Raw genomic sequence first — 62340 nt, 5'->3', positions numbered from 1 at the left:
CACGGGAGACGACTGCGCATGCGGGTCGGACATTTGCATATGTTAATGAGTTCCAGGAAACCTCATGTTTATGTAAATGATTTCTCGGAAATCCTGTGAATATGTAGGATTTTATAGTATATAATCTCTGAAAGTCCACCAAATCGGTGGAGCACTTATGGTGGAGAATCCCCAGTGCTGCCCAGCGCTGCAATAAAGAATACCTGCTTAATAGTAACTTCGTTGCTATTGAGTTTCATTTCAGGGACTCTCTGAATACTCCGTTTCTCCCTTGGGGGGATTCAGACTGTGAGGAGAAGCATCCGTGAATTTTTGTATCACTATCAATCCTTGATCTCACACTATTACAGATGGTATTCAATACCCGAGAGACAGGTCTCAGGTGTATGTTCCTATTATCAGTGTTCCCATGGTGATAAGGTAACACCACATTTTCCTGCAAAATAAGACATCTAGGTCTTGGACATAATCCAAGCCTCAGCTATGGTTAACATACTCCCCTTAGTGTCTACAGCATCCGGTACTCCTTTTGCTTTGTAAGAGTCACCCAGATTAGTCCCTGAGTTGGATGTTTAACCACAACCACATCTCCAGGACTTCGATGGGGTTTTATCTCTGATTTAACAGGAATTCTTGCAGCTACTGACACGAATCCCTTATCTATGGGACTTCCCATGGAGGTTTGTCACTTATTTAGCTGACCCTCAGTAGTTAGCAGCCCTTCATATGCTGCTAATAGCACTTTCTAGTGTAGTTCCTGTTGGGAGCCTTGCCAGGATTTAGAGCCAAAGGCCATAAGGGTAATCCTTTTTACCTTGCACATCTTGTTGCTATAATCCCCGTGAATATCCCTGATCACCTACGCCTACATGTAGTGTAAATGAGCATGTAGGGTGGATGGGTTCCATAGATTGGTAAGTAAAAATTTCATCTTTTAAAGCAGTTAATGTGTTGCAATGTTTCTGTTCCCAGTTCCATACTGCGTTTTTCTTTAGCAAATCACACAGAGGTCTTGCTAGAACGCTGAATCCAGGAACATGTGACCTCCAAAACATGAAAGTTCCTTTTTATCAAAACATGCCAGAATGCTTTGTATCTCTGCTAAAATAGATTCTGGCACAGTTTTCCATCCTCCTATCCATTGGGTACCTAAAAATGTAACCTCTTGACTTGGTCCTTGCTGTTTTGAGTCAGGAATGTTAATATTTAGTTCCTGTAAATGCTGGACAATAATGTTCATAGGATGGCAAACCGTTTCCTCATCTGGTCCTCTGATTAGAATATCATATATATATTGAAAAATTGTTACTTCAGGTGGGAAGATGATTGAGTCTAGCTCTTTAGCTAACATGACATGGGCAATGTTGGGGCTATGTTTAAAACCTTGAGGTAGACAAAGGTGTATTGTATTCCACCCCAAAGTCAAAGCAAACTTGGATTTGTCTTGCTCTTGTACTGGGATCATAAAGAACATATCTTTTATATTTAACACTCCCATCCATGGAAAGGCACGCACATTTACTGTATTAACTATATTTACTATGCTGGGAACAGCAGCTGTTAAAGGGCCAGCTGTTTTATTTAAAACTGTAGTCTGGTCTCTTAACAGGCCATACCAGGCTGTTATATGGTGATTTTTTTATGATTATTTTCTTTTCTATAATGCCCCATTGCTCTAATTGTTTGACTAATTGGGAAGGAGCAGGTATCTTATACTGAGGAATGTTAACTGGTTTGCTATTAGGCAAGGGAGGGGTTATTTGTAGCAGATTTATAGGCTTAATCACATGGAGATTAGTCTTTCCTTGTAATTGGAGGACTACCAATTTCTCATTTACCCCAGTGTCGTGGTTTAACCCCAGCCAGCAACTAAGCACCACGCAGCCGCTCGCTCACTCCCCCCCAGTGGGATGGGGGAGAGAATCAGAAGGGTAAAAGGGAGAAAACTCGTGGGTTGAGATAAGAACAGTTTAATAATTGAAGTAAAATAAATTAGAACAGTTAAATAGGCAAAGCAAAAAAAACCGTGCACGCAAACAAAACAGAACAAGGAATTCATTCACTACTTCCCATCGGCAGGCAGGTGTTCAGCCATCTCCAGGAAAGCAGGGCTCCATCACGCGTAATGGTTACTTGGGAAGACAAACGCCATCGCGCCTAATGTCCCCCCCTTTCCTTCTTCTTCCCCCGGCTTATATACTGAGCATGACGTCATATGGTATGGAATAGCCCTTGGGCCAGTCTGGGTCAGCCCTCCCCCCGGCTGTGCCCCCTCCCAGCTTCTTGTGCACCCGGCAGAGCATGGGCAGTTGAAAAGTCCTTTACCACTGTGAGCGCCACTTAGCAACTACTTAGCAAGAACAAAACGTCAGTGTATCCTCGACATTGTTCTCATCCTAAACCCAAAACACAGCCCCATACCGGCTACCAAGACGAAAATTAACTCTATCCCAGCTGAAACCAGGACAGTATCCACCCCTTATTCCATACCATTTACATCATGCTCAGGTCCCACATTATCCAATACATCCTCTTTAACCACCACCCCTGTTGTCCCCAAAATGTCCATTGAGCTCGTTTAGTCCATGACTTGGGCTCCATCTGTGATAGTGGTCACTCAGGACAGGAGAGGTGGTGTGTTGCGTGGAGTTATTGGGCACCTAAGCCAGCTCAGGTCAGGTCACTGCTGCACTTGCACTGCTTCTTGTAAGGCTTCTCCTCCATTGGTTCAGGTGGTTCCTGCTATGGTAGTTCCTATAACATGCAACTCAGATCATGGGTTACAACAATTTAAAGGTATATCCATCACAATCTCCACCCCTGGCCCCTTTGGGCTAGGTTTAACATTGCAATGAACTCCTCCCCTTACTCCTAGCCTGGCTAGCAACAAGGGGTTCCTGCTATAGTAATTCCCATAACATGCAACTCAAATCCCGGGTCACAACAATTTAAAGGTATTTCCATTACAGTCTCCACCCCTGGCCCCTTTGGGCCAGGTTATAGGGTTTAACACTGCAATGGAGTCCTCCCCTTGCCCCTGCTCCGGCGTGGGGTCCCTCTGACAGCACAGTCCATGAACTTCTCTAATGTGAGTCCTTCCCACGGGCTGCAGTTCTTCACTAACTGCTCCAGCGTGGGTCCCCCACAGGGTCACAAGTCCTGCCAGCAAACCTGCTCCAGCGTGGGCTCTTCTCTCCACGGGTCCACAGGTCCTTCCAGGAGCCTGCTCCAGCACAGGCTTCCCATGGGGTCACAGCCTCCTTCGGGCATCCACCTGCTCCAGCATGGGGTCCTCCATGGGCTGCAGGTGGATCTCTGCTCCACTCTTAATTTCCATGGGCTGCTCTGACACGGGATTATCCACGTCCACAGACACTTTGGGGTGTCGTGCTCCCGCAGGAACTCGTCCACAGGTCACAGTCCCTTCGACTCGAGTTGACACTGGAGTTCCAGCCTGTCCAGTAAAGCAGCACAGAAAAACAGCGATGCCCTGGCCATCTGCCAGCCCGGGTACGTGGCCATTGCTGTTATCAAAATATTCCCAGGCACAACACAGTAAGATGACTCTAGCATACAGTAAGGCAAGCAAGCCCCATGGCAAGCACAGAAGCCTGCCGATTAACAGCTAAACAGCAATAACAGCTATAAATTTGATCTAGCGCATTCCAATTAAATCTGTTGTTATCTCGAACCCTTCGAGCCCCACGTTGGGCGCCAAAAAGGACTGTCGTGGTTTAACCCCAGCCAGCAACTAAGCACCACGCAGCCGCTCGCTCACTCCCCCCCAGTGGGATGGGGGAGAGAATCAGAAGGGTAAAAGGGAGAAAACTCGTGGGTTGAGATAAGAACAGTTTAATAATTGAAGTAAAATAAATTAGAACAGTTAAATAGGCAAAGCAAAAAAAACCGTGCACGCAAACAAAACAGAACAAGGAATTCATTCACTACTTCCCATCGGCAGGCAGGTGTTCAGCCATCTCCAGGAAAGCAGGGCTCCATCACGCGTAATGGTTACTTGGGAAGACAAACGCCATCGCGCCTAATGTCCCCCTCCTTCCTCCTTCTTCCCCCAGCTTATATACTGAGCATGATGTCATATGGTATGGAATAGCCCTTGGCCAGTCTGGGTCAGCCCTCCCCCCGGCTGTGCCCCCTCCCAGCTTCTTGTGCACCCGGCAGAGCATGGGCAGTTGAAAAGTCCTTTACCACTGTGAGCGCCACTTAGCAACTACTTAGCAAGAACAAAACGTCAGTGTATCCTCGACATTGTTCTCATCCTAAACCCAAAACACAGCCCCATACCGGCTACCAAGACGAAAATTAACTCTATCCCAGCTGAAACCAGGACACCCAGCTATCTATCCAAGATTGTCTTTTCTGGCTATCCATTCCCAGAATATTTATTTTGCCCAATAACAACAAGGGCTGTAGGGTACAACCATTGGACAATATTACTTAAGCCCATACAACCCGACTCTTCTACCTCATCCCCCCAAGCAACGCAGGGGGATGGGGAATGGGGGTTGCGGTCAGTTCACAAAGCTTTGGATCTGTCGCTCCTTCCTCCTCACGCTCTTCCCCTGCTCCAGCACGGGGTCCCTCTCACAGGATACAGCCCTTCATGAACTTCTCCAACATGGATCCCTCCCACATGATATTAGTAAAGATTAACTTAGCTCATTTTACCCTGACAATACTATGGCATCATGAAACAGGATATCTGTCTCAGAACAAAGAACCCTAAAGTGAATGATAGTCTGCTTCGTTAATGGCCCGTGAAGGACTGCATAGTGTTGCCAAAGTTAAGTGAACTTAGGGGAAAGGTATTTCCGGCAGGGGGAGATCACGACCACTGACTCAAAGACCACCCACTCAAGAAACCTGCCAACCCAAAAGGTTAAGGAAGTAAAGGTCTCAAAAATCATAGTGAGCATGCGTTGTAATTTACATGGTAGGCGAAGAATTTTAGCCAAACATTTAACAGAGTAACAATGAATATGTATTAGGCACATCCACGGGCACATCCACGTGCTCCATCGTGGGTTCCTCCATGGGCTGCAGGGTGGATATCTGCTCCACCGTGGACCTCCATGGGCTGCAGGGGGACAGCCTGCATCATCATGGTCTTCACCACAGGCTGCAGGGGAATCTCTGCTCTGGTGCCTGGAGCACCTCCTCCCCCTCCTTCTTCATTGACCTTGGCATCTGCAGGGTTGTTTCTCTCACATATTCTCACTCCTCCCTCCCAGCTGCTGTTGCGCAGCAGTTTTTACCCTTTCTTAAATATGTTATCACAGAGGCACTACCAACATCGCTGATTGGCTCAGCTTTGGCCAGCGGAGGGTCTGTCTTGGAGCCAGCTGGAACTGGCTCTGTCAAACATGGGAGCAGCTCCTGATCTCACAGAAGCCACCCCTGCAGCCCCCCCTCCCCACCACCAACGTCACTGATGATTGGCTCAGCTTTGGCCAGCAGCAGGTCTCACCCAGCTGCTCACTCACCCCTTCCCCAGGAGGATGGGCGTGTATGTGGGGTAGTGTGCTGGTTTTGGCTGGGATACAGTTAATTTCTTCATAGTAGCTAGTATGGGGCTATGTTTTGGATTTGTGCTGAAAACAGTGTTGATAGTACAGCGATGTTTTTGTTATTGCTGAACAGTGCTTACACAGAGTCAAGGCCTTTTCTGCTTCTCACACTTCCCCACCAGCGAGTAGGCTGCGGGTACACAAGAAGTTGGGAGGGGACACAGCTGGGTCAGGCCCTGCATGACTGCGTGCCAAGCTCCATGGCGCTTGGCTCAGGAAGGCTTGAGGCGACTATTAGGGAGCAGTGAAGGGTGTCTGCTCCTTAAGGGACAGGGAGGCAGGAGCTGAGCACAGGGGTTGGACCAGATGATCTCTGGAGGCCCCTTACAACCTCAACTTAAAACCAATACAGCCGTCAGGGTAGGGGTCTCACCAGCCAGGGCCCACCCCCACCATACCCAAACAAGGTGAGCAGAACAGACCTGGAGATGGTAGCAAGGTTCAACCAAGAGTCTAGATCTTTGGGCAAGTTCTTGGTGATGAGACAGGCCTGAGATCAAGCCAGGAAATCAATATGCAGGTCAGGCCTGAGGGTAACCAGAGTTGGACACAGCCTAATGGTTACCAAGTAAGTCCATATTTATGAGGCAGATCTGAGGTCAAACAGGGAAGTTGGTTCACAGATTGGGATTCACATCAATGCAATTTATGATCAGACAGATGCACAGCTGTGGCTGAGCTAGAGACTAGTGTTCCTACAACATAACTTAAGCAGGAACTGAAGGCCCAGGCCTGAGCTTAAATGGAGCTCCTGGGCCCATGGACAGAGGGTATGGGTGGAGGCCCCAGGTGAGGCTAATCAGGGCCATTAAGGCTTATTAGTGTGCTTAGGGCCATTACAACCCTTTCCCCTCACCAGCAGGTTTGAGGAGAACAGCACTTGGGCCTTCATGCTCTTGATCATTATGCTCAGAACCATGTAATCACATGTGACATGCTTCATGTCTCCTTTGGCTGTATCCTTAATGCCTACTTGGAAGAGTAACAGCAGATAACAGCCTGAGGACTAGTCATGCCTTGGCAATTTCTCCATGATATCCTGGATCTGAGGCTCTGGCAAGCATCAAACCTCCCTAGATAGCAGGTCAGGTTGGTAGATGAGGGCATTTGTCCCCCACATCAGAGTCATCTATTGCTATCACTTACTGCTTCCTTCTGGTGCTGCTGTATGGTTCAGGCTCAGATGCTGGAACAGAGCTCCTAGCCTCTCTAGCTATGAGGGCAGTGAACCTATTCTCCTTCAGGCAAGGAGACCTCTGTTAAATTTGGTATTTCTGATACTGTTATCTTGGTCATCTTTACCTTAATGGTATTACTGATACACTTACTTAAGCACTGCTGGCCTTCTAAGATTCCACTCCCCAAAAGGTCCCCAATGCTCCTCCCCAATTACCTGTGAAGCATACCTTCCCCTTAACCATCTGTAAAATCTGGTTATTCCTCACAGCAACTTTTGTCAGCTTCTCACTATGTTATTTGTTATGTTCAGCAATTTCCCATGTCATGTCCAATAGTTTCTCATGGTCTGCTGAGTTTGCTAAACTTCAGGCCAGGGGCTAGTCATCTGCTTGTGTATCTTACCACTGACAATCCTCTGATGTGGTGTAAAATTTACATAGAATCATAGAATGCTTTGGGATGGAAGGGACCTTTAAAGGTCATCTAGTCCATCCCCCCTCCAATGGGCAGGGACATCTTCAACTAGATCAGGTTGCTCAGAGCCCCATCCAACCTGGCCTTGAATGTTTCCAAGGATGGGGCATCTACCACCTCTCTAGGTAGCCCGTTCCAGTGTTTCACCACCCTCATCGTGAAAAATTTTTTTCTTGTGTTTAGTCTAAATCTACCCTCCTTTAGTTTAAAACCATTACCCCTTGTCCTGTTGCAACAGGCCTTGCTAAAAAGACTGTCCCCATCTTTCTTGTAGGTCCCCTTTAAGTACTGAAAGGCTGCAATAAGGTCTCCCCAGAGCCATCTCTTCTCCAGGCTGAACAACCCCAGCTCTCTCAGCCTTTCCTCATAGCAGAGGTGTTCCATCCCTCTGATCATTTTCGTGGCCCTCCTCTGGCCCCGCTCCAACAGGTCCATTTCCTTCCTGTGCTGAGGACTCCAGAGCTGGATGCAGTACTCCAGGTGGGGTCTCACCAGAGCAGAGTAGAGGGGCAGAATCACCTCCCTCAACCTGCTGGCCATGCTTCTTTTAATGCAGCCCAGGATACGGTTGGCTTTCTGGGCTGCGAGAGCACATCATGTCCAGCTTTTCATCTATCAGTACCCCCAAGACCTTCTCCTCAGGGCTGCTCTCAATCCCTTCATCCCCCAGCCTGTACTGATATTGGGGACTGCCCTGACCCAGGTGCAGGACCTTGCACTTGGCCTTGTTGAACCTCATGAGGTTCACATGGGCCCACTTCTCAAGCTTGTCCAGGTCCCTCTGGATGGCATCCTGTCCCTCAGGCGTGTCAACTGCACCACTCAGCTTGGTGTCATCTGCGAACTTGCTGAAGGTGCACTCGATCCCACTGTCTATGTCATTGATGAAGATATTGAACAGCACTGACACCAGTATGGAACCCTGAGGGACACCACTCGTCACTGTTCTCCATCTGGACATTGAGCCATTGACCACTACCCTGGAGTGGTCAATGGAGTGGCTGAGGTCACTTGGCTTGTTCAGCTTGGAGAAGAGAAAGCTGAGGGGTGATCTCATTGCAGTCTACAACTTCCTCAAGGGGGGCAATGAAAGGGTTAAAGCCAAGATAGACAAAGCCACTGCATCGAAATGCCTCCTGAAAGCCTAGGGGCAAGGAGTATATTTAAATATCTTAGTCACTTAAACAAACAGAAGAAAGGCCTTTGTGATTTAGGGAGCAGTTAGAATGGTTGTAAGATAAGGGGGCTCCAGGATAATCCCATCTCAGACAACTGGGCCTTGGGAGAACAAATACATGGAAGATAGGAGGTCACAAAAGAATGACCACAGCCTTGAAGGACACCATTTACGTGATCCTAGGACTGAGTTTGTGCAGAAGCAAAGGTCAATCAGCGAACACAGTGAAGAAGACTACGAGCCTTCATCTGAAGACCCCCAAAGACCACCTGAAGACCACCACGGGAGACGACTGCGCATGCGGGTCGGACATTTGCATATGTTAATGAGTTCCAGGAAATCTCATGTTTATGTAAATGATTTCTCGGAAATCCTGTGAATATGTAGGATTTTATAGTATATAATCTCTGAAAGTCCACCAAATCGGTGGAGCACTCATGGTGGAGAATCCCCAGTGCTGCCCAGTGCTGCAATAAAGAATACCTGCTTAATAGTAACTTCGTTGCTATTGAGTTTCATTTCAGGGACTCTCTGAATACTCCGTTTCTCCCTTGGGGGGATTCAGACTGTGAGGAGAAGCATCCGTGAATTTTTGTATCAAGGGTGTGTGTGAATGTTTATTCCAGCAAGGTTATCTGATTGGAGACCTTGTCAATTGGGAAACTAAGGGAAAAAGGGGGAAACCAAAACCAAAATATACAGACAGACCTGAGAAAACAAACATGGGGACAATGACAAGAAACAAACCTAGTCACACTAATTGATGGGCTATCAAGAAACTACAGGTGCCACTTCCAGGAAGATCAACCTGGACTTTGCAACTGATAAGACTCTAAACCATGGGGGAAACTTGGAAGGGTGCGGGAATCAATAGATCTTGTATTTGGTTTACGTGGCAAGGTTTTGGTAGTGGGGGGGGGGGGCTGCAGAGGTGGCTTCTGTGAGATCAGGAGCTGCTCCCATGTTTGACAGAGCCAGTTCCAGCCAGCTCCAAGACAGACCCTCCGCTGGCCAAAGCTGAGCCAATCAGCGATGTTGGTAGTGCCTCTGTGATAACATATTTAAGAAAGGGTAAAAACTTCTGCGCAACAGCAGCTGGGAGAGAGGAATGAGAATATGTGAGAGAAACAACCCTGCAGATGCCAAGGTCAATGAAGAAGGAGGGGGAGGAGGTGCTCCAGGCACCAGAGCAGAGATTCCCCTGCAGCCTGTGGTGAAGGCCATGATGATGCAGGCTGTCCCCCTGCAGCCCATGAAGAACCACAGTGGAGCAGATATCCACCCTGCAGCCTGGGGAGGACCCCACACCAGAGCAGGTGGATGTGCCCTGAAGGAAGCTGTGTCCCCGTGGCAAGCCTGTGCTGGAGCAGGCTCCTGGCAGGAACTGCAGCCCTGTGGAGAGGAGCCCATGCAGGAGCAGGATTTCTGGCAGGAACTGTGGCCTGTGGGGGACCCACGCTGGATCAGTCTGTTCCTGAAGGACTGCACCCCATGGAAAGGATCTATGCTGGAGCAGTTCTTGAAGAACTGCAGCCTGTGGGAGGGAACCCACGTTGGAGCTGGTGTGAGGAGTAAGGAGCCATGGAGATGAAGCGTTATGAACTGACCACAATCCCCATTCCCCATCCCCCCTGCACTGCTTGGTGGCAGGGTGTGGTGGTGTGCTTCACCAGTGGGGGTCGTGATGGCTTCATCCAACTTGTGCTGGACTTTGGGGATGGATGGCAACACAGTAGCCAAGGGCTGTCTGAAGCAGTCACCCAAACGTCTTGCTGGTATGCAAATATGACTATAAGTCAATCATCTTACTCTATAAATAGTGGATAGCCCAGGGCCCCTTGAGCTCTCCTGCACAGCTGCACGCCAGGATCTCCCCTTGAGTAAGGATGCCTCTCAAGGTTACTACTCGAGGTTAAGAGATTCCTTGCCGCAACAGATCCTCAGTAAGTGACTAATAGCATGCTAAACATTGAAATCTTAGCTAAGTGATATAAAGGATTGATTGCACATATGATGTCGGTAAAGATGAACCTTGCTCGTTTTACCCTAATTTTACCCTAACAGTACTATGGCATCATGAAACAGGATATCTGTCTCAGAACAAAGAACCCTAAAGTGAATGATAGTCTGCTTCGTTAACGCCCATGAAGGACTGCATAGTGTTGCCAAAGGTAAGTGAACTTAGGGGAAAGGTAATTCTGGCAGGGGGAGATCACGACCACCGACTCAAGGACCACCCACTCAAGAAACCTGCCAACCCAAAAGATTAAGGAAGTAAAGGTCTCGAAAATCATAGTGCACATGCATAGTAATTTACATGGCAGGCGAAGAATTTTAACCAATCATTTAACAAAGTAACAATGAATATGTATTAGATGTTAAAATCTTGTGTATAAATAACTGTTAGTTTACATCAACGGTGTGCTGGTTTGTACCACGCACCCATATCTGTGCATTTACGTAATAAAGGAAAATACCTCGACTCTGTGTGTAAATTGGGCAACGCACACCGGGTAACGGACCTAAGTTTTTGGACCACACATATATAATCCTTTAGGCATAAACCGTTGACCAAGTCTGGGACTAGGACTGGATCCAGCCACACATAGACTCTTCTCTGAGAAGGAGTTTAGAAAGCAAGGGGGTCCTTTCTGAACCTCGTGACTCAACGGGAGGGTCTACCTGATGATAGTTTTTCTCTGACCCTGTCCTCTATGCAGTAAATAATCCAGTGTACCTTGCCATTGAATCTTGTTAAACCACTGCCGCATTTACCATTGAACCTTGTTAACTCACTGGTTTATATCAATAAAGTATATTTTTGGTTCTCTCTCACTCCATCCGCGACACAGGGGAGGAGATAGAAGAGGAGAAGTTGAGAAGGTGGTTTTAGTTCTGGTTTTATTTCTCACTATCCTATTCTATTTTTAATTGGCAACAAATTAATTTAATCCTCCCTAATATGAGTCTGTTTTGCCCATGACGGTAACTGGTGAGTGATCTCACTGTCCTTATCTCAACCCACGAGCTTCTTCATCGTATTTTCTCCCTGCTGTCCTGCTGAGGTGGGGGACTGAGAGAGCGGCTAGGTCGAGACCTGGCAGCCAGCCAAGGTCAACCCACCACAGAGCTGTACAAACCCATGAAGGGGATGTGCAGAGGAAAGGGGAGCAAGGAGGAACAAAGAGGGTGGGTAGACAGAAAAGGATGTAAAAGGGGCCGGTTGCATGTAAAACAGGGCCAATCAGTATGCTTGTCTAGCTGAGCCCTTTGCCTGATCACCACAGTCTGTCCTATCTTCTATCTTATTCCTAAATGTTTTCTTAACTATCTGTCTGTATAATCTCACTCTGTCCCGTGTGTATGTGTGCTGCAAGGACTAAGTGCCAGCTACTGGTGAGACCTATGTGTGCCTGAGTCAGATCGGGGTGTAGGCGCCCCCTGCCTGTGGTGTCAGCTACTGGAGCACACAGGGGTCCTAGTTGGAGGGGGCCGTAGCCCTGTGGATCTAGAGAAGGTCCTGCAGCCTTTGTGCCCAGAATGACAGCTACTGACATGAGGGGGCACTGACATGAGTGGACTTGGGGTCAGCCACTGGAGTCAGATCGGGGGTGTAGGCACCTCCTGCGATGAAGTTGCAACAAGTAGTCCGAGGGCAATCAAGGGAGACTTCAGGGCTTTGGGACAACTGGTTAAGGGATCAGGAGCACAAATAGTGTTCTCTTCTATCCTTCCAGTTGCAGGGACTGATGAGGGAAGACGCAGGAAGAGCCAGCAGATCAATACCTGGCTCCAAGCCTGGTGTCTCCAGCAACATTTCGGGATTCTTCATCATGGGTCAGTTTACACAACACCAGGCCTGCTGGTGACAGATGGGGTAACCTGTCTCAAAGGGGGAAAAGGATCTTTGCACAGGAGTTAGCAGGGCTCATTGAAAGAGCTTTAAACTAGATTGGAAGGGGGAAAGGGGTAAAACCAGGCTTGCTAGAGATAAGCCTGGGGGCAGCACGCCAGCAACATTTGAGGGACAGTGTGCTAGCGAGGTCCTTCAGTCTGCCATCTCAGTGGAGGCAGGAGATGGAGATCCATGCAGCAGCAAAGATGCAAGGGCTATGGATGTGTTAGAAACCACAGAAGTGCCTGAGAATGGTCACGTAGGAACTAGGGCTTCTTCCGCTAAAAAGGTGGTGGGATCAATAGCCCAACTGAAGTGCATCTACACCAATGCACGCAGCATGGACAACAAACAGGAGGAGCTGGAAGCCACTGTGCAGCAGGAAAACTATGATATAGTTGCCATCACGGAAACATGGTGGGATGACTCGCAGAACTGGAGTGCTGCAATGGATGGCTATAAACCCTTCAGAAGGGATAGGCAAGGAAGGAGAGGCGGTGGGGTAGCCTTGTCCGTTAGGGAATGTTTTGATTGTCTAGAACTTAACGATGGTGACGATAGGGTTGAGTGTTTATGGGTAAGAATCAGGGGGAAGGCCAACAAGGCAGATATCCTGGTGGGAGTCTGTTATAGACCACCCAACCAGGATGAAGAGGCAGACGAAGTATTCTATAAGCAGCTGGGAGAAGTCTCACAATCGCTAGCCCTTGTTCTCGTGGGGGATTTCAATTTACCAGATGCCTGCTGGAAATACAATACAGCGGAGAGGAAACGGTCTAGGAGGTTCCTGGAGTGTGTGGAAGATAACTTCCTGACACAGCTGGTGAGGGAGCCAACTAGGGAAGGCGCCCCGCTCGACCTGTTGTTTTCTGAACAGAGAAGGCCTGGTGGGTGATGTGGTGGTTGGAGGCCATCTTGGGCATAGTGATCATGAAATGATAGAGTTTTTGATTCTTGGAGAAGTAAGGAAGGGGGTCAGCAGAACTGCTACCTTGGACTTCTGGAGGGCAGACTTTGGCCTGTTCAGGGGCCTGGTTAACAGAGTCCCTTGAGAGGCAGTCCTGAAGGGCAAAGGAGTCCAGGAAGGCTGGACATTCTTCAGGAAGGAAATCTTAAAGGCGCATGTCGTGGTTTAACCCCAGCCAGCAACTATGCACCACACAGCCGCTCGCTCACTCCCCCCCCCCCCCAGTGGGGTAGGGGAGAAAATTGGTAGGGTGAAAGTCAGAAAAACTCGTGGGTTGAGATAAGAACAGTTTAATAATTGAAGTAAAATGAAATAGAATAGTAGTAATAATAATAATAATATAATACAATAATAATAATATAAAGCAAGTGATACACGACACAATTGCTCACCACCCACCGATGATGCCCAGCCCGTTCCTGAACAGCGATCGCCTTCCCTTCCGGCCAGCTCTCCTCAGTTTATATACTGAGCATGACGTCATATGGTATGGAATAGCCCTTTGGCCAGTCTGGGCCAGCTGTCCTGGCTGTGCCCCCTCCCAGCTTCTTGTGTACCTGGCAGAGCATGGGAAGCTGAAAAGTCCTTGACTGGTGTGAGCACTACTTAGCAACAACTAAAACATCAGTGTGTTATCGACATTATTCTCATACTAAATCCAAAACACAGCACTATACCAGCTACTAAGAAGAAAATTAACTCTATCCCAGCTGAAACCAGGACAGCGCAGGAGCAGGCCGTCCCCATGTGCCGAAAGATGAGCCGGTGGGGAAGAAGACCGGCCTGGCTGAACAGAGAGCTTTGGCTGGAACTCAGGAATAAAAGGGGAGATTACGACCTTTGGAAGAAGGGGCAGGCAACTCAGGAGGACTACAAAGATGTCGTGAGGTTATGGAGGGAGAAGTTTAGAAGGGCCAAAGCCCAGCTAGAACTTAATCTGGCTACTGCTGTAAAAGACAATAAAAACTGTTTCTACAAATACATTAGCAACAAAAGGAGGGCTAAGGAGAATCTCCATCCTTTATTGGATGCAGGGGGAAACATAGTGACAAAGGCTGAGGAAAAGGCTGAGGTCCTTAATGCCTTCTTTGCCTCAGTCTTCAATAGTCAGACCAGTTGTTCTTGGGGTACCCAGCCCCCTGAGCTGGAAGACAGGGATGGAGAGCAGAATGAAGCCCCCACAATCCAAGGGGAAAGGGTTAGCAACCTGCTACACCACTTAGACACACACACAAGTCTATGTGGCCGGATGGCATCCACCCAAGGGTACTGAGGGAGCTGGTGGAATTACTCACCAAGCCACTTTCAACCATCTATCAGCAATCCTGGTCAACCAGGGAGGTCCCAGTTGACTGGAGGTTAGCAAATGTGATGCCCATCTACAAGAAGGGGCAGAAGGAGAATCTGGGGACCTACAGGCCTGTCAGATTGACCTCGGTGCTGGGAAAGGTTACAGAACAGATCATCCTGAGTGCCATCATGCGGCACGTACAGGACAACCAGGGGATCGGGCCCAGCCAGCATGGATTTATGAAAGGCAGGTCCTGCTTGACTAACCTGATCTCCTTCTATGATAAGGTGACCCGCTTAGTGGATGAGGGGAAGGCTGTGGATGTTGTCTACCTGGACTTTAGTAAGGCCTTTGACACCATTTCCCACAGCATTCTCCTGGAGAAACTGGCTGCTCATGGCTTGGACAGGCATACTCTTTGCTGGGTAAAAAACTGGCTGGATGGCAGGGCCCAAAGAGTTGTGGTGAATGGAGTTAAATCCAGTTTGCGGCCGGTCACAAGTGGTGTTCCCCAGGGCTCAGTATTGGGGCCGGTTCTGTTTAATACCTTTATCAGTGATTTGGATGAGGGGATCGCATGCACCCTCAGGAAGTTTGCAGACGACACCAAGTTGGGAGGGAGTGTTGATCTCCTGGAGGGTAGGAAGGCCCTACAGAGGGATCTGGACAGGCTGGATTGATGGGCCGAGGCCAACTGTATGAGGTTCAACAAGGCTAAATGCCGGGTCCTGCACTTGGGTCACAACAACCCCATGCAATGCTACAGGCTTGGGGAGGAGTGGCTGGAGAGCTGCCTGGCGGAAAAGGACCTGGGGGTGTTGGTGGACAGCTGGCTGAATATGAGCCAGCAGTGTGCTCAGGTGGCCAAGAAGGCCAATGGCATCCTGGCTTGTATCAGGAATAGTGTGACCAGCAGGACTAGGGAGGTGATAGTGCCCCTGTACTCGGCACTGGTGAGGCCGCACCTCGAGTACTGTGTTCATTTTTGGGCCCCTCACTACAAGAAGGACATTGAGGTGCTGGAGAGTGTCCAGAGAAGGGCAACGAAGCTGGTGAAGGGTCTAGAGAACAAGTCTTATGAGGAGTGGCTGAGGGAGCTGGGGTTGTTTAGCCTGGAGAAGAGGAGGCTGAGGGGAGACCTTATCGCTCTCTACAACTACCTGAAAGGAGGTTGTAGCGAGGTGGGGGTCGGTCTCTTCTCCCAAGTAGCAAGTGATAGGATGAGCGGAAAAGGCCTCAAGTTGCGCCATGGGCGGTTTAGATATTAGATATTAGTAAAACTTCTTCACTGAAAGGGTAGTCAGGCACTGGAACAGGCTGCCCAGGGAAGTGGTTGAGTCCCCATCCCTGGAGGTATTTAAAAGACATGTAGATGTGGTGCTTAGAGACATGGTTTAGTGGTGGACTTGGCAGTGCTAGGTTAACAGTTGGACTTGATCTTAAGGGTGTTTTCCAACCTTAATGATTCTATGATTCTATGATCGAGGCTCCCTTTCCCATGAAAGGCTGGACAAGATGATCTTTCAAGGTGCCTTCCAACATGGGCTATTCTATGATTCTATAACAAAAAGTATAGATGTCTAATAAAATATATTGAGTATATTCAAAAAAGGGCTGATACTGACTGTTTGTGGACAGTTTTTCTTGTCTTGCATGATAAATTAAGCATTTAATAAAGTAACTCAGTGTATTTTTATAATAGATTCTTTTTTCTCTTTTAATGTATTTTTCTTAAACTGAGCTCTCTTATAGAAATGCTCACTGATTTCTGCCCACTCCCTACCATTAGAATGCTTGCTTTCCCTTTACGGCCTTAAGTACTTATTACCCAGTGCTTACACTAATTGTTTTGTTTGCGTATAAAATGGCTGTTTTCCTCCTTCAGTCTGCCTGTTGCTACCACACCATCATACATACTTTGGAGCAGGAACAGTTGACTCATGAGAGCCTAGAAGCAGGTAGCATGCTGAGGCTAGTACAATAATTACAAACTAGTTAAGCGTGCAATTAATCATTTCATTGACTCAAAAAAAATAGTTGTGGAATAGAAAGTCTCTCTTTGCTCAAACATCAAGCCTTTGAAGGCAGATGAAAAGCTCTGCTTTTCTCATAAAATTCCGTTAAAGCCATTTGTGAACAGGGAGATATCAGCCCAAATGGAAAGGCTTAAAACTGGAAATGAAAACTAGCTATGACAAAGCAGAGGACAATAGATGTTTCTGAGGCAAGAACAAATTTCTGGATTATCCTCTGTAGTTAGTGGACTGTTGCTGCTTGAGATAAGAAAACTTTTCTAAAACGAAGGAAAAGCACAACTGTTTTAATTATGTAATGTAGGAATCTTTTTTTTTTTTTTTTTTGTGAGGCTTCTTGTATGGTTGAGTGCTCTCCTTTGTGAACTAACTTGTGCCTTGGCAGACTCCAAAGATGCTGGAACTGTGACACTCAAATTTTTGTTTATGGGCAAAGAGAAAGTACACCTTATATACATAAGTAAAACCAAAAATTTATTGTTAGTGTAATTAAACTCTTGAGAGTCTAATCATTATTAGTCCGAATCTAATTGTTACAGGAAAAGAAAGAATAATGATGTAGTTAAAATTGTAATATACACACCTCAGTTTTTATCCCTTTTCCTGGTGTTATGCTCACTCTTTCACTGCTCTTCTGGGTCCTAAGGTCAGTGGTTTCATTCTGGTGATGGTGGGGGAGTGCTTATGGTGAGTTGTTAGCATCTGGAGTCCATGGCCAGGAGGAATATGATGTTCATGTTGATGGTTTGTTTGTTTTTTTCTTCCTCACTCTAGGATTCACTTGGGGTCATGTTTATATGTTTGCTATATACACTTTTACACCTTTCTCTTTTTTGGTGAATGAAACATGCAAGTAACCTTCATGCATAGCAGCTGACCACACCCCTGTCTTTACTGCATATTGTTATCTGTTAATCAAATTACAAATGCTTGAAGTGTAAGTTATTAGCCACGCAACTCCTTTTATTGCTTTACTGTATTATCACTGATAGTTTTACAGGGCCTAAAGCCTTGGAAAAGAACAATTCAAAATAGTTTCTGAAAGCTTTCCTGCCCCCACCCCCCAAAACAAAGAATACTTCATGAACTTTCATGCATAACACCCCCCCCCCCCAAAAAAAAAAAAAAAAAAAAAGAATTAAGACAGTCACCTGTTTGGTAGTTATGCTTGCTTTCCCTTTAAGGCCTTAAATGCTTATACCCAGAAATCTCACTTTGTCAGTGCTGATGTAAAATTCTACCATAGCCCAAATTAAACAAAAATAGTTTGCAAAAGATGATAAAAAAAGCTGTTAATCAAGTAGTTTGACAATCAGAGGAAGCTGTATTACTGTTTGAGCATTACAGAGAGAGATCAGTTTTCGTATGTTTGCAACAGAAACAAAGCAATACAAAAGCAGAAAACTTGAGTATACCAAATTTGCAAATAGATAGTCTTTTAACAAGGAAGAACACTTTTAAAACTTGAGATAAAATTGCTCTTTTGCTCCTTCCACCTTTCCATTTCAAGGCACACACATACATAGGCACAATCCCACTTTGCACTGGGTCAGTTTACACTGAAGTTAAATATTCAGTAGTTACCCTTATGTTGATGAATGAGATGATGTTCACGTTAAAGCTGAGCAGTAAAATGGTTGGCAAAATAGTTTGTGTAGGCTCAGTTTAAACTTGAGGTTCAGAAAGAAAGTCATCCTTATCAGAAACTGGCAACTTCTATTTAAACTCCAAAGATAATTTAGAACTCCAAGACATTTGAAAGTTTAGTTCTTAACCCTCTGTAGTGTATCAAGCAAGAGAAGTAGCTTTCATTGGCCCCTTCTTGACTTCCATATTATAAAATGTGCACAGTGAAAAATTTGATCACTGGGAGTGTTAGGAAACATCAGAAATGATAGAATAAGCTACTAGACCAATATACAAATATTTTTTTACTTTGCATTTGTTTTACCACTGTGGGTATATTTATTCACCAGCATATAAATACTTTAACTTGTTTAGAAGTATATTCAATTGCATCAAGATTTAGATGTATTGCCATTTACCTCATAAATATTGAAGGCCTTTAATAAGACTAATTACCACGACACACACTAAGTAGCCACTAACAATATCACCCATCTCCCTACTGAAATGTAACTGCTGCTTTGAATTCTCTCCAAGTTTCATGGTACTCCATGTTATTCACAAAAAGTTCCATAAATTAATCTATTCCCAAAGACTAAGTGACCTCAAATGTACAAATACCCAAGTGAATAAAGGGGCTTCAAAGGAAGGTAACATTTTTCATAACAGCTTTAGCAAGAATTCATATGTTGCATTGATTATGCCCCAGGACAGGACAGAACGATGGTAATTCAGATGGGCTCCTCTGAAAAGATGCATCAATTTTTTATCACGTTCTAGCCAGATCATCACAAAAACTTTTGAGAAAGACTGAAATTCCCCACCAATTTGAGATTGCATGCGAGCTTTTACAACATTCATTGGGAAAAATAAGGATCCCAGCATGGCACCCAACAGCCCTCCACAGATAAAGTCATTGACTAAGTGAGTGCTATAAGAAGTTGCTTCAGGCAGACACTGTTTGATAGGTCCTCGTAGGCCGAAGAAGAGGATGTTACTGCTTCCATTCCGGAGCAGAATAGGCACCAAACCCCGATAATATTCTCTAATCCCATAGACTTTTAATACCTTGAAAGCCTGGTAAGTGTTTGTAAATTTTTCATGATGTTTGTAGTCCTGAAGCAAAGTCTGGACTCGTTCAAAAGGTGTAAGAAGGGCTTCCGTGGTCCCTGCAAGCACTGCTGCCATGCTGCAAGTTAGAAGTTCAGGTGTACTTGTGTGACTATGGAGCAAGGAGGAGAAATCTTCATACAAGCCAAACATTAGAGCCAGGGTGGTTGTTTTTTGCATTAATGGAGGAAGGATTCCACGATAGAGATTTCGAATTCCATCTTTCTGTAGCTGATGTACTGCATCCTTTGTTTTCAAGCCATACAACTGTTGTCGAAAGAGGACCTTCTGGATGGGAAAGGTGACTGCTATATTGGTGAAGGCTGCACAATAGCCACAAAGATAATGCTTACCAGAGCTACCCTTTATGTGATGGCTGATATCTTGCTTTGAATTTGTTGGGACACAATCTTGTGAATCCATCTTTTTTTCCCCTTAATATAGATATTGGATTTCTTTTCCTATGTCAAAAAAAGAAAAGAATGTGAAAAAAATGGCATGTGACACAGCTTTTTTAGTTCACACACACACATCATGTGCACACTGTTCAACATTTTACATCCTGAAGAAACTTCATCAAATTCAGTGGAACAGTGTGACAAATGCTTCATCTGATAGATGATGCAAAATGCATGTTCATATCATTGGTGAGAGATGTTATGCTATGTGATCAAAAGCTCATCTGTACACCCACAAAGGAGAACAGAGAGACAATGGTAGGTGGAGGAGCCCAAATAATATCCTGCCCTAGCTCCTCCCAGGCCCATCACAGGACAGCTATCAGCCTCAAAGACCCATCTCCACAAGCCCAGAAGAGCACAGAGGCACAAAGGCAGGTAGGCAACCCAAATTAGGGACTCAGAAACAGACACCCTGTCTGGCCCCCTCCCAGGACTGTCCCAGGAGAACCTCAGCCCAGATGCGGTATCCATCAAGATGAGTACAGCTAACAGAGGCAGCCAACAGATGCAGCAGTTTGCACAGCAGTCTCTGGGTTCTGCTTTGGGAGCTTCTGAGGACAGGGTCCAGGATCATTGGGGAACTCCTGGGAACCCTCTGAGAAAACTGAGGGTGCCTGCTGCTGCCAAATAAGGACAAGGTAAGGGGAGCCACAAGGATGTGGGCCTGAGGAAGCTCTAGCAGCTTCTAACAAGCATGGTCAGCTGCCCTTGACCCAAGGTGCCTGGAGCCTTTGTTACATGCTGCTGATTAGAGAGGGTCAAACCCCCTTTTAGCTGGTGCTAGGGAGAGCCAGGCCTGGAGTACAGCCTCCCAGAGGCAACAGCTGTTGCAGAGGGGGGATCTTCATCACAGTTCAAACCAGCCTATATGTTCTCAGGTATGGTGGTGACATGCCATAGGGCATATTCCTCAGCAGGTATTAGAGCAGCTGTCCCTGCCAGGGCAGAGGCTTTGACCTAGATAGAGCTTTAGATGGTGGATGCAGCCTTGCAAGTATAGGCTGTAGGGAGTACCTGGGGCCTTTCCCTGAGACTGGTAGAGGTGGCCTTCTTTCCTGCAGTCACCAAGAGGAGTTACAGGAGGAAGTCAGCAGGCTGTGCAGCATCACAGATAGATAGAGTCAGGATCTTCTCAGAGACACAACAGCTTCAAGAGCCTTGTACCCCAGCTGCAGTGGAAACACAGGCAAGAGTCTGTCCCTAGCAGAATGGCAAGTGCAACCTCTGGGGAAGGTGAAAAATGAAAGCTGGTGACTTCTGGCAACAAGAGGAAGGCTACCAGCTCCACCTGAAGGCTTGCAACTATGGAACAGATTCACCGCCCTCAAAGCTGAGGAGGAGTTGGGTGTGCTTTCAAGCAAAGCATCTAGGCCAACTGACCCTAAACCATGCAAGATCACCTGGAGGAAGTGGTGAGTGATGGTAGTGGGTGACTCCTTGCTGCAAGGGATGGAGGCACCCATCTGCTGACCTGACCTGTCATATAGAGAGGTTTGCTGCTTGCCAGAGGCCTGGATCTGGGATGCTATGGAGAGGCTGCTGAAGCTTGTCTGACCCTTTGACTATTATCCCCTTCTTCCATGCAGGCACGATACTGCCAGGGGCAACCTGGAGTCAAAAGTGACTACAGAGCTCTGGGGGTGATAATCAGGGGTATGGGGGCCTAGGTGGTGTTCTCCTTGATCCTACCAGTGAGGGAAAAGGGTATGAGGAGGAGGGGACTGATACTGCATACCAATAACTGCTTGTGGAGCTGGTGTCAGCAACAGGTTTCTATGACCATGGGTCCCTGTTTAAGGACCCTTGGGAGAGATGGGATCCACCTCACTAAGCAAGGCAAAAGTATCTTTGGCAGCAGGATGGCTGACCTGGTAAGGAGGGCTTTAAACTAGGAATGGGGAGGGAGAGAGTTACCAGCAGCTCTGTGAGAGAGTAATGGACAGTGCTGATGAGCAAAGGGCCTGGGGTGATGTGAATGAAAGGGACTGTAAAATCAACAAAACAGGGCTTAACTAGGGTCACCTTCAGCATTGGCATGTAAGCAAGGAAGTGCCTACAAGGCACTGATGTGGAAGGGCAACAGACTCTTTCTGGGAAATCAGCATGCTGTGGTGCTGCTTTGAAATGCCTGTACACTAATGCATGCAGTATAGGGAATAAACATGATGAGTTAGAGATTTGTGTGCAGTTGCAGGGCTATGATCTTGTTGGGATCGTGGAGATGTGGTGGGATGGCTCCCATGACTGGAGTGTTGCAATGCAGGGCTACGGGCTCTTTAGGAAGGACAGTCCAGGAAAACGCGGAGGGCAAGTTGTCCTTTACGTGAGAGAGCAGCTGGAATGCATGGAGCTCTTCCTGGGGACGGATGATGAGCCAAATGTGAGCTTATGGGTAAGGATTAAAGAGAAGACAGGTAAAGGTGACATTATAGTGGATGTCTGATATAGGCCACCTGACCAGGAAGAACAAGCGGATGAGGCCTTCTATAGACAGCTAGAAGTAGCCTCACGTTTGCAGGCCCTGGTCCTCATGGGGAACTTGAGCCACCCCGATATCTGCTGGAGAGACAGCATAGCAGGGCACAAGCAATCCAGGAGGTTCCTGGAAAGCATCAATAACAGCTTCCCAACCCAAGTGATAGAGGAGCCAATGAGGAGAGGTGCTCTGATGGACCTCATATTCACAAACAATGAGGGGCTCATTGGGGATGTGAAGGTCAAAGGCAGCCTTGACTGTAGTGACCATGAAATAGTGGAGTTCAGGATCCTGAGAAGAGGAAGCAGGGCAAAAAACAAGATCACAACCCTGGACTTCAGGAGAGCAGACCCTGGCCTCTTCAGGGATCTGCTTGGAAGAGTCCCATGGGATAAGGCCCTGGAGGGAAGAAGGGCCCAAGAAAGTTGGTTAATATTCAAGGATCACCTCCTCCAAGATCAAGAGCGGTCCATCCCAACAAGCAGGAAGTCAGGCAAAAATGCCAGGAGGGCTGCGTGGATGAACAAAGAGTTCCTGGCCAAACTCAAACACAAAAAGGAAGCATACAGAAGGTGGAAGCAGGGACAGGTAACCTAGGAGGAATACAGAGACACTGTCTGAGCATGCAGAGACATGTTAGGAAAGCTAAAGCCCAAATGGAATTGAGTCTGGCCAGGGATGTCAAAGACAACAAGAAGGGCTTCTGTAAGTACATAGGTCACAAAAGGAAGACTAGGGAAAATGTGGGCCTGCTGCTGAATGGCGCAGGGGCCCTGGTGACACAGGACATGGAAAAGGCTGAGGTACTGAATGCCTTCTACACCTCAGTCTTTTCTAGCAAGACCGCCCTTCAGGAATCCCAGGTCCCAGACACCAGGGAAAAAGGCTGGAGCAAGGAAGACTTACCCTTGGTGGAAGAGGATCAGATCAGGGAATACTTAAGCAAACTGGACATACTTAAGTCCATGGGCACTGATGGGATAAACCAACAAGTGCTGAGAGCTGGCTGCTATCAATAATCTTTGATTGATCATGGTGATTGGGAGAGGTGCCTGAGGACTAGAGGAAAGTAAATGTCACTCCTATCTTCAAAAAGTGCAAGAAGGAGGACCCAGGGAACTACAGGCTGGTCAGCCTCACCTTGATCCCTGGGAAGGTGATGGAGCAGCTAATCTTGGAAACCACTTCCAGGCACATGAAGGACAAGACGGTCTTCAGGAGTAGTCAGCATGGATTCACCAAGGGACAGTCATGCTTGACCAACTTGATAAACTTCTACAATGAAATGATTGGCTTGGTAGACAAAGGGAGAGCAGTGGACATTGTCTACGTAGACTTCAGTAGGGCTTTTGACACCATCTCTCATAAGATTCTCATAGGGAAGCTGTTGAAGTATGGGCCGGATGAACAGACAGTGAGGTGGAATGAAAACTGGTTGAACGGCCAGGCCCAGAGGGTGGTGATCAGTGGCATGAAGTCTGGTTGGAGGCCAGCGACTAGCGGTGTACCCCAGGGTTCAGTACTGGCTCTGATCTTGTTCAACATCTTCATTAATGACCTGGATGACTGGGCAATGTGTACACTCAGAAAGTTTGCAGATGACCCAAAAGTGGGAGGAGTGGCTGATACACCATCATGCTGCCATCCAGAGGGACCTCAACAGGCTGGAGAAACAGGCTGACAGGAACCTCATGCAGTTCAACAAGAAGTGTCACGCCCTGCACCTGGGGAGGAACAACCCCAGGCACCAGTACAGGCTGAGGGCTGACCAGCTGGAATGCAGCTCTGCAGAGAAGACCCTAGGGGTCCTGGTGGACACCAAGTTGAACATGAGCCAGCAATGTGCCCTTGCAGCAAAGAAGGCTAATAGTATTCTGGGCTGCATGAGGATGAGTGTTGCCAGCAGGTCGAGGGAGGTGATCCCTCCCCTTTATTCAACACTGTTGAGGCCACACCCGGAGTACTCTGTCCAGTTCTGGGCTCCCCTAGTACAAGATTGTACTGGTTTTGGCAGGGATAGAGTTAATTTTTCTTCATAGTAGCTAGTATGGTGCTATGGTTTGAATTTGTGCTGAAAACAGTGTTGATGATAGTACAGGGATGTTTTTGTTATTGCTGAACAGTGCTTACACAGAGTCAAGGCCTTTTCTGCTTCTCACACCACCCCATCAGCAAGTAGGCTGGGGGTGCACAAGAAGTTGGGAGGGGACACAGCTGGAACAGCTGACCCCATCTGACCAAAGGGATATTCCATACCATACGACATCATGCTCAGCAATAAAACCTAAGGGAGGAATTTGCTGGGGTGCCCATTGCTTGGGGACCGGCTAGGCATCGGTTGTCTGGTGGTGAGCAATTGTTGGGTTTTTTCATTACTTGTTTTCCTTGGTTTTGCTTTTCTTTGTTTGTTTTTCTTTTTTCTTATTAAACTGTCTTATATGAACCCACGAGTTTTCACACTTTTACCCTTCCGATTCTCTCCCCCATCCCACTGGGATGGGAAAGTGAGCGAGTGGGTGTGTGGTGCCTACTGGGGTTAAACCATGACAGTCCATTTTGGGGCCAATGTGGGGCTCGAAGGGTTTGAGATAATGACAGATTTGACCGGAGTGTATTGGAAGGAACTTATAATTATTATATCTGTTTAACAGTTGCTGGTCATGATGTTGACTTATCTGTTCTCGACATTGGCTTATCTGATCCATGCAATGCTCCCTTTTTTTGCTGTACATCAAATTTGAGAGCTTGTTAAAGGCTAGTTTTAGCTTTTGCAGTTTGCTGTGCTGTGTAGCACTTAGTGGTGTTTTGCCTGGGAGAATTATGATAAAAGCACTGGCCTTGAGCCTAATCTGGTATTTGGGCCCTGCATTGATGCCTTCCCTGTACTTCAGGAACCTTCTCATGGAGACAATTAACAATTACACTTTTTCCCTTTTCTCCTCTGAGAGGCATTCGATGGAGGAAACACAGAATGGCACCTTCCCCTTCTCCTGTGGGGTAGATGTTTTTTCCCTTGTTACAATGTCTTCGTTATCTTGAACATCCTTGGGTAACCAAAATACTCCTATTGGTACTTCTCAAGAATATTTTTTTGGCTTTTTCTAAGGTTAACCAACTATTTAGGAATATCACCCAGGCCCCGAGGCAGTGTGGTTATGGGTGGCAAGGTGTGTGGGAGAATATGGGCAGATACCTAGAATGGTTGTCACCGATGGTCTGGAACTTCACTCCCAAACAAGTGCGAGATCCTGATGAAGTGATAGAATGTTTGAAAAAAAGATGCCCTGGCCCTGGCTATGCCAAAGAGGCACAACTTCTCACACTGTGCTGGGGCCTGGCCTACACCTACCAAACACTATTCAGTACTATTCAGCACCCTCAAGGAGAAGAGAGGGTCTCTGGATCTGAAGACATACAGACACTGTGGCTAAATCAGAGACCCAGCCCTCAACTATATCTGTCGCCCCTATAATCAAGAAGAAACAATGGAAGCGGAGGTCAACTCATTTAGTAAGGCAGGAAGAAGCTTCTCCGAAGAGGGAGCAGGAGAGAGAATCAGAAGAGGCAGCCTGTTCTGCAGCAGGGCAGTCACAAGAACAGAAGGGGGAAGAGACTGAAATCATAAATGAGATAGTAACCACCTATCCTTGAGTAAGCTGTGACATATGTAAAAAGATTTTAGCCGTCAACCAGGCAAGCAAATTATCAGCTGGTTTCTTCGATGCTGCGATATTGGGGCCAATAGTCAGGAATTAGAGGGTAAGGAAGTCTGGCAACTGGGATCCCTTGCTAGGGATAAGGCCATCGACAAAGGGACTGGAAAAGGGGCAACAGTCCTCAGCCTCTGGAGGCACCTCCTGTTGAGCATGAAGGAAAGGTATCCCTTCAAGGAAGATCTTGCAAATTACCGAGGCAAGTGGACCACCACTGAGGGAGGTATCCAGTATCTGAGGGAAATAGCCATGGTGGAGGTGATCTATAGCAACCAGGTCAATAAACAGGCATTCAAAGACCTGGATGATATATGGTGCATGCGGTCCATGTGGCGAAAGTTTGTACGAAGTGCACCAACATCATATGCCAGCACCCTGGTGATAATGAGCTGGACAGACACAGAGGCACTGACTGGATGGATTGGCCAACCAACTCTGAGAATTCAAAGAGAATCTCACATCTTCCCTATGGGCCTGCATCTCGGCTGTGGAGAGACTGTCCCAACAGTTCCAGCAATTCAAAAAGAATATGTCTTCTTCCTTGCCCATACTGACAAATATCTCAGCTATTAAGAGTCAGCCTTTTTCTGCTCAAGGGAAAGGGTACCAGTGACGCACACCACGTGCCACCCTGTGGTTCTATCTGCACAACCACAGGAGGACATGAGGCTGAGGGGAGACCTTATCGCTCTCTACAACTACCTGAAAGGAGGTTGTAGCGAGGTGGGGGTCGGTCTCTTCTCCCTCGTAACAAGTGATAGGACGAGAGGAAATGGCCTCAAGCTGCGCCAGGGGAAGTTTAGGTTGGATATTAGAAAAAACTTCTTCACCGAAAGGGTAGTCAGGCATTGGAACAGGCTGCCCAGGGAAGTGGTTGAGTCCCCATCCCTGGAGGTATTTAAAAGACGGGTAGAGGTGGTGCTCGAGGACATGGTTTAGTGGTGGACTTGACAGTGATAGGTTAACGGTTGGACTCGATGATCTTAAGGGTCTTTTGCAACCTTAACTATTCTGTGATTCTATGATTCTAAGTGGGATGATGAAACTACCTCGAAACCAGAAGCTTGGGTATGCGAATTGCAAGAAAAAAACAAGAGCCAAAAGGCATCCATCCAGGAGATTTACTGCTCCAGTTTCTGTGGAGCAGAGTAGAAGGGAAGATCTTACTTCCAAACCTAATAAAGGGACTTCTGGTTTGCAGTTACAAAAATCAAGTAATGAAGACTCCGACCAGGAATGGAGGGGCCCTGCCTTCAGCCAGGTGCAGGAAAGGGATGACTGGGTTTACTTGACAGCGTGGATTCGATGGCCTGGCACATCAGACCCACAGGAATATAAGGCTTTAGTAGACACCAGTGCACAGTGTACCCTCATGCCATCAAGCTATAAAGGGGCAGAACCCATCAGTATTTCTGGAGTGACAGGTGGATCCCAACAGCTAACTGTATTGGAGGCTGAAGTGAGTCTAACTGGGAAGGAGTGGCAGAAGCATCCCATTGTGACTGGCCCAGACGCCCCGTGCATCCTTGGCATAGACTACCTCAGGAGAGGGTATTTCAAAGACCCAAAAGGGTACCGGTGGGCTTTTGGTATAGCTGCCTTGGAGACAGAAAAGGTTAACCAGCTGTCTAGCTTGCCCGGTCTCTCAGAGGATCCTTCTATTTTGGGGTTGCTAAGGGTCGAAGGACAGCAGGTGCTGATCGCCAGCACAATGGTGCACCGGCGGCAATATCGCACCAACCGAGACTCCCTGATTCCCATCCATAAGTTGATTCGTCGACTGGAGAGCCAAGGAGGGATCAGCAAGACTTGCTCACATTTTCACAGTCCCATATGGCCAGTGCGAAAGTCTAATGGAGAGTGGAGACTAACAGTAGACTATTGGGGCCTGAATGAAGTTATGCTGCTGCTGAGTGCTGCTGTACCAGACATGCTAGAGCTCCGATATGAATTGGAGTCAAAGGCGGCCAAGTGGTATGCCACAATTGACATCACTAATGCATTTTTCTCTGTCCCATTGGCAGCAGAATGCAGGACGCATCTTGTTTTCACTTGGAGGGGCATCCAGTACACCTGGAATTGACTGCCCCCCAGGGGTGGAAACACAGCCCTGCCATTTGCCATGGACTGATCCAGACTGCACTGGAACAGGGTGAAGCCCCTGAACACCTGCAATACATTGATGACATCAATATGTGGGGCAACAGAGAGGCAAAAGTGTTTGAGAAAGGGAAGAAAATAGTCCAACTCCTCCTGGAGGCCAGTTTTGCCATAAAACAAAGTAAGGTCAAGGGACCTGCACAGGTGATCCAGATTTTAGGAATAAAATGGCAAGATGGACGTCGTCAGATCCCAATGGATGTGATCAACAAAATAACAGTCATGTCCCCACCAACCAGCAAAAAGGAAACACAAGCTTTCTTGGGCGTTGTGGGTTTTTGGGGAATGCATATTCCAAATTACAGTCTGATTGTAAGCCCTCTCTATTGAGTAACCCAGAAGAAGAATGATTTCAAATGGGGCCCTGAGCAGCAACAAGCCTTTGAACAAATTAAACGGGAGATAGTTCATGCAGTAGCCCTTGGGCCACTCCAGGTAGGACAAGATGTGAAAAATGTGCTTTATACCTTGGAGCCTCTGGCAGAAGTTACCTGGAGAGACTCGAGGTCAACCTCTAGGGTTTTGGAGCCAGGGATATAGAGGATCCGAGGCCTGCTACACTCCAACTGAAAAAGAGATATTGGCAGCATATGAAGGGGTTCGAGCCACTTCAGAAGTAGTTGGTACTGAAGCATAGCTCCTTTTGGCACCTTGATTGTATCGAAGTCTACTATGGTGATTGTGAGTGCTCTATTGAATGCCTCTGGGTTAAAATCAGAGGGGTCGTCTCCAAGCAGGACCTTACAGTGGGCATCTGCTACCGACCTCCAAACCATGACGATAAAGCCGATGAAGCAATATTTGGGACACTAAGGCAAGCTTCTGGTCAACAGAACCTGGTTCTCATGGGTGACTTCAACTACCCAGACATTTACTGGAAGAGCAATACAGCAGCTCGCGTGTCATCCATCAAGTTCCTGGAATGCGTAGAGGACTGTTTCCTCTTACAAATGTTAGATGGGCCAACCAGGAAGGAGGCACTGCTGGACCTGCTATTCACAAACCAAGAAAACCTGCTTTGTAATATCTCGGTCAGTAACAACCTTGGCTGCAGTGATCACAATATTGTGGAGTTCGGGATCCGGCTGAGCATGCTGAAGGTTAGCACCAAGACAAGGGTTCTAGATTTTAGAAGAGCAAACTTCAGCTCGCTCAGAGCTCAGTTGGGAGGGATTCCGTGGGAAGCTTCCATGGAGGATAAAGGAGACAGCGAGTGCTGGGAGTTCTTCAAGAATGCTCTCTTGGAAGCACAAAGCCAGTTTATCCCCTATAAAAGAAAGGGAAGTAAGCGGAGCAAGAGGCCCCCTTGGCTCAACCACGAGCTCCTGGGTCTGCTTAAAACCAAGAGAGATGCGTACCAGAGATGGAGAAGTGGAAGATTATCCACTGAGAACTACAAGGGCATTGCCAGAGTGTGCAGAGATGCAGTTAGAAAAGCAAAAGCTCAGCTTGAATTGGAACTGGCCAGAGGTGTCAAAAAAACCCAAGAAAGGGTTCTTCAGGTATGTAAGTTGCAAGCGGAAACAGAAGGAAAACATAGGCCCACTGTTAAACAGTAGAGGTGAATCAGTCACCAACAATGCTGAAAAGGCAGAGGTTCTCAACACTTTCTTCACCTCTGTCTTTACCAACACTGTTGGATCCCAGGCGTTGGGAACGAAAATCCATGAGGATCCAAACATAGACCCACCATCAGTGAAGAAGGGATTAGTATGTGAATTATTACAGGAGCTTGACCCCTACAAATCGATGGGCCCTGACGCCATCCACCCGAGGGTGTTGAGAGAGCTGGCTGATGTCATTGCGGGGCCACTCTCTATAATCTTTGAGAAGTCGTGGAGATCGGGGGATGTCCCAGAGGACTGGAGGAAGGCGAATGTTACCCCTATCTACAAGAAGGGCTCAAGGGAGGATCCGGGTAATTATAGGCCCCTCATTTTACTTCAGTCCCCGGGAAAGTTATGGAACGGATCCTCCTGGGGGCCCTCATGAGTCAAATGAAGCACGTGATTGGGAAAAGCCAACACGGCTTCACCAAGGGCAGATCGTGCCTGACAAATCTGGTGGCCTTCTATGATAAAGTGACCTGCTCGGTTGACAGGGGGCGAGCGGTGGACGTTGTCTACCTGGACTTCTCCAAGGCTTTCGATACAGTTCCCCACGGCCTCCTCCTGGAGAAATTGATGTGTTATGGCCTAGACAAGTGGTCTGTGCAGTGGGTGAGGAATTGGCTGGCGGGCCGCACCCAAAGGGTGGTGGCAAATAGCTCTTTTTCAAACTGGCAACCCGTCACAAGTGGGGTCCCCCAGGGATCGATATTGGGCCCAATGCTATTCAATATCTTCATAAGTGATCTGGATAACGGCATGAAGTGTAGCCTGACGAAGTTTGCAGATGACACCAAACTGAGTGGGGAAGTAGACACTCTGGAAGGGAGAGCCACCCTGCAGGAAGATCTGGATAGGCTGGAAGAGGGGGCTAACAAGAACCTTATGAAGTTTAACAAGGACAAGTCTAAGGTCTTGCACCTGGGAAAACATAATCCAGGAGTGCAGCTCAGGCTGGGATCCACCTGGCTAGGGAGCAGCTCCATGGAGAGGGACCTGGGGGTCCTGGTGGACAGGAAGCTCAATATGAGTGAACAGTGTGCTGCTGTGGCCAAGAGGGCCAATAGGATGCTGGGTTGCATCAAAAAGGGCATCACCAGCAGAGATAAAGAAGTCGTTATCCCACTCTACTTGGCGCTTGTCAGGCCACACCTGGAATACTGTGTACAGTTCTGGTCCCCGCTATACAAAAAAGATGTGGACAGGCTGGAGGGGGTCCAGAGAAGGGCCACCAAGATGATCAAGGGTCTGGGAAGCCTGCCATATGAGGATAGGCTTGTTCAGCCTTGAGAAAAGGAGGCTTAGAGGTGATCTCATCACCATGTACCAGTACTTAAAGGGGAGCTACAAAGAAGATGGAGACTCCCTTTTTACAAGGAGTCACATGGTGAGGACTAGGGGTAATGGGTACAAGTTACTCCCAGGGAGATTCCGATTGGACACGAGAGGTAAATTTTTCACAGTGAGAACCGTCGATCATTGGAATAACCTCCCCAGGGACGTGGTTGACTCAGCTATGCTGAACACGTTTAAGACTCAGCTGGACATGGTGCTGGGCCATCTCATCTAGATTGTGCTCTTGCCTAGAAAGTTTGGACCAGATGATCCTTGAGGTCCCTTCCAACCCGGTATTCTATGATTCTATGATAACTGCCTGTGCTCGGTTGGATGTTCAAAGGGAGGATCCCCTCTACACATCATGCAACTGATGCTACGTGGAGTAAGTGGGTTGCACTAATCACGCAACAGGCTTGAATGGGAAACCCTGACTGCCCGGGAATCCTGGAAGTGATCGTGGACTGGCCAGAGGGCTGAAACTTCGGAGCGTCACCAGAGGAGGTGACTTGTGCTGAGGAGGCCCCACTGTATAATAAACTACCAGAAAATGAGAAGCAATATGCCCTGTTTACTGATGGCTGGCTTTAGATATTGCTGAACGAGAAAAGTGGCCAGTACTTTATCTCTATACTGACTCATGGATGGTGGCAAATGCCCTGTGGGGGTGGTTACAGCAATGGAAGCAGACCAACTGGCAGCACAGAGGCAAATCCATGTGGGCTGCTGAACTGTGGCAAGATATTGCTGCCTGGGTAGAGAACCTGGCTGTAAAAGTACGTCACGTAGATGCTCACATACCCGAGTCGTGCCACTGAGGAACACTGAAACAACAAGCAGGTGGACTAGGCTTCTAGAATTGAAGTGGCTCAGGTGGATCTGGATTTGGAACATAAGGGTGAGCTATTCATAGCTCTGTGGGCCCATGACACCTCAGGCCATCAAGGAAGAGATGCAACATATAGATGGGCTCATGATCAAGGGGTGGACTTGACTATTGACACCATCGCACAGGTTGTCCATGAATGTAAAATGTGCGCCATAATCAAACAAGCCAAGCGGCTAACACCTCCCTGGTACAGAGGATGATGGCTTAAATATCAATATGGGGAAGCCTGGCAGATTGATTACATCACACTACCATGAACCCGCCATGGCAAGCACCATGTGCTTACAATGATGGAAGTGACTACTGGATGGTTGAAAACATACCCTGTAACCCATGCCACCTCCCAAAACACTATCTTGGGCCTTGAAAAGCAAGTTTTATGGTGACACGGCACCCCTGAAAGAATTGAATCAGACAACGGGACTCATCTCCAAAACAACTTCATAGACACCTGCGCCAAGGAGCATGGCATTGACTAGGTGTATCATGCACCAGTCTCTGGGAAAATTGAATGATACAATGGACTGTTAAAAACTACACTGAAGGCATTGGGTGCTGGGACATTCAAGCACTGGGATACCAATTTAGCAGAAGCCACTTGGCTAGTTAACACTAGAAGATCTGCCAATCGACCTGGTCCTGCCCAACTGAAACCCCTACATACTGTGGAAGGAGATAAGGTCCCCACAGTACACCTAAGGAAGTGGCTGGGAAAGTTTGGGTTACTCCTTACTCGGGAAAAGGCAACCTCATTCATGGGATTACTTTTGCTCAAGGATCTGGGTGTACTTGGTGGATAACGCAGAAGGATGGGCAAGTCCAATGTGTACCTCAAGGGGATTTAATATTGGGTGAAAATAATCCATGACTTGAGTTGTATGACGCCATTGCTGTATGATGCCAGTGTTATATGATGCTGTATGTCGCCACTACTGTGGCTGCCATATGTCAAAGGTATTATAGCAGGACTCACACGAACCAATGAAGACTGAATCTCCTGAGGAACCAGGCAAGTGCAGTGGTGACGCAACTTGAGGTGGCTTCAGTGTGCAAAAATCCAACACAATACACCATCCCTCCTGTCCTGAGTGTCCCCCATAACAGATGGAGCCCAAAGTTATGGACTAAATTAATTCAATGGACATTTTACAGGCATTTTATGAACATTTTACAGGACTGGCCCATAGACTAAGGGAATGATATCAGTGTATATATCAAAAAATGGGAAGGAGGGTGGTGGTTAATGATGATGTATTGGACAGTGTAAAAGACCTGAACATGAGGAAAGTGGTATGGAATGAGGGGTGGAGAATCCACCCAAGTGTACTGAAGGAGCTGGTGGAATTGCTCGTCAAGCCACTTTCAACCATCTATCAGCAGTCCTGGTCAACCAGGGAGGTCCCAGTTGACTGGAGGTTAGCAAATGTGATGCCCATCTACAAGAAGGGGCAGAAGGAGAATCTGGGGACCTACAGGCCTGTCAGATTGACCTCGGTGCTGGGAAAGGTTACAGAACAGATCATCTTGAGTGCCATCATGCGGCACGTACAGGACAACCAGGGGATCGGGCCCAGTCAGCATGGATTTATGAAAGGCAGGTCCTGCTTGACTAACCTGATCTCCTTCTATGACAAGGTGACCCGCTTAGTGGATGAGGGGAAGGCTGTGGATGTTGTCTACCTGGACTTTAGTAAGGCCTTTGACACCATTTCCCACAGCATTCTCCTGGAGAAACTGGCTGCTCATGGCTTGGACAGGCATACTCTTTGCTGGGTAAAAAACTGGCTGGATGGCAGGGCCCAAAGAGTTGTGGTGAATGGAGTTAAATCCAGTTTGCGGCCGGTCACAAGTGGTGTTCCCCAGGGCTCAGTATTGGGGCCGGTTCTGTTTAATACCTTTATCAGTGATTTGGATGAGGGGATCGCATGCACCCTCAGGAAGTTTGCAGACGACACCAAGTTGGGAGGGAGTGTTGATCTCCTGGAGGGTAGGAAGGCCCTACAGAGGGATCTGGACAGGTTGGATCATTGGGTCGGGGCCAACTGTATAAGATTCAAGGCATCTAAGTGCCAGGTCCTGCATTTGGGTCACAACAACCCCATGCAATGCTACAGGCTTGGGGAAGAGTGGCTGGAGAGCTGCCTGGCGGAAAAGGACCTGGGGGTGTTGGTTGACAGCCGCCTGAATATGAGCCAGCAGTGTGCCCAGGTGGCCAAGAGGGCCAATAGCATCCTGGCTTGTATCAGGAATAGTGTGACCAGCAGGACCAGGGAGGTGATAGTGCCCCTGTACTCGGCATTGGTGAGGCCGCACCTCGAGTACTGTGTTCATTTTTGGGCCCCTCACTACAAGAAGGACATCGAGGTGCTGGAGCGTGTCCAAAGAAGGGCAACAAAGTTGGTGAAGGGTCTAGAAAACAAGTCTTATGAGGAGTGGCTGAGGGAGCTGGGGTTGTTTAGCCTGGAGAAGAGGAGGCTGAGGGGAGACCTTATTGCTCTTTACAACTACCTGAAAGGAGGTTGTAGCGAGGTGGGGGTCGGTCTCTTCTCCCTAGTAACAAGCGATAGGACTAGAGGAAATGGCCTCAAGCTGTGCCAGGGGAGGTTTAGGTTGGATATTAGGAGAAACTTCTTCACTGAAAGGGTGGTCAAGCATTGGAACAGGCTGCCCAGGGAAGTGGTTGAGTCTCCATCCCTGGAGGTATTTAAGAGAAGGGTAGACGTGGTGCTCAAGGACATGGTTTAGTGGTGGACTTGGCAGTGCTAGGTTAACGGTTGGACTCGATGATCTTAAGGGTCTTTTCCAACCTTAATGATTCTATGATTCTATGATTCTATCAAAATACAGAGGGATAATCAGCTCTTTTGACCGGCTGGTTATGCTGTGTTTAATGCACCCCAGAATGCAGGTTGCCCTCTTGGCTGCCAGGGCACGCTGCTGACTTCTGTTGAGCCTACTGTCAACCAGCACCCCCAGATCCCTTTCTGCAGGGCTTCTCTCCAGCCACTCCTCTCCCAATTTATACTTGTGTCCGGCATTACTCCGTCCCAAGTGCAGAATCCAGCACTCGGACTTGTTAAATTTCATGCCACTGATGATTGCCCAATGCTCCAATCTATCTCGATCCCTCTGCAAGGCCTCTTGTTCCTCGAGAGAGTCACCAGCACCTCCCAGTTTGGTAGCATCAGCAAACGTGCTAAGAGTGCATTCTACTCCTGCATCCAGATCATTGATATGAGTATTGAAAAAAACCTGGCCTTAGAATTGAGCCCTGAGGAACACCGCTGGTGACCAGTCGCCAGCCAGATGTAGCCCCATTCACTACAAACCTTTGAGCCCTGCCCTTCAGCCAGTTCTTCACCCAGCGCACCGTGTACCTGCTCATCTCACAGCTGGACAACTTGTCCAGAAGAATGCTGTGAGGGACAGTATCAAAAGCCTTCCTAAAATCCAGAAAAACTACATCCACTGCCTTGAACATGAGCCAACAGTGTGCCCTGGCAGCCAAGGGGGCCAACCGTGTCCTGGGGTGCATCATATTGCTAGCCGGTTGAGGGAGGTGATTGTCCCACTCTACTCTGCACTGGTGCTGCCTCATCTTGAGTACTGTGTGCAGTTTTGGGCCCCACAGTACAAAAAGGATACGAAGCTACTAGAGAGTGTCCAGAGGAGAGCCACGAAGATGGTGAAGGGTTTAGAGGGGAAGCCGTATGAGGAGCAGCTGAAGTCACTTGGTCTGTTCAGCCTGGAGAAGAGGAGACTGAGGGGAGACCTCATCATGGTCTACAGCTTCCTCACAAGGGAAGGAGGAGGGGCAGGTGCTGATCTCTTCTCCCTGGCAACCAATGATAGGACCCGAGGGAATGGCAGGAAGATATGCCAGGGGAGGTTTAGATTGGACATTAGGAAAAGGTTCTTCACCCAGAGGGTGGTGGAGCACTGGAACAAGCTCCCCCGGGAGGTAGTTATGGCACCAAGCCTGACAATATTCAAGAAGCATTTGGACAATGCCCTCAGACATATGGTGTGAATTTTGGGGTTGTCTTATGCAGGGACAGGAGTTGGACTCGATGATCCTTGTGGGTCCCTTCCAACTCAGGACATTCTATGATTCTATGATTCCCTTCATCCACTAGGCGAGCGACCTTATCATAGAAGGATATCAAATTAGTTAAACAGGACTTTCCCTTTGTGAACCCATGTTGACTGTGTCTCATGATTGCATTGCCCTTTAAATGCCTTTCAATAGCACCCAGTATGATCTTCTCCATAATTTTTCCAGGTACTGAGGCTAGACTAACAGGTCTGTAGTTTCCTGGGTCTTCCCTCATGCCCTTCTTGTAAATTCAAATAACGTTGGCTAGCTCTGAGTCCACAGACTTTGTTTTGGATTTGTGATGAAAACATTGTTGACAACACACTGATATTTTAGTTATTGCTGAACAGTGCTTACACAGCATCAAGACCTTTTCTGCTTCTCACGCTGCCCCGCCAACAGGTAGACTGGGGGGTGCACAAGAAGTTGGGAGGGGACACAGCTGGGACAGCTGACCCCATCTGACCAAAGGGATATTTCATACCATATGACATCATGCTCAGCAATAAAACCAGGGAGGGGAGGGAAGTTTGCTGGGGCTGCCATTGCTTGTGAACTGGCTGTGCATCAGTCAGCTGGTGCTGAGCAGTTGAGGTTTTTTTTCAGCGCTTGTTTTTCTTGGTTTTGCTTTTCTTTGTGTTTTTTTTCTTTTCTTTGTTTTTTTTTTGTTATTAAATTGTCTTTATCTGAACCTATGAGTTTTCTCACTTTTACCCTTCCGATTCTCTCCCCCATCCCACTGGGACTAGGGAGCGAGCAAGCAGCTGTGTGGTGCTTAGCTGCCTACCGGGGTTAAACCACAACAAAGAAAGAGAGACATGGACATACTAGAGAGAGTTCAACGAAGGGCCACAAAGATGATGAAGGGACTGGAGCATCTGTCATATGAGGAAAGGCTGAGAGAGCTGGGACTTTTTAACCTAGAGAAGGGAAGGCTCAGAGGGATCTTATCAATGTATAAAAATACCTGAAGGGAGGGTGCAAAGCAGATGGAGCCAGGCTCTTGTCAGCGATGCCCAGTGACAGGACAAGAGGCAATGGGCACAAAGTGAAACACAGGAGGTTCTGTCCGAACATAAGGAAACGCTTCTTTACTGTAAGGGTGACCGAACACTGGAACAGGTTGCCCAGAGAGGTTGTGGAGTCTCCCTCCTTGGAGATATTCAAAAGCCATCTGGACATGGAACTGGGCAACCTGCTCTCGGTGGTCCTGTTTGAGCAGGGGGGTTGGACAAGATGACCTACAGAGGTCCCTTCCAACCTCAACCATATTGTGAATCAATGGGCAGCTCCCCCAAAGACCTTTCGGACTGAGGCTGGTAACTGTCATAATGTATTCCATACCTCTAGGGATGCAGGGGAAGAGCCTTTTGGGATTGCACAAGACTTATGGGATGTTTAGGAGAGAAACCAAAGGTGGGGAATGAAAGGGATCTAGGAGACTTGGGGAGGAACAAGTGTGTGGAAAATAGAGGGATAAGTGCATGTAAGCAGGTGGCCGGTTGGTATGTTTGTCTGGCCATGCCCTGTGCCTGACCAATGCAGCCTGTCCTATCTTGTAATTAAATTCCTTTTCTAACTAATTTCCTGAGTGAGGGGCTCTCAATTCTGTGTGCATGTGTGTGCGTACAAAGATCTAAGTGCCACCAACTGCAGTGGGAATAACAGGCCGTGTGTCCGTGGTGCCAGCAACTGGAGCGAGCAAGTGAGGGTATGTAAGTCAACGCATGATCACTACGACTATCAAATCGGAATAGCCAGGAAGTAGGTGAAGTGGCTTGGGAGCCAGGTATGCATGTGTCTCTAAGGGTGAGGCACCTGGAGGAATTGACTACCGGAGGGACCAGGTGGTCCAAGCCAACTGCCAAAGAGATTGTGGGGGTCTGGGGGTGGAGTAAGAGACTCATTTACATGTGTGTGTGCGCACGCGCGTATGTTTCTGTGGGAGGCAACTAGGGAGACTGGGGGGATCCAGGGGCCAGCTACTGGGTAGATCGAGCGTCTAAGCCCAGCTACTGGGGGATCCAGTGTGTGTATGTGTATTGCTTTTGTGAATGTGTCTAACTGTTTAAAGCTAAAGTACATGAATTAGAGATAGTAAGCTACTACATGAATGCTCTTGTTAAGGAACAAAGCATCCTAGGCTATTTTAATTTAATTCTCTGAGCAACATTAAAGTTGAGATCTTACACGTGAGCATTTGTAAAGTGAAAAGCTTTGTTTGGGTCATATATATTATGTGCTAGGCACACGCAACATTCAGCAAAATGCATTAATACTTCAGGTTATTAAATATGTGCAATGCAGCTAAGTCAATAACAAGATTATATTTTTGAAAGGCTTAGTTTGATACATTGTCTGATTTTCCCTTTTTGCTTCAGTGATGCTTCACCTTTCAGCAACAGTTGGCAACAAAGATTCCCTTGAAGTACTTGCAGTATATCTATATTTAGTATAAATGGTGGAGTTTTGGTAGCAGGGGGCTGCAGGGCTGATCTGTGCATGCATAGGCCATGAACTGTCCTGTGGTAGTCACAGCTGCTTACAGCCAGCTCAGCAACTGATGAAAAACAACCCACCACATACCAGAACTTCAACCAGGGGAACACATGACACCTCTGCACAAACATATTTAACAAAGGGTGGTAGCAGCTAGGGGCAGGAGACATGTGAGGACACATGTGAGGAAAAACAGAAAGACACAAGGAAGGGGACATTGCTGGGGACACAGCTGGAGACACTCTCAGAAGGAGGTGTTCCATGCCAGAGGAGGTGGTACGCCTCTGAGGGGACTACAGCCCGTGGATAAGCCATACCAAAGCAGGTACGCCTCCAAAAGGGGCTGCAGCCTGTAGATAAGCCCATGCCAGAGCAGAGGAAATGAATAAAAAGCCAGGAGCAGTGGAAGAAAAAACACTATGCGCTATTCCAAATATCCTGTACTTCCTGTTGCCTCACTGAAGGAACCGAGTGTAATACATAGCAAAAATAAGGGCAGTGGAGACCAGGGAGGGGGGAAGAGAAATGTCTGGACTGAAGTTGAGCCTGGGGAAGAGGGAAGAAAGGTGTTTTCCCCAAGTGTTTGTTTAATTGTTTGTTTGCTTTGTTTCTCAATACCTGAATTAATAATTACATTTAATTTATTGCCAATTAACATATTTTTAAAATGAAAAAAAAAAGCCTCAGGAAAGAGAACAGCCTAGTACTGTAACTGCACAAATCACTAAAAATAAAACCAAAATACACAAATTTCTTGGTTACAAATATTTTATAACTACAGAAATTTTCAGTCAGGGAAATGTTAAGGGCAAGATATGAAGAAAAACTATAAAATCCTGAATGGAGAAGTGTTCTCTCTCCCCTAAGACTAGGGGCTATGGAACAAAACTAGCAGGTTCAGAACAAAAGGAAGTACTTCTTCACAATGTGTAGTTAAGCTACGAAAGTCCTTACCGCAGCCAAGTTCCTTTGGATTCAAATGCAACTACATATATTCATGGAAGAAAAATCTACTGAGGACTATTAGCTACTCAGACACTACCTCTGCCTTGGGAAGTCACTAACACTGAAATTACTGGAGGATTCGTTCCACATATTTGTTGTTATGGCTTTTAGTTTTACAATTCACTTTGATATCTCCTGAAAGAGTTTTAGGACATGTATTTTTCAAATGTCAGAATGATTTATTCTCAAGAATAAGAGGATCAGCATTTTTTCTCTTAGTATTTTGATTATAAACTTGAAAGAACCATTAATAGAGGGTATGCTTAGTAAATGTTTGAATTATTAACTTATATCACCATTTACTACTGGTGAGCAAGCATCCCTACTATATAGGAAGAAATAAAGTATGATTTTCTGAATCTAATAATTTTTATGTATATAGATTATAAATAAAAGCTGCAAACAGTAAATGGAAGTGTTTTGATTTCCTAGGAGAACAAGATGGAATTTCACCACCTGTTTATCCATCTCCCTTCGGTTATTAACTTCTGAGTCTCTTGGCCAATTCCAACCAAATTTAACAGAGGGTTAAGTAGATACTGAATTCCTAGAAGGTTTTTTGAAGTTGGTAGCTGGGTACAGAAGGAGCCAAATTTATAACTACCTTCTCAGAGTCTTAACTTAAACCCTTATCCTCTTACAAAAGATGAGGTGGGGGGAATAGTCAGTTTGCATACACGTAGCTAAGAACTAGCCACTCTACGTGTTTCCACCTGACCAACAAGACATTGTCCTACTTAAAAAAGCACACATGCAAGTGTACTTGCAGTGAAAACACAGTAGGATCAAAACCTTTTGTTACTTGTTAAACAAAATCATCACTATCAAGTTATGTGAAATATAGTAGTTCCGAATTGTGATTCAACACTTTATTACTGTGCCCAGTAATAAAGCGTTAAAAATAGTTTACATGACAGTGTAATTTCAAAAAAACCCCACCAAACAATACCTAAATAAGCCTCCAAATTCCTCCCTCTCCCAAAAGCTTGCTTAAAGTTCACTGTAACTTATCTCTTTCATTGTTTTTATAATGTAAAAACAATCTAGTATGTTTCAAATATTCCATTAAGTAGAATAAAAGAAAAAATAGCACATTAATATACTTAGTCTAAAAATAATCAAACTTGTTTTTTTCCTTACCAGATAAATTTAACACAATTTACTATTTGCACTTTAACATCCCCTCCCCAACAGTAATGATTTATATTTAGGTGTAGTTGACATTGTATTGGGTTTACATGGCAAGGTTTTGGTAGTGGGGTGGGATGCAGGAGTGGTTTCTGTGAGAAGACAACAGAGTAATCCCCCATGTCAGACAGAGCTACTGTCAACCAGCTCCAAGATGGACCTGCTGCTGGCCAAAGCTGAGCCAATCAGTGACGTTGGTAGCACCTCTGTGATAACATATTTAAGAAAGGGTAAAAAAACGGCTGCACAACAGCAACTGGGAGAGAGAGGAGTGAGAATATGTGAGAGAAACAACCCTGCAGGTACCAAGGTCAGTGAAGGAGGAGAGGTAGGAGGTGCTCCAGGCACCAGAGCAGAGATTCCCCTGCAGCCTGTGATGAAGACCATGGTGATGCAGGTTGTCCCCCTGCAGTCCATGGAGGTCCACAGTGGAGCAGATATCCACTCTGCAGCCTGTGGAGGACCCCATGCTGGAGCAGGTGGATATGCCCTGAAGGAAGCTGCAGCCCGTGGAGAGCCAATGCAGGAGCTCCTCCACAAAGAGGAGCCCACGCAGGAGCACTTTTTCTGACAGGACCTGTGACCCTGTGGGCGATCCACACTGGAGCAGTCTGCTCCTGAAGGACTGCAGCCCATGGAAAGGACCCATGCTGGAGCAGTTCGTGAAGAACTGCAGCCCATGGGAAGCACCCACATTGGAGAAGGTCGTGGCTTGGGAGCCAGGTATGTATGTGTCTCTAAGGGTGAGGCACCTGGAGGAATTGGCTATCAGAGGGACCAGGTGGTCCAAGCCAACTGCAGAAGAGACCGTGGGGTATGGGGGTGGAATAAGAGACTCATTTACGTGTGTGTGTATGTTTCTGTGGGAGGCAACTGGGGAGACTGGGGGGATCCAGGGGCCAGCTACTGGGTAGATCAAGTGTCTGCAAACTGGTACTCCTGTACCACCAAATATGGGAAACACTGGCCCTATCGATTTAGTTTTTATCACCAACCTAATGCCAAGTACAAGCATGACAGTTAAAGTAGAAGGTTTTATGGGTTTTGTTTATTTTTCAGGTTTGATAACTTATCACTAGGATAGTATCTAATTACTGCCTGCTGGCTCTTGAGTTGGCAATTCTTAATCAATATCAACCAACTTAAAACAGGAACAATACAATATTTTTCAAAACTTGACTACAGATGGTTCCTAACTATCTGCATTAACCTCTAAGTCTGACACTTTTCAAGATGTAGCTATGCATGTAAGCTATGCGTGTCTTCAATCTTGGTAGCTCATTATAATAGAGGAACCCTTAATACTTCTTACAGATACTGATGAAGGCCTGTCAAGTGAGATCTATTAGTTGCACTATAGTATTTTGCACAAGTAGTCAACACACTGAATAATCATTATAATTATTTTGGTATTAAAACAAAAAGTTGTGCCAAGTAAAAGCAGAAGTGGATTAGTGGCCTGCTAGTGCCAAAATGGTTGCTTAAAAAAGAAAAAGAAAAGCTATTTGAACTACTTAACAAAAGACACTAAAATTTTAAGTGAACTCCCCCCCCCCCAGTAACTCTGCATATCCATCTGGGGGAAAATAAATAGCAATATTATGTAATATTCTTTAACCTGTTTTTCTACATATAACTCCCCATACAACTAATAGTTACCATGAGCTGACAGGTTTATGATATTTGACTGCCTTCTTCATTATATGATTTAATCAGAAGTTAAATATCATAAAGGGAATTAATTTGGTTACCCAGTTTGTTTTTATTTTCCAATAAGTGATTCCATCCCAGATACAGCTATATCTTTGCTTACATTGGTCTCAATTTCCAAAGATTACCCTTACAACTAACAGGAACTGAACAAGATCAAAGCAGAGGCCAATAAGTGTGATATTGTGGCAGAAGTTTGTTACAGACAGGGTGAGGAAGCAGACAAAGCCTTCTTTAAGCAACTTGAGGAACTCTACAGATCACAGATCAAGGGCAACAAGAGCTTCTACTACCACTTTAATAGTAAAAGACTGAACAAAGAGAAGATGGGCCTATTGCTGAATGGGATGGGTGATATAGTGACAGTGGACATAGATGAGGCTGAGGTACTCAATGCCTTCTTGGCCTCAATCTGCACCGACAAAGTCTCCTAGGCCTCTGTGCTTAGAGACAGGGTTAAAGGAAAACTACCAACAGTGGATGAGGACTGAATCAGGGATTATTTCAGAGAACTTAATCTGTACAAATCCATGGGACCATATGGGCTGCATCCAAGGGTGCTGAGAGAACTGTCTGGTTTCATAATGAGGCCATTCTCTTATCAGCTTTGAAAAGTCATGAAGATCAGAGGAATTCCCTGATGACTAGAGAAGGACAAATGTTGCATTCATCGTAAAAAAAAAAAAAAAAAAAGCCAAAAGTTCAACCCAGGGAACTTCAGTTCCTGGGAAAATCATAGGGAAATTCTTCTTAGAATATGTTTTTGGGCACATGAAGGAGAAGATGATTGGGAACAGTCAGCATGCATTTACCAGGGGGCCTGACCAACCTAATTGCCTTCTGTGATAAAATGGCAGGATTTGTGGATGAAGCGAGAGCACTGGATGTCATTTACCTTGACTTTAGCAGGGCTTTCAATACTGTATCCCACAATATTCTTCTATCCAAATTGGGATATTATAGTCTGGATGGGTGGACAACTAGATGGGTTTAAAAACTAGTTGGGTGACTGAGCTCAGAGAGTGGTGGTTAATGGGTTTTACTCTACTGGGATGCCTGTGACAAGTGGGATGCTGCAGGGGTCTATCCTGGGACCTGTCCTGTTTAAAATCTTTATCAAACACCTGGAGGAGGTGATGCATCTTGCTCTTGTCAAGTTTGCAGGAATTGGGAGGATGAAGTAAATACACTCAAGGGCAGGGCTGCCATTCAGAGAGACCTAGACAGGTTGGAGGAATGGGCTGACAGGAACTTAATTTAATTCAACAAGGACAAATGCCAAGTCCTGCACCTAGGGAAGAAGAACCCCTGGCATCAATACCATCTGGGGACTGGCTGGGGAGCAGCTCTGCTGAAAAGGACTGGAGGATCAAGGAAAACAGCAAGCTGAATATGAGCCAGAACTGTGCCCTGGCAGCAAAGGTGGTTAGCAGTATCCTGGGCTATATTACCAGGAGCATAGCTAGTAGATTGAGGGAAGTGATTATCCTCCTTTACTTGGTGCTTATTAGATCACATCTAGAATGTTGTGTCAAATTTTGGGCACCCCAATACAAGAAAGTAATTGATAAAGTGGATCAAATTCAGCAGAGGGCCACCAAGATGTCAGGGGGCTGGAGTACTTGCACTATGAGGAGAGGCTGAGGGAACTGTGCTTGTTCAGCCTGGAGGAAGGAAGGCTGCAGGGGCACCTAATAGCAGTCCCCCAGTACCTATGAGGAGGCTATCAAGAAGACAGAGCCAGGCTCTTCACAGTGTTGCATAGTGGGAAGATGACACAACAGGTACAAATTGAAACAATCAAGGTTCACGCTGGCTATAAGGAAACTGTTTTTCACCGTGAGGACAGTCAAGCAGTGGAACATGGGCCCTGAGAAGTTGTACAGTCTCCAGTCTTGGAGGTTTTCAAGCCCTGACTAGAGAAAACCCTGAGCAAGCTGGTCTGAATTCAGTGTTGACCCTGCTTTAAGCAGGAGGTTGGAGTAGAGACCTCCAAAAGTCCCTTCCAACCTGAATGGTTCTCTTTTGTTTTTTCTTCTAGCCTGAGAAGAGATTCTCTGTAAAGAAGTAGAACTGCCAAAAGACAAGACACCTAAACACAGTGTTGAGTTTGGAAGGCAGCCATTGCATTCTTTTATTTAGCCTTTTCCCGATGCCTGCATCAGGAACAATGCAGGGATTTAGAGAAGCAACCTGAATGTGTTTGTGTCCTGAGCAGGATCAGGCTTTCAAGCTCTGCTGTGTAGACTGCCACCAGCTCCTCGGCAGCAGGTACTGCAGAGCTCACTGCCCGCGTGGATGAGAGAAAGTGACCAAGGGATCAGCAGCAAGGATTCCAGGCGGCTTGCAGAAGACTGCCGCATGCTGTTGTTATTCTCCCTACTCCTGTCCAGTCGTCGCCTACTCCGCAGCATGGCGGAACATCTCTCCTGTGGTTCCCACTGAGGAGCGTGTCCAAAGACGCCACTCCCAGTCTGGAGCGCGGGGACGAATTGATGCAGCCCGGCTACCGTACACCACCACCCCCTGCCGCTTCCGGGTGCTCCCCGCCCCCCTCCGCGCTGCCGTGACAGTCTAGGACGCTCATGCTCCAGAGGCAGCAGCGGTCCAGCCCGGCGCGACCTTCACCACCGGCGGGAATCCTTATGAGACAGGAATGAAGGACGAGAGAGAGAGGCCACACAGGGTGGCCCCGCCGCAGTGGAGAGAGATGCGAGCAGCAGCACACCCTCTCCCCAGTGACTCACCTGTTGTGTCTTCCATGCCACCTGAAAACGCAATTTGGAGATAAAAGTTGCCACTGCTGCCGACCAAACTGGACACTTGCATCCACCAACTCACATTCTCGATGACGTAGGAAGTGCAGCACAGAAACCCAACTCGCGTCAACTACATGTGACCAAGAGAAATTGCAGCTGGGAGGAGTAAGCCCCTCCCCGTCTCCCCTTGGCTAATCACAGAGCTGCCTGGGTACTGCCTGGCTTCAGAAGGGCTTTGTGGGTGTCATGATACTCCTCGTGCTTGGTGAGCTGTGCTTGTGGAAAGATACATATCAGGGTAAAATACGCTGTGCAACAGCAGCTGGGAGAGAGAGGAGTGAGAATATGTGAGAGAAACAACCCTGCAAGACACCAAGGTCAGGGAAGAAGGAGGGGGAGGAGGTGCTTCAGGCACTGGAGCAGAGATTTCCTTGCAGCCCATGGTGAAGATTAATGGTTGGATTCGATGATCTTAAGGGTCTTTTCCAACCTTAATGATTCTATGATTCTATGAAGACCATGGTGAGGCAGGTTGTCCCCCTGCAGTCCATGGACATCCACAGTGGAGCAGATATCCACCCTGCAGCCTGGGGAGGACCCCACACCAGAGCAGGTGGATGTACCCTGAAGGAAGCTGCAGCCCATGGAGAGCCCATGCTGGAGCAGGCTCCTGGCAGGAACTGTGGCCCGTGAAGAGGAGCCCACACAGGAGCAGGTTTTCTGGCAGGACCTGTGACCCCGTGGGGGATCCATGCTGGAGCAGTCAGTTCCTGAAGGACTGTCTTCCTGTGGAAAGGACCCATACTGGAGCAGTTCTTGAAGAACTGCAGCCCGTGGGAAGGACCCACATTAGAGAAGTTCGTGGAGGACTGTCTCCCATGGGAGGGACCCCACGCTGGAGCAGGGGAAGAGCATGAGGAGGAAGGAGCTGCAGAGATGAAACGTTATGAACTGACTGCAACCCCCATTCCCCATCACCCTGTGCCGCTTGGGGGGGCGGGTAGAAGAGTCGGGAGTGAAGCTGAGCCTGGGAAGAAGGGAGGGGTAGGGGGAAGGTGTTTTTAGATTTGTTCTTATTTCTCATTATCCTGCTCTGTTACAATTAATTGACAATAAATTAAATTAATTTTCCCAAGCTGATTCTATTTTGCCCATGATGGTAATTGGCAAGTAATTTCCCTGTCCTTATCTCTCTTCTCCAGGCTGAACAGGCCCAGTTCTCTCAGCCTCTCCTTGGATGTCACGTTCTCCAGCCCCTAACCAGCTTGGTGGCCCTCTGCTAGACTTGTTCCAGTGTGTCACTATCCTTCTTGTACTGGGGAGACCAAAACTGGACACAATACTGCAGATGCAGTCTCACAAGTGCGAATAAAGGGGAAGGATCACTTCCCTGGACCTGCTGGCTGCACTTTTGCTAATACAGCTCAAGATGCAGTTGGCCATCTTTGCTGCAAGGACACACTGCTGACTCATCGTCAACTTGTTGTTCACCAGGACCCCCAGATCCCTTTCTGTGGAGCTGCTTCCCAGACAGTCGGCCTCTGGCTTCTATTGTTGCATAGGGTTATTTCATTCCAGATGCAGGACTTCGGATCTGCTCGTCTTGAGCTTCATGAGGTTCTGGTCATCCCATTTCTCCAGCCTGTCCAGGTCCCCTCTGAATGGCAGCCCTGACCTCCAGCATACTGGCCACTCCCCCCAATTTGGTGTCATCCACAAACTTGCTGAGAGTGCACTCCATCCCATCGTCCAGATCATTAATGAAGACATTAAATACCAGTATTGGCCCCAGTACTGATCCCTGAGAGACCCCACTAGTTACTGGCCCCCAGCTGGGCTTTGTACCACTGATCACAACTCTTTGAGCTCAGCAGTCCAGCTAATTTTCCATCCACCTTATCATCCACTCATCAAGCCCATATCCCAACAATTTGGAGATAAAAAGACTATAGGAGATTGTGTCAAAGGCCTTGCTAAAGTCAAAGTATACAACATCCACTGCCTTCCGCTCTTCCACAGTGCCAGTCACCTCATTACAGAAAGCAATGAGATCGGTCAGGCATGATTTGCCCTTGATAAAGCCATGTTGGCTGCTCCCAATCACCTTCTTGTCTTTCATCTCTTTCTTTAGAAATGGCTTCTAAGAGGATTTGCTCCATAATCTTCCTGGGAAAAGAGGGTAAGGCTGACCAGCCTGTAGTTCCCTGGATCCTCCTTCTTGTCCTTCTTGAAAATGGGAGTGATGTTTGCCCTGTTCCAGCCATCAGGAACCTCCCCCAGTTGCCATAACCTTTCAAAGATGATAGACAGCGGCCTCCCAATGACATTGGTCAGTTCCTTCAGCACACTTGGATGCATCCCATCTGGTCCCATGGACTCATATATGTCCAATTGGCTTAAGTGCTCCCCAACTCTTTCTTCCTGTACTGTGCTACTGTTTCACTTCCCCCAAACTGTGCTAGCTGGTTCAGGGACCTGAGAGCAGACCTTACCAGTAAAAACTGAAGCAAAAAAAGCATTGAGTAACTTGACTTTTATGATGTCCTTGATCACTAGGTCCCCTGCCTCACTGAGCAATGGGCCCACTGTGAAGAAAAGTAAACTTAGGTCACTTAATAGGATGAACCTTACCCTAGTTTCAGTGAGCTTTCCATTAACTCAAGGAGGGAAGACACTGAAGCATGAAAGCTCAGCTAGTTACGACAACCTTGCCTGATAAAAAACCCGTGGAAACCGGTTCTGAGCATGTAGCAGACAAAGGATGAAAAACAGCCCAGACCACTGTCTCTGATCACACAGCCACGTGAAGGATCGGCCTACTATAGATAAGCTTAGGACTGTAATTGGGAGATAACTCACCTGTATATTCTATATAACCTGTGTGTTACTTATGATTAGGGTCCCTCAGAACTAGGCTAGGGCACTGCATGTGCATTGCAGTAAAAAATTTCCCTTTGGAATTCTATACTTAAGGGTGTCTGCATCTCCTTCCTTGGTCGGCAATAAAGAATCCTGTGACAGTTTTGGCACCCCAGAAGGGACTTTGCCAACTCGCTTGAATCCACCAGCCGCTACGATCCCCTGCGAGTCAACAACCCACTGACAGCAAAAGGTGAGTTCACCTGGGGAACTTGAGCGCAGGGGGTAGCAGTTGGACAAATCGTTTTTTGTGGTGAGGAGGTGAGAGTTAATAATAATGGGGACTGGACACAGTATAGTGAAAGGGACACCTTTAGGTGAATTGCTAACCAATTGGTCGAAAATAGATGGAACCCAGGGGTTATCTAAGAAAAGGGCACTGGAATTGCGTCAGGATACCTGGCCCGCATTGACCACCCTTGGAATTGCAAACTAACGGTGGCCTGAGGTGGGCAGTTTTGATTATGATAGGCTGCATTTTTTGCGGCTCAAATTGGATGAACGTTTCCCAGGGCAAATGCATTATTGGTATGTTTGGAATAATTATGTCTGGCAACGGAAACTTCCCCCTCCAAAAGGGAACCGATCTCAAGGTTCCTGTCTGAACGGGGAATTTGTTCAAACCTCTCCCCCAAAATCCCCTTCTGCCCCCATTAATGCTCCTCCTTCCCCTGTAATGTTGCAGAAAAGAGGGCCCAGGATCCGGGCAGGAGTAATGAGAGGAGAGAAGTGTCCATGCTGTTACTCGGGGGATCTGTGAATGTGTGTGTACTTGTGAATCTAGAAAATAGTCTGTGTGCACATGTGTGCTTTACTAGTGAATTTATATCCCTACCAGCTGAAGAGGAGGAAGGGGACTTGGCTCTCTGTGTTTATGTTTTATGTGAATCCTAATACGTGGGTGCTATTGACAACAGTGCCTTGTCTGTGGCAGTCTGTGTGACCGGCCGTGTCAATGTCCTGTATATGTCCTGTGTGTGTCTCTAGGATACGTGCTCAGTTTCACTGCTGGTTGGGCCTGCAACCAGGAAAGCAACAGCTGAGTCCCTCATCCTGGGCAAAGACCCCAGATTCCCTGAGCTGGGATCCAACAGCCAGGCAGGAGAGTTCTGGCCATGGCTGCTGGAGGAGGCAGCTGCGCTCCTAACATCCCTTAACAGTTTTGTAGCCAGCAGGATCTGGTCGAGTTGTGAGTACTCCTGAGATTACACATATATAACTTTCATGTGAGGGGGGAACTGATCCTTTGCTACTGTGCTTACAGTGATAAGTTTGTAACCAACCTTCTAGAGCTTTATGCAGGTACCCAAACAGGACCTGTGCTACTAAATCCTTGGGTTAATTGGAACAATTGGATTGAAAAGATGTTTACAGAACATTAGAAGGACAATAGGAGGTGTAAATGGCTCAAACTGCAGGCCTGGTGACCTGAATTTGATGAAAAGATGAAAAGATGAAAAGAGAGGCTTACCGAAGTATGTACAAGACCTTCTGTAACAGATCACTTCCATCTATCAAATCGATAATGATATTGACTATAAAGCAGGAGGAAACCTGAGAGAATCAGGCTAAGGCTGAGCTCTCTACAAATTGAATTTCCAAATTTGTGAAGAATCAGGTAGAAAAGGGAAATGCACAGTTGCAAAGGAAGAGCCTCATCTTACAGAGATTTAAACCTGATGGAGCCGAGTAGTAGACACAAGTAGTGCAGAGGAAATCGATGACTTGTAGGGGAACAAATATCGCTTGACTCTGCAAATAATATATCTAGTGAAAACGTAAATCCTTCATTAGACAAATGCATACCATTCTGCTTGTAAACAAGAGGTGGCTGGACAGGACAACCTAGGGTTAGCCAGTCCAGTTGTTAGTTGCACAAGTGGTCCTTGTCTCCAAGGATGCTCAGATAAGTCCCTGATCCAAGGAGATAAATACATGATTTTTTCCTCCCCTAAGGAGCTGGAACCCTTCTAGGGATCCTTAAAAGATCCTGCCCTGCCCGAACAACAATTCGGGCACAGGGATGGGTCAGGTGACAGTTTCCGTGCCATCCTGCAGGACCCCACCCACCCACCCACACCTTAAATGTAAGGATAAAGGCAGCCACAGCGAAGGGGGTTCAGCGCAGGGGAAGGGGCTGAGATAACATTCAGATCCTCCTTCCATGGGGGAGCCAGAGATACCAGGCTCATTCACTAAAGCAGCAGAAACTTTGCTTTAAATGTTTCAGTTCAGACTGAATATGCTCTAAATTAACTACTCAGCCACCACTAATTGATATTAGGTATTTAAGGATGAAGAAGATGGGGTCAATGAACTGAAATGGAGACATCCCCTAAACCCCTAAAATTTCTGGGGAGGTGGGGTTGCTCAAACTTCTGCGACATGCCCAGGGATTTTTCCCTAGGAGAGATTCCTAAGAACATAGTAAAGGAGAGACAGGGAGACTCTCCTATTGTTTGAAAAACTTCTCTCCGATGCTGGTTTCAGACTATAGTTCACTTGATCACTTCATGCTAATTGTACTACAACTACCCAAGAGGTAGCAAATACCCTGCAGTGAACCTGGCTGGAGTGATCTAGAGCTCCCAGCAAATTGCAGGCAAAACAGCTTTGGGAGTACAGCAAAAGGAGGACCTGGAAGCCATTGCACAGCAGGAAAAATATGATGTGGTCGCCATCACAGAAACATGGTGGGATGAGTCACACAACTGGAGTGCTGCAATGGATGGCTACAAGCTCTTTAGAAGGGACAGGCAAGGAAGGAGAGGTGGTGGGGTAGCCTTGTCCATTAGGGAATGTTTTGATTGTCTAGAACTTAACAAAGGTAATGATAAGGTTGAGTGTTTATGGGTAAAGATCAGGGGGAAGGCTAATAAGGCAGATATCCTAGTGGGAGTCTGTTATAGACCACCCAAGCAGGATGAAGAGGCAGACGAAGTATTCTACAAGCAGTTGGCTGAAGTCTCACAATCTCTAGCCCTTGTTCTCGTGGGAGATTTCAACTTACCAGATATCTGCTGGAAATGCAACACAGCAGAGAGAAAGCAGTCTAGGAGGTTCCTGGAGTGTGTGGAAGATAACTTTCTGACACAGCTGGTAAGCGAGCCAACCAGGAGAGGTGCCCCACTGGACCTGCTGTTTACGAACAGAGAGGGTCTGGTGGGCGATGTGGTGGTCGGAGGCCATCTTGGGCATAGTGATCATGAAATGATAGAGTTTTCGATTCTTGGAGAAGTAAGGAAGGGGGTCAGCAAAACCACTACCCTGAACTTTAGAAGGGCAGACTTTGGATTGTTCAGGAGTTTGGTTGAGAGAGTCCCTTGGGAGGCAGTCCTGAAGGGCAAAGGAGTCCAGGAAGGCTGGATGTTATTCAAGGAGGAAACCTCAAAGGCACAGAAGCAGGCCGTCCCCATGTGCCGTAAGATGAGCAGGCGGGGGAGAAGACCGGCCTGGCTGAACAGAGAGCTTTGGCTGGAACTCAGAATAAAAAGGAGAGCCTACCACCTTTGGAAGAAGGGGCAGGTGACTCAGGAGGACTATAAGGATGTTGTGAGGTTATGCAGGGAGAAGATTAGAAAGGCAAAGGCCCAGCTAGAATTTAAACTGGCCACCGCCGTTAAAGATAACAAAAAATGTTTTTCCAAATATATTAGTGACAAAAGGAGGGCCAAGGAGAGTCTCCATCCTTTGTTGGATGTGGAGGGAAACATTGCCACGAAGGATGAGGAGAAGGCTGAGGACCTTAATGCCTTCTTTGCCTCAGTCTTTAATAGTCAGACTGGTCATCCTTGGGGTTTTCAGGCCCCTGAGCTGGGAGATGGAGATAGGATGCAGAATGAAGCCCCAGTTGTCGAAGAGGTGGCAGTCACTGACCTGCTTCTCTACCTGAATGCTCACAAGTCCATGGGGCCAGATGGGATCCACCTGAGGATACTGAGGGAGCTGGCAGAGGAGCTTGCCAAGCCACTCTCCATCATTTATCAGCAGTCCTGGTCAACCAGGGAGGTCCCAGCTGACTGGAAGTTAGCTAATGTGATGCCCCTCTACAAGAAGGGCTGGAAGCAGGATCCGGGGAACTACAGGCCTGTCAGCCTGACCTCGGTGCCGGGGAAGGTTATGGAGCAGATCATCTTGAGTGCCATCACGCGGCACGTGTGGGACAACCAGGGGATCAGGCTCAGCCAGCATGGGTTTATGAAAGGGAGGTTCTGCTTCACTAACCTGGTCTCCTTCTGTGACAAGGTGACCCGCTTAGTGGATGAGGGAAAGGCTGTGGATGTTGTCTGCTTGGACTTTAGTAAGGCCTTTGACACTGTCTCCCACAGCATTCTCCTGGAGAAGCTGGCTACTCACGGCTTGGATGGGTGCACTCTTTGCTGGGTAAAAAACTGGCTGGATGGCCGAGCCCAGAGAGTGGTGGTGAATGGAGTCAAATCCAGGTGGCGGCCGGTCAGGAGTGGTGGTGTTCCCCAGGGCTCAGTGTTGGGGCTGGTCCTGTTCAATATCTTCACTGATGATCTGGATGAGGGGATCGAGTGCACCCTCAGTAAGTTTGCAGATGACACCAAGTTGGGTGGAAGTGTCAATCTGCTGGAGAGCAGGAAGGCCCTACAGAGGGACCTGGACAGGCTGGATTGATGGGCTGAGGCCAACTGTATGAGGTTCAACAAGGCTAAGTGCCGAGTCCTGCGCTTGGGTCACAACAACGCCATGCAATACTACAGGCTTGGGGAGGAGTGGCTGCAGAGCTGCCTGGCGGAAAAGGACCTGGGGGTGTTGGTGGACAGCTGGCTGAATATGAGCCAGCAGTGTGCCCAGGTGGCCAAGAGGGCCAATGGCATCCTGGCTTGTATCAAGAATAGTGTGACCAGCAGGACCAGGGAGGTGATAGTGCCCCTGTACTCGGCACTGGTGAGGCCGCACCTTGAGTACTGTGTTCATTTTTGGGCCCCTCACTACAAGAAGGACACTGAGGTGCTGGAGCGTGTCCAAAGAAGGGAAATGAAGTTGGTGAAGGGTCTAGACAACAAGTCTTATGAGGAGCAGCTGAGGGAGCTGGGGTTGTTTAGCCTGGAGAAGAGGAGGCTGAGGGGAGACCTTATTGCTCTCTACAACTACCTGAAAGGAGGTTGTAGTGAGGTGGGGGTCGGTCTCTTCTCCCTAGTAACAAGCGATAGGACTAGAGGAAACAGCCTCAAGCTGTGCCAGGGGAGGTTTAGGTTGGATATTAGGAAAAACTTCTTCACCGAAAGGGTAGTCAGGCATTGGAACAGGCTGCCCAGGGAAGTGGTTGAGTCCCCATCCCTGGAGGTATTTAAAAGACGGGTAGACGTGGTGCTTAGGGACACGGTTTAGTGGTGGACTTGGCAGTGCTAGGTTAACGGTTGGACTTGATGATCTTAAGGGTCTTTTCCAACCTTAATGATTCTATGATTCTATGATTCTATGATTCTAAGAATAACAGATATAGAATCATATATCATAAATACCTTCAGGGATGGGGACTCAACCACCTCCCTGGGCAGCCTGTTCCAATGCTTGACAACCCTTTTGGTGAAGAAATTTTTCCTAATATCCAATTTAAACCTACCCTGGTACAACTTGAGGCCATTTCCTCTCATCCCATCACTTGTTACTTTGGAAAAGAGACTGACCCCCACCTCGCTACAACCTCCTTTCAGGTAGTTGTACAGAGCGATAAGGTCTCCCCTTCCTGCCCTTGCTCATGTGGCCCATTCAGTTTCCCACACCAGCAAAGGGGGAATGATTGCAACTATACGACAGGATTAGTTTGCTCTATTTTTTTCTTATGCATGTATTTTTCAGTTATTTGTCTATTCTCAACATTATTTTAGAATGGAATGAGAACGATGGAATGCTTTAGTGAAGTCACTGAGCTAATGACTACATCATTAAAATGTTAGTATATCTGAAGATACAGCTAATAGTGAGAAAGAAAAATTAAAAGACTTTAAATGTATTAATGAAATGTTTAAGGACTTTCCACACACAGATTAAAGAAGCTTTGCCAGAATCCACCACTGAAGTCACAATGTGCATCCATGCGTGGAAGACACGGGAGGCTCCATGTGTTCGATGGTGTGGTGGAGAAGGTGGTCCCTAGGCAAATTAGTCTCAGCCCTGTGGTGACCACTTAGCTGCTCTCTCATTCCTCCTCCTCAACAGGACAGAGGGAGAAAAGAAGATGGAAAAGCTTGTAGGTTGAGATAAGGAGAGGGAGATTGCTTACCAGTTGCCATCACAGACTCGACTTGAGGAAGATTAAGTTAATTTATTGCCAATTAAAAATAGAGTAGGATAAGGAGAAAGAAGAACAAACCTAAAAACACCTTCCCCCCACCCCTCCCTTCTTCCCAGGCTCAGCTTCACTCCCAACTTCTCTACATCCTCCCTTTGAGTGGCGCAGGGAGATGGGAAATGGGGGTTGTGGACAGTTCATAATGCTTTTTCTCTGCCACTCCTTCTACCTCACACTCTTCCCCTGCTCCAGCGTGGGGTCCCTCCTATGGGAAACAGTCCTCCATGAACATCTCCAGTGTGGGTTCTTCCCATGGACCGCAGTTCTTCATGAACTGCTCCAGCATGGGTCCTTTCCACAGGGTGCAGTCCTTCGGGAACAGACTGATCCAGCGTGGATTCCCCCATGGGGAAAGGTTAAGGAAGTAAAGGTCTCAAAAATCATAGTGAGCATGCGTTGTAATTTACATGGTAGGCGAAGAATTTTAGCCAAACATTTAACAGAGTAACAATGAATATGTATTAGGCACATCCACGGGCACATCCACGTGCTCCATCGTGGGTTCCTCCATGGGCTGCAGGGTGGATATCTGCTCCACCGTGGACCTCCATGGGCTGCAGGGGGACAGCCTGCATCATCATGGTCTTCACCACAGGCTGCAGGGGAATCTCTGCTCTGGTGCCTGGAGCACCTCCTCCCCCTCCTTCTTCACTGACCTTGGTGTCTGCAGAGTTGTTTCTCTCACATATTCTCACTCCTCTCTCTTCCAGCTGCTGTTGCGCAGCATTTTTTACCCTTTCTTAAATATGTTATCACAGAGGTGCTACCAATGTTGCTGATAGGCTCAGCTTTCACCAGCTGCAGGTCCATCTTGGAGCCATCTGGAACTGGCTCTATCCAACATGGGGGCATCTTACAGAAGCCACTCCTGCATCCCCCCTCCACTACCAAAACCTTGCCATGTAAACCCAGTAAAACTATCTTGAGCCTCCTTATCTGATCGTGCCTGAAAACGGCTGTTAAGACATGAAGAAGGGAGCAAAGGAAATAACCCAATTGAGGCAAAACAAATCTTTTTGGAAATGGAAATAGATAAGAAGCATAAGGAGGAATTTGAAAAACTTGCAATGATGAATATGTGTGAGTACAAACTACTCACAAAAGGAAGGAATGAAGTGGAAATTCATATTGTAACTGTGCAGCAATGGAAATTTGTGACCAAGGAATGATCTGGCATGGAGGGCAAGAAGGCCTAACTGCAGAAGGGGTTAAACTGGTTGGAAGCAGGAATGCCAGAGACTGAATGACTCCCTGTAAGGGAGTGAAGTTTGCTGAAGAGATAACAAATGGTAATTCAAAATCGATTGGCTTTAGATTATGTGTTAGCTGCACAAGGAGGAGTTTGTGCTTTAGTTAATGCTAGCTGTTGTTTTTATATTTACCAAGATCAAAGGACTGAAACAGATGTGGAAGATATAAAGACTCATATGAAAATATTGCATGATATTGGAAAAGAAGCACCCCTCAATATGTCTGGGTGGGTAACCTCATAGTTTCCCAACCTTTCCCTCTGGGTCCAAAAGCTTTTAACTATATTGGTTGTAATTTTACTTGCTTTTGCTGCAATTTATGTCCTTCTGCATTGCTGTATTTCTCTGTGTTCTAGATTAGATTGTCTTCAAAGATCACCTACTGAGTGACTTACTTAATCAAATCTGACCCTGATGGTCAAAAGGAAAGGGGGGACTGTGAAGAAAATACAAATTTAGGACACTTAATAGGATGAACTTTGTCCTCGTTTCAGTGAGCTTTCCATTAACTCAAGGAGGGAAAACACTGAAGCATGAAAGCTCAGCTAGTTACAATGACCTTGCCTGATAACAAACCCATGGAAACCAGTTCTGAGCATGTAGCAGACAAAGGATGAAAAACAGCCCAGACCACTGTCTCTGATCACACAGCCTCGAGAAGGAAACCCCACTATGCACGCAAACATTAAGGAATGATTGGCTGACTGTAGATAAGCCTAGGACTGTAATTGGGTGATAGCCCACCTGTATATTCTATATAACCTGTGTGTTACTAATGATTAGGGACCCTCAGAACTAGGCTGGGGCACCACATGCACACTGCAGTAAAGAATTTCCCTTTGGAATGCTATATTTCAGGTGTTGGCAATAAAGAATCCCATGACACCACACTCTTCTTAGTCTTCCTTTTGCTGCCAGTGTGCTTATACACTCCCAAGTAGCCTGTCCCTGCTTCCATCTTCTATGTACTTCCTTTCTGTGTTTGAACTCTGTCAGGAGCTCCATGTTCATCTGTTCTGCCACACTCGCTCAGCTTTCTGCACATTGGAACAGAGAATTCTTGTGCTTTGAGGAGGCTGTCCTTGAAGATCACCCAGCTCTCCTTGGCCCTTCTGCCCTCCAGGGCAGTTTCTCCCATGATCCTGCCAAGCAGGTCCCCAAACAGGCTAAAATCTGCTCTTCTGAAGTCCAAGGTTGTAATTCTACTGTTTGTCTTGTTCACTCCTCTCAGGATTTTAAACACCACAGTCTCATGGTCATTGCAGCCAAGGCTGCCCTTGACCTTCACATCATCCAACAGTTCTTCCCTGTTTGCAACTAGTAGGTCCAACAGAGCATTTCCCTAGTTGGTTCATTGATCATCTGAATCAATAATTTATCCTCAGTATGTTCCATAAATCTCCTGGATTGCTTGTGCTCAGGTGTATTGCCCTTCCAGCAGATATTGGGGTGGTTGAAATCACCCATGAGTATCAGAGCCTGTGACTGTGAGGCTTTCTCCAGCTGCCTAAAGAAGGCTTCATCTGCCTCCTCTCCTTGAGCAGGAGGCCTGTAGCAGACACTTACTACAACAACAGCTGTGCTAGTCTGGCTTCTAATCCTTACCCACAAGGCCAAAGAAAGCGTACCCCCTCTGATGAGCAAAAGTGGCAAGCTGGTAACAACAGACGAGGCGAAGGCTGAGGTACTCAACAACTTCTTTGCCTCTGTCTTCACTGGCAACCTCTCTCCTCACACCTCCCGAGTCAATGGGCCATTTGACGGGGATCAGGAGGGCAGAGGTCCTCCCACTGTAAGAGAAGATCAGCTTCGAGACCACCTGAGGAACCTGAATGTGCATAAGTCTATGGGTCCTGATGAGATGCATCCCAGAGTCCTGAGGGAATTGGCTGATGTAGTTGCCAAGCCACTCTCCATCATATTTGAAAAGTCATGGCAGTCAGGTGAAGTCCCTGAGGACTGGAAAAAGGGAAACATTGCACCCATTTTTAAAAAGGGTAAAAAGGAGGACCCTGGGACCTACTGACCTGTCAGCCTCACCTCTGTGCCTGGGAAGATCATGGAACAGATCCTCCTAGAAGCTATGCTAAGGCACATGGAGGACAGGGAGGTGATTCAGGACAGCCAGCATGGCTTCACCGAGGGCAAGTCCTGCCTGACCAACCTAGTGGCCTTCTATGATGGAGTGACCGCATCAGTGGACGAGGGAAGAGCTACGGATGTCATCTATCTGGACTTCTGTAAGGCCTTTGACACGGTCCCCCACAATATCCTCCTCTCTAAATTGGAAGGATATGGATTTGATGGGTGGACTGTTCGGTGGATAAGGAATTGGCTGGATGGTTGCATCCAGAGGGTAGTGGTCAATGGCTCGATATCCAGATGGAGAACAGTGACGAGTGGTGTCCCTCAGGGTTCCATACTGGTGCCAGTGCTGTTCAATATCTTCATCAATGACATAGACAGTGGGATCGAGTGCACCTTCAGCAAGTTCGCAGATGACACCAAGCTGAGTGGTGCAGTTGACACGCCTGAGGGATGGGATGCCATCCAGAGGGACCTGGACAAGCTTGAGAAGTGGGCCCATGTGAACCTCATGAGGTTCAACAAGGCCAAGTGCAAGGTCCTGCACCTGGGTCAGGGCAGTCCCCAATATCAGTACAGGCTGGGGGATGAAGGGATTGAGAGCAGCCCTGAGGAGAAGGACTTGGGGGTACTGATAGATGAAAAGCTGGACATGATGTGCTCTCGCAGCCCAGAAAGCCAACCGTATCCTGGGCTGCATTAAAAGAAGCATGGCCAGCAGGTCGAGGGAGGTGATTCTGCCCCTCTACTCTGCTCTGGTGAGACCCCACCTGGAGTACTGCATCCAGCTCTGGAGTCTTCAGCACAGGAAGGAAATGGACCTGTTGGAGCGGGGCCAGAGGAGGGCCACGAAAATGATCAGAGGGATGGAACACCTCTGCTATGAGGAAAGGCTGAGAGAGCTGGGGTTGTTCAGCCTGGAGAAGAGATGGCTCTGGGGAGACCTTATTGCAGCCTTTCAGTACTTAAAGGGGACCTACAAGAAAGATGGGGACAGTCTTTTTAGCAAGGCCTGCTGCAACAGGACAAGGGGTAATGGTTTTAAACTAAAGGAGGGTAGATTTAGACTAAACACAAGAAAAAAATTTTTCACGATGAGGGTGGTGAAACACTGGAACAGGTTGCCCAGAGAGGTGGTAGATGCCCCATCCTTGGAAACATTCAAGGACAGGCTGGATGGGGCTCTGAGCAACCTGATCTAGTTGTAGATGTCCCTGCCAATTGTAGGGGGGGTTGGACTAGATGACCTTTAAAGGTCCCTTCCATCCCAAAGCATGCTATGATTCTATGATTTGTCCATCAGTTTTGTCTCTGTATGTTCTTGTTTATGGCTCCTTTGACCAGACACCCTTAAAGGAGCAGCCACTCTCCTTCCACATACCCTTACAGTAATGAGTGACAATGCCAAGCGCTAGGAATGGGTGAGGGTGTTTTACATGGGGGAAGGGGAAAGTGAAGAGCAGGAACTGGCATTATTAGTGCCCCTTCCCTCATGTTGCATCCCATGCTCTATAAGAGTGTTCGTCAAGGTATGTTTCAGGCACCACTGGTGGGCTGTCTGCCACCAGAAACCATCAACCTAAAATATAAGCCAGCAAAGCAATACAGAAACACACACAGAGTACCCCCGAAACTAAAAAAAAAAAAAAAAAAAGTGTGTATATGGGGGGAATAAAAGTAACAAATTACTGTTCAAAGACTAACCTACTGCTCACTTGATTATAAATGCAAGCCAGTGTGATAGCAGTGGACTAGATGGCTCATAGACTTTTCTCCAGAAGGTTAGCTTGTCCTTGGATTCAAGTCCTTTCACGCCCTATTGCACAACAATCAAAGCATGGTTGAATGAGGAACCTGTGCCACTTGTAGGAGTCATCCAGTACCCGCCCTATGCATTCCTACCCTGTCAGATTTGAAGTGCACAGACACAGAAGCTCAGTTGCGTGAGACATTTACTTATCTCTCTTCCCAGGTAATGGGGGCAAAAGAGTCCTTCCTTCCTTAAGCAGGTTCCAGTCCTAATGTGTCTTGTCATAAGTGCTGGCTCCTTTGTAGGCCCCAGTGTAGCTGCTGTGGTCTATCAGATCCTTGCAGTCAGCAAGACCCTTTGCTTTGCTGCTCTCATCAAAGTGCTCTGTAGCTGATGATCCATTTGCTAGTGTCCATCAGCCTCTCAACTCCACCAATTATGGTGGCTTTCTGCAAGAAAGGAGGCCAGAAGAAGTCAGCTGGGGTTAGGAGAGGGCTCACAGATGGGTTCTATGGGTTCTATGGGTTCTATGGGCAAGGAATACCTACAGCAGGGACATATGGTCCCATGGCAGCTCAAGGTGCACAGCAGATGAAGAAACTCCTACTCACCATGATGTCCACGTTGCCTGGCTCCTTTGCCTTGATGAGGCCATACACAGCCTCTAGTGCTTCCTCTGGTGATTTGCTCTTGCTGCAGAGCTTTTTCATGACCTGCTAGAACTCAGCAAAGGTGATGATGCAGTCACCCTTGGTCCTACAGTGAGATGAGAGAAAGGGGAAAGTTATCTTGCAGGTGTGTGGCAGCAGGGATGGGAAACCCCCAGGACTGCCCCTTGTGTGAGAGTCTGACTGCCTTGTGTCATTTTCTCCTCTCCCCCAGCTGTGCCACCCGCCATACCTCACTCACATGTTCACTTGACTTTGTTGAATAAAACGTCGACTTCGGTACTGGTCGCAGCTTTCCCATCTATCACCCCACATTCTTTGCATATCTTGGAGAAGTTTTTCCTCATCGTGTCATTGTCACTGACAGCTGTGTCACCATACGTCGCAAATTTTCAGAAAGCATTTTTTACCCCAGACATCTTGCTGCTGTGGAGAAAAAAAGGTGGCAAGGAAGGAGCTGAGGTGCATCTGCTCCCCCCAGACATGCACTCACATCTCACACACCTGATCTCCTGCAGAACAAGGGATACTGCCTACCAGTCTCTCTAACGTGGGACTACCATAAGGACCATAAAGACATTGCCATAAAATGTCTGCAACTAAAACACCTGGGATCCAGGCCCTACTCCAGGGTCACCCATGTGCCTTGGCCACTGATTGTCCACATCAGCACCATGTCCTCACAAAACTCGCTGCAGCAGTGGAAGTGACTGTGTGCCCCCAAGAGATGCAGCAGCCTAAACATACTGGAAATCTAATCTATACTGGGACATATATTCTTAATCAAAGGGAAGGGATGTTTATTCCTATAACTGCTAAATACAGTCAGTTCTCACTCTTCCTTCCTAGAGAAGCTGATCCACTGCCAGTGAGTTCATGTCCCCAGCTAGGGGATGCACAGGCGAACCCTGGGAGCGGCAAGGAAATTGATGAGTCCAAAAGGCAGCAGGGGAAACTACCTATGCAAAAAGTTTGAGAAACACAGTTCTACCAGTCATAAGCTAACAAACTTAAAATAGCTGGACATTGAGATTAGGACATTAAGGCCAACAGTAAGGTTCAGATTGCACCCTGGCAGTCTTAGTTTGTTTGTAGGGGCACTGTGGTGGAGCACTGTTAAAAACACATTTCATGTTTGTAGCCCATATAAGATCAAATAAATGTGCCTTCATCAGTTGATTTATTTTTTTCTCTTAAAATGTGCTTAGCAACATAGAATCCTGTAAAAATACCCCTTATGTGAGAAACATTTTATTCTCACCACTAATTAACAGTAACGTATTTTCCATTCTGGCTGTCAGATGTAGCAAACCTGGCTTTAAGATACTGGGTGAGCTTGGCCAAGGTCTACGCATTCCAGGAGGAAAGCCTTGCAGATATTGCTGTATGCTCACTGCTTCTGCATTTCTACTAGTTCATCTGGAGGCATGGCCTTTGGTCTTTGTGTTGAGCTGACTATAATTCTTAGCCAATTATATTGTTACCAAGAGAAACTTGTTCGCCCTTTGACAGGTATACTGGTTTTGGCTGGGATAGGGTTAATTTTCTTCATAGAAGAGGTATGGGGCTTTGTTTTGGATTTGTGACCAAAACAGCGTTGATATCACACCACTGTTTTAGTTATTTCTTGACAGTGCTTACACAGTATCAAGGCCTTTTCTGTTTGCTGCCCTACCAAAGAGTAGGCTGGGGATGCACAAGAAGTTGGGAGGGGACACAGCTGGTACAGCTGACTCCAACTGACCAAAGGGATATTCCATACCATATGACATCATGCTCAGCAATAAAAACCTGGGGGAAGAAGAAGGAAGGGGGGGACATTTGGAGTTATGGCGTTTGTCTTCCCAAGTAACTGTTACGTGTGATGGAGCCCTGCTTTCCTGGAGATGGCTGAACATCTGCCTGCCAATGGGAAGCAGTGAATAAATTCCTTATTTTGCTTTGTTTGTGCATGCAGCTATTGCTTTACCTATTTAACTGTCTTTATCTCAACCCATGAGTTTTTGCACTTTTACTCTTCCATTTCTCTCCCCCATCCCACTGTGGGGGGAATGAGTGAGCGGCTGTGTAGGGCTTAGCTGCCTACCGGGGTTTACCCACAACAGATATTG

The 62340-nt window shown here is 47.2% G+C and overlaps 1 protein-coding gene across 1 annotated transcript; it reads right to left on the bottom strand.

The window, feature by feature from the left end:
* Nucleotides 1-18887: 18887 nt before the first annotated feature.
* LOC309601544 (mitochondrial nicotinamide adenine dinucleotide transporter SLC25A51-like) lies at nt 18888-45313 on the bottom strand (the record flags this gene model as incomplete). Its single annotated transcript, XM_082334595.1, has 2 exons — nt 45224-45313; nt 18888-19798 (listed from the first exon to the last, which is right to left on the bottom strand). The coding sequence occupies exon 2, from the start codon at nt 19758-19760 to the stop codon at nt 18888-18890; it is 873 nt and encodes a 290-aa protein (XP_082190721.1). The 5' UTR covers nt 19761-19798; nt 45224-45313.
* Nucleotides 45314-62340: the final 17027 nt, after the last annotated feature.

Source organism: Platalea leucorodia, assembly GCF_965183815.1.
Source record: "Platalea leucorodia genome assembly, chromosome: W".
Classification (NCBI taxonomy): Eukaryota; Metazoa; Chordata; class Aves; order Pelecaniformes; family Threskiornithidae; genus Platalea; species Platalea leucorodia.
This window is presented reverse-complemented; position numbering and strand designations above follow the sequence as displayed.